Genomic DNA, 72,089 nt, shown 5'->3' with positions numbered 1-72,089 from the left:
AACCTTTGCGGCCGCTAGAACCACCGCTAAAGGTCTGGGCAAAAAAAACTTTCTTTACCGGCAGTCCAAAAACACTGCTAAAGGGTTGTTTTATAAAAAAAAATTGATGTTTCTGCCGATGATCTTGTGCGATCAGCAGCAAAAACAAGTCTCTCTCTCTCTCTCTCTCTCTCTCTCTCTCTCTCTCTATATATATATATATATATATATATATATATATATATATATATATATATATATATATATATATAGAGAGAGAGAGAGAGAGAGAGAGAGAGATGAAAGCCTACCCACTAAAAAACATGCCAAACCTACCCAATGATTTTTTTATTCAAAATTCGGACTATTCAGATGTTTTCACCACGATTGATTTATTAGAAATCTACACTTGGATCATGAATTTTGGATAGAACAAATGGTATTTTGAGCCTAAAATTTTTATAAAAATTGTACAACGTTGATTTTTGAAACTTATTAAAACCTATCCATGCATTGGAATCAAATGCTTCAAGAACTGATTCCTATAAAAACAATCATGTAGATCACATCTGTACCGTCAAAATTTTGAAAAAACATCAAAAATCCAATACAATGTGTGGTGAGTAGGTTTGGTATGTTTTTTAGTGGGTATATATATATATATATATATATATATATATATATATATATATATATATATATATATATATAAGAATGAGGATTAGCATGCCTCCTTTTTCGATAGGACAAATCAGGGTTTTAGCTGTTTTAAGCAAGATCTAAACCGTTAGAATGTTTATCATTGCTTATTTATTAAGAAATAAGCTGTCTCAAATTGATTTTGATTTATAAATCTGAATATTTTATCATCAAATTTAGTATTATATCAACCATTGATTTTTTTACCTCTTTAAAATACATATCTAATAGTGTAGTTGCTTAATCAAATGAATGTTTTGTATTGAATAAACAATGATTCTTTCTCTATCTGTTATATATATATATATAACCATCCCTCTTCTCTCTTTTTATATATTATATAGAGAAATATATAATATTTTCAAGTGTTTTTTTTAAATTCTTATGGTCGATTTAACTAAAAATTGATAATTTGATCATGCATTTTGGATGAAAAATGGTATTTAAAGCCTCAAAAATTTATGAAAATTGTAGACCGTGATTTCTCAACCTTATAAAAACTTATCCATGCATTGGAATCAAATGATCCAAGTGTCAATTTCTTTTAAATCAATCATTCTCAACACATCTATAATGTCAGAATTTAGAAAAAGCACAAAAAATTGACTGTCCCAAGCAATCAATCGGGTACCATCTCGGGTAGCTTCCCACTACCCATATTATATATATAGCAAAGTGTGTATTGCCGAAAACCATGTTGGACGTGCCTGCCCCGCTGATCTTACACGTGATCATCAGGGCGCACATTAATGAAAAAACCAACCTTTAATGGCGACTGCTGTTAATATAGCGCATTCGACCATGCTTTCTATGTTTTTGGCCGTAAGCATTACTATATATATATATATATATATATATATGTTTGAAGTAGGAATTTCCAACTCTTTTTTTGCAAATATAACCCTAAAGATTTATTCGGCGTGGTCTATTTGCTAGGAACAGACTCTTAAATCATCGTAATAGAATAAAAAAAATGAGAAGACCTTAGTTTTAAACTACGGGGCAGACATAGCAATGCCATTAAAAAGCAATGATCCAACAGTCCCGAGTGAAAGACCACAAAAGGACCCTTTTTCAGCCACTTGCCCATTGTTTGGCCTTAAAGCATTCGTGGTTATGCCTAACTCAATTATAAGTTACTTACAAAGGATAAAGTTGTGTCAAGGATCCCTGAAGGAGAAGAGCCATAGTTAACACCATTGAGAATTGCCTTGCCTGTAGCATTAGGATCCAAGAAGGGAGGAAGGAAATGAGGGAGGCCTAGAAGCTGCCCCAGGATATCCGGAATGATCCTCGCATTGGTAAACCTACCGTTGGGACCCCCTAAATCCAAACCATAAGGCAAATAATTGGCTCTCCATTTTGTAGTTTTCAGATAGAGATTGTTTCCGTTGTCGACCACGAAGTCCCCAAAAGCAAACATTGCTTTCACTTGCTTTTCTGTTTCAATGGATGCTAGAGAACAGTAAGGAAGGAGGGGCAAGAGAAAGAGGAGCAAGACAAGGGACCACTTAGGCATTTTGGAAGGAGAGTACATGCAACTCTTTCTTATGCTGCTTAAGTGTGAACGATGGCGCATGTCTCTATCTATATATATATATATATATATATATATATATATATATATATATATATATATATATATATATATATATATATTGGCTGACAAAGGCAAAGTAAAGGGTGAAGTATTAGATTATAAACTAAGCATCCCATTATTACACGTGCAGCAGCAGCAGCGCCAGCTGCGCCACACCATTAGAGAGGGATGATCAGGCGCGATGTTATCTGAATTCCGTTGAGATGTTCAAATCCTGCAAAAAATGGGATCTTCAGCAGTGAAAGTTTTGTCCCCTATTGATCTTATTTCTCCCCACCATGCATGACAAAGCAGAAAATTACAGGTTGCCGACATCACATCTATGTTGATCTATTGATGATAAGTTAATATTTTAGTGGGGTCCAACTAATCGGACAATCCGCCAATGGAGCAGAAAATTACAGCTTGCCGACAGGATAAGTATGTTGATCTATTGATGATCGTTCTGAGTTAATATTTCAGTGGGGTCCAACTGATCGCACAATGCGCCAAAGGAACTACCGGTCTATACCGTCGGTCAGGGCTGCACCTACCTCTCTCTCTCTCTCTCTCTCTCTCTCTCTCTCTCTCGGGAGATATTGAGAGAAGCGAAACCCTGTCCGACGGATGGTCTTCATACATAATAAGACCGGTAGTTTTTCTTTATATTCTTGTACGTAATTTATTTTGATATTTAAGACCATCTTCATACATAATCAGACCGGTAGTTTTTTTTTGGATATTCTTATACTTTATTTTGATATTCAAGACCGTCTTCATACATAATAAGACCGGTAGTTTCTTTTGTCTTGTAATTTATTTTGATATTCAATACCGGTAGTTCTTTAAGAGAGAGAGCTTTGCATAACCTTTAGGGTAGGGGCAGAACCACGTTGTGGAGAGGGTGGGCACATGTCCACCCTGACCCACAAAAGCCCCCCTACCAGCTATGGGTTAGGATGGGCACATATATATGTGGGCAGTGATCACCCTTACGCGGGTCAGGGTAGGCACTCGAGCTCAACCCAAAGGGGACCGATGGCCCCCACCCTTTCGGCCTTCCCCCATACCCTAAACCTAACCCCCTCTCTCTTTCTCTTCGCAGTACAATTGTTGCAATATCCGAGAATTTTAAATATATAAATTTAAATTTTTTATGTAAGATTACATAAGATCGGATCTGAGAGCGACCCAAACCCGTTGAGTTTGAGTTATACGCATGTTGGAACGAACTAGACCGGAGATATCCGGTCTGAACTGGAGATGGAGTGGTACAGACTACAGATGATCTATTCATACAGGATTCAGATCGACCGAAAATCCAAAAAACCCAAATGACTCGAGCCCAAAAAGGGCATATATGAAAGAAAGAAAAAGGATAAGAACATTTCGAAAAAAGAAAAATGTAAAAGAAGGGAATAAGGTGTGGAGGGGCCTTTTAGTCTTTTCCCATGTAGGGGATCTCTCCCTCACGGGGAGTTGCCACGTGGCAACTCCTCTCTCCCTCTCTTTTCCTCCCCCTTTCCACGCACCTTCCTTTCTCTCTATCCTCTCATAGACCCTCTCTCCCTTGTCACTTTCTCTCTCTCATTTCCCTCATTATCTTTCATATCTCTCTTTTACTCTCTCTTGTTCTCTCTTTCACGAGAACGCCCCACCTCCTGTACTCTCTCTCTCTCTCCTTCTTTCTGTGTTATATGACCATTGCCGGACCACCACCTTCGGCCTCTACTACCACCTCCTCTCCCTCTAATCCATAGCCCCTCTCTCCCGTCTCCCTCCCTCTACAGTGCAATTGCGAAGGAGGAAGAGGAAGAAGAATAAAAAAAGAGGAAGGAGAAAGAAGAAGAAAGGAGGAAGAAGAGATGAAGAAAAAAAGAAGAGGAAGAAAAGGGGAGCCTGTACGACTCACCCTCCTTGCATTCATGTGCGCCACCCCCCATCGGGCTGTGTGGGCCTTGCTTACGTCGAGAAGCCGAACCCACTGTCGGGCACTCTGCACACGTTGCAAGTGTTTGTTTTGATTAGACAAGAAGTTTTGTTTTTTGTGTCAGGTGTTTGATTTTTACGTTATGCGAACACTTGGATAGATAAGCTTTGTTTTGGATTGTATGACTCGATTCGCTCTATCATATGAGTGTTTTAATAGACTTATTATGGATTTTAGTATTAGATATGGATCTCAGATTGGATCTATATACCAAAAAATGTTTACATTTTAAGTAATTTGAGAAAAAAATAAGAATTGTTATTTTTTGATATATAAATGTTTTAATCAATGTCATATTGGATATAATCATGAAAGTTTATAAAAAATTATGAATTTTAGCCCCGGATATGGATCTCAAACTGAATCGAAGTATAAAAAAAAAAAATTTTAAATTTGGGTAATTTGAGAAAAATAAGAATTCATAATTTTTTATGTATAAATATAAAAAACATAAATAAATCATAAAATCCTAAAATACAAAAGGAATAAATCAAAAATAAATAAAAAACCCTAAACTACAAGAAAAATAAACCATAAAATTAAATATAAAAAACTCTAATTCAAACCCTAATCAAATACAAGAAAAGGACCTAATCAAATTAGCTATAAAAATCCTTAATTAAAGAAATTTAATTCAAAGCCCTTACCAAAAGAAAATCCCTAATCAAATTAATTATAAAAATCCCTAATTTAAGAAATTTGATTCAAAGCCCTAATCAAAGAAAATAAAGTAAAAAATCCTAGCCCCAAAGAAGTTTGGAATAGTGGAATGGGACCTAGGCCGCTAGGCATGTGGTCTATGTTTAAATCTCATGGGCATCACCCCTTGCACAAGCCAAAGTGTGGCCACTTCCAGGTGAAAAAGGGTAAAACCACAAGGTTTTATGCTGCTAGACAATGACCGTAAGTATGATAGGCAGAGCCAACATGGCTAGGTCTTTGATCCTATGGGTGGTTTCTTCTTGTAAATATAAAAGCTAAAAATAAAAAATTTAAATCAAATTAACTATAAAAAAGTCTTAATTTAAGAAATTTGATTCAAAACTCTAATAATAAAAAAACACAAATCAAATAAAAAAAGTCCTAATCAAATTAACTAAAAAATCAAAGAAAAAACTCTAATCAAAACCCTAATCAAAGAAATTTCCTATTTAGATCCTTAATTGAATCTCTAATCAAAGCATGGGAGAGAGAGAGAGAGACCCTCCCCCTTTTTTTTAAATAGTGTTTTCCTCTTCCTGTTCTCAGCGTAACAGGGGGTAGAAGAGTGTTTCATCGTTTCATGGATGCACGTGCGCATCCACCATGTCCAACATTTGATCAGTGCAACATCCTGCCATCAAGCACACCCTCAGGGTTTGTATATTTGCATGATTTGTAAGTTGTTTCCAGAATGAGTCTACCACAATATGGACAACATTTCTACCAATTAGGTGGGATGGTTGCAGCTTGTTTATGTAAAATTATTTCTTTAACTGTCTAATTTGGCATCCAAAGTAGCTAGTGGGTCTCACTTCGCAGTGTTAACATTTTGCAATTTGCATGATCCGCTACCAACGAGGGGGGGGGGGGGGGGGGGGCTCTGCAATTTTGATATCCAAATTAGGGTTATTTTGCAATCTCTATTTTGCAATTTGCAGTATCCCTGTCTATGATGATGATGACGAGTATGATGATAGATATGTAAAGCTTCGACTAGGCAAATGGTCCTATACAGGTAAGACTAGGATCTAGATCTAGGGCTTATTGGTCCAGGCTAGGATCCACCAGGATATGGGTATGGATGCTCTAGGATGGAAAGTCAATAATGTATGTGACGGGACGATGGCTATGAATGACCCACTCTATGTATACACATGCATAAGATCTATAAAAACTTTCTAAGACACCAATCCCAGATACATCTGACTTAAGTCTTATGGCTCAAAGGATCCAAATTGGCAATGCATTTAGATTCAAAACCGGACACAAAATGTTCCCCTTAGATTCATCTGGACCTAGACATGTGATGGATGGGTTGGATCCATATCAGATCCAAGGCTCCACGACACTCATTTTGAGTTAAAGACATTAAAACAAAACCCTAATATCACTTTTGTCTCAATTTGGAAATTAGACAAGGGATTTATGCTGAAACTGGACACCCAAAATCCTATGGACAATGGTCTATTTGGATAAGATTATGAAGCATATCCAAAACCGGATCCATATTTAGTAGGATGACAACTTGGTTTTTGAGTCTGATCCAAACCCAAATACCATGGATGAGTAGTTGATTGAATGACACTTTGGATTGGAACCAATTCTGAATCCAACACCCCATGCAATGACACTAATTTGGATATCCTCTGGATCCAAGTAGACTAAAATGATAACTTGGTTTGGATCTACTCAGGGACCAAATCCATATGGACGATAACTTGTTTTTGTTCAGAACCTGATTCCAAACTATATGGATGACAACCTACTTTAATTCAATCGGGATCCAAACTATAAGTGACAAAAGGGGGCTTTTGTACGAGAAAGTCCTAAAAACTCCTCCATTTCTCCCAAATATTCCACTATTTTCCATTGTGTTCTCAACATTTTTCTAAAAAGATGATGCCCTAGATGAAAAACGAAGAAAATACATGTGGCATCTTGGATTTTGAGATGAAAAACTTGTTTGAAAGGTATGTTTTTTTGAAAAAAAAAAATCCTATTTCTCACTTTTAATCTATTTCCTTGATTTTCTACTTTATTATTTAGAGCTTGTGGCCAAAGGAACTCGGTTTTCTTGTTTGGGATTTCAAGAGCACTAGAGAAACTATGATTTTCACTCAAAATCCAAAGAAACTCAGTTGCATTTTGGTAGTTTTAGAATCCATGGGTGTTCTTGATATCTAGTTTTCCAAAACACTAAATTTTGTAGGATTTTTAGGGAAACAATAGAAACCACCTTTGAAACGGGATATGTTTGGATCCCAAAAGCAGTTAGTTGGTGGTGGGAAGTCCTAAGGCAGTTGGATTTGCTTGAATGAGAACGTAGGTTGTAACACCTGTAAATTTTTTGAATATATATATATATATATATATGGCAATGATTACGAGAAAAAATCATTTATGGAAAAAAATGGTTAAAAAAAAAATATATATATATATATATATAATTTTTAATGTATATTTTTTGAGTTTCGAACACTTGATTGCATTTGTATCGAAAATCCAAGAATAATTTTATGTAAAGCATTCATAACATGCTCGACAAGTTTTAAGGGCATAACTATAGTTTTAGATAAATTCAGGGACAGATATGACCCAAGGGTCTTAGTCGTTCAAGATCCAGAGCAATCAACCATTTGTGTAAATGCTAATAAAAAAACTATTTAGAAATTTTCTTTTTTGAAAGACCTTGTTTTTGAAATACATAACATGTATAGGACCTAGTTTCACTAACTACGTTAAGGCCTAGTTAGTGAAACCGGCATTTAATTTTTAACTTGACCAAACTAATCTAATTTGGATCTAGATTGGATCCAGTCTAAACCCACACCACCAGCATAGCCCACCGTTTTTGCATGGAATCTCAAACCCAAGTATGTACTCCCTCTCCCCCTTACACTTGCTTTCTTCTTTTCATCAAATGGCCTTCCGTCCTTGACATTTGTCATCTCCACAACCTCCCCCGTCTACCTATAAATACTCTTCCCACTGATTCAAATTCCTCTCTCCTTAGGAGCCTTATTCGACCAACTCTTCTCTACCATTTCCTCTTCTCTCCTCTCCCATCTCCTCTTCCTCCCTTTTTCAGCCCCATCTCACCACCATTTTTTGGTGGCTGCATAAATCAATGGTCCATGATGTACCAAAATTTCACAACTAAAAAAACCATATTTTTATATTGAAAAAAGATGATCTAAAATGTGATCCTTAGCAAACAAACCATGTTTAAGACATCTATGATAATCAGATTAAGTTGGGAGGTTGAAATTCCAATGGATGAAAATTGGTGGCTGCAATTTAATGATGATGCGATAGGATATTGTCCAAGCTCATTGTTCAAGTAATAGAACATAGTTTGGGGGTCAGATTTATAATCCAAGGCCAGGAGGCCATCACACCACAACTCAAATGAGGAGTGGCCATCCATGGTACGAAGAGTATGGTAAAGCTAGCTTCATCTCTAGTATGAAATACATGAATGGAGATCGTCATCTCAAGGATTTTAGCTTTATGAACTTCTTTGTAACTAACGAAAACTGTTATCATGTGGGGAATTATGTAGACAAGGACCCTTCAATGGGACATCACTCGTACACTGGGGGCGTAGATTACCAAATTTCCCCTAAATGTTTTCTTTGAGTTTGTGAATAAAACTTAAAACGAGTCATGTTTTCCCTCAAGAACAAAAAATGTCTTATGTTTCTATTCTTGACGTGTAATCAATGCGATAATGTATAGGTTATAAATGTTGGGAATAGTGTCAAATTTTCAAAGTGTACATTAAATGACACAACAAACTTGCACACACTAGCTAAGGCTCACGATATACATGGTTTGGTCAATACAAGACCTACTTGATGGATATTGGCCAAAAACTATTCCTATGTTTCCTATACATTTTTCTCATTTCTCTAAGTTTTATGGGTTTCTTGTCTTTCTTAAAAGTTTAGTCTAATATTAAAAGTTAGAGGAACTTCTTTTGTCCTTATATAAAGAGGTATTGCCTTAAAAGGTAAGGCCCTTAAGAGCATTAATAAATCTTGGGTTTGTCCATCTCTTAGACCTTGGATGTAACGCCCCAAAATTTTTAACCTTAATTATAGTTTAAATATTGAAATTTTGAAACCAATTTTTTTTTATAAGTATAAGTAAATCAGATCTTATAATGCGGAAACGATTTTTAAAAATGGTTAAGACGTTGGGCGCGGTTACACTAAAGATAACAATCAAATCAAAATGTACGGGATATATACTTTTCAAACCACGTACAATATAAGACTGAAATATAAAGAGTTTTAATTTCATTTCAAATCAGAGTATAAAAAAATATTTCAATCACTACATGATAAAATACTTAAAATGAAAAGATCATGAATACCAAGATCGCAAGGTAAAAGTGGACCCTCGATGATGCATCTCGACCAGCCTTTCGCTTCAATTACTCATCATATTTTACCTGCATTACCTGTCGCCCATAAAACGGGGTCAGACTCGCTAAAGTCTAGTAAAGCAACCCAAACTCAAACTTAAGAAAAATATATCATGCATTTAAAAGTAAAGATATATTATTCATCCATCGTCAAGTGATAGACAAGGAAATAATGTCCTATGAGTCATTCATTTCAAGCATTCGAATATAAAGCATTTCATCACTTAATATTTTATTCAACCTTAACTCACGTAATAAAGCATAATCTATATGCATTCAAGTCATACAAATAAATAAATATATATATATATATATACATCTAAGGCATTCATATCATTGCATTATTTTCACATGCATTCATAATTCTTATAAACAATAAGTCAAATTACATTTGATCATTCCAACATGAAATACACACATACCTTATAAGTAATTTAGTTAGATATTCATGATACACATCAATCATGATATATAGGTGTGATATATTTACTCAGATAATCGTAATGCAATCATTTGCAATGAGACTATGTAGGCGTGATGTATCATTCACCTAATAAGTCAAAACTAGTCATTTGTAGGCGTGATGTGTCATTCACCTATACGCTAACATAAGCGTCATAATCATAACCTCATGATATCAAAATCTAAAATTAATAAGGATCTGATTATCATATCTGAGTTCAATATATAATCATGTTATAATAAAAAAGCCAAATCTATAGATTCATAACAGGCTATCTCAATCAACTCAAAAGATCATCACAATTCATCATAACATTTCATTTATTCATAATAAAGATTTACAAAATCTACACCGGATCACCTGGTCTGGGAAATGTACAACCTCACAAGGAGTTACCACCCTAGACGGATGGTCTGTCTGGTCTTGGATAATGCACTTTCTCACATGAATATACCATCTTCGTGGGCTACCCGCTCTTGGACAATGCACTTCCTCACAAAGACTTACCACTCTAGCCGAATTACCTGATCTGGTCATGCACACTCTCACAGAGAATCTTTTGGGAACAGTTCCTCAACAGGTACCATATCCAGTGAAAACTATTGTGATATATGCATCAATACAATTGACCACTCTCAGGGTCGATAGCCATCAATACGGGCATAAGCATGTATACAATCAAAGCATCACATCATACATCACTTCATATGACATTAAAATTATAAAATCACACATTTAACCAATAAGGCTTCATGAACCAAAGTTCACTATTGAACTTAAACATTTATCGCATGCATTCATAATTTTATTTCACGTGGCATTTAAATCATATCATACAGAAGCATATTATCCTATACATCATATCATCACCACAAAGAACATTGCACTTCGTAAATTGAACCTCAAAGCATGCGTAAATAAAATATAGTTTTATGCATGCATACGTGAATATTCACATTTCATAATACGAAGCAACTAAACATCAACATACATAACTCCTACGTAGCTCGAGATTTGCACACACGATAAAGCTCATGCATTTTTTACCACATAAATCGATATATCACCTTAGATATAATTGTATAAGGGTTGGTCAAAATCTCATTGATCATCCTATCGTACACCATACGGATATATTTCTCAAGCAAACAAGACATACAAGTTTAAAACAATTTATAACATTCGCATGCATTCTTTCATACAAGAATAAATGAGTCCATCAAATGACAAGACTATATATATATATATATATAACATTTACATTATGCATCGAAAATAACTTATACATATCCATAGTAGTTATATGTACACCATGTATCAAATTCATATAAACATACAAAGCAACATAGTATGCATAAACCAAAGTATGATGGCATACATTGCGTATATATTATACATTCATAAGTGCACGAGCATTCAAACTCACACACAGGTGTACCTACAACAAACACACTCCATGTTCCGCTAACTATAATCATGACAAGCATGATATCTGAATTACAATCACAAGAGTCCTAGTTATCCATAGCTAAGTGAAGTATGTGAGCATAACTTATATTTGTAATTCATTTAAATATTCAGTGCAACGACATCATGCTTACATAATTAGTGCCTAAACATGCTCTCTACAAGTTCAATTAAGGTATCTTACCTTAATAATGTGAAGAACAATGAATCAAAACTCAAAAGACCAAGGAGTTTTGAAGTCTGTAAAGACCGCTACCCAAGCAATACAACGAACCCTTTGTGTGCGATTGTAAATGCCAAAAACTCAAAAAATATCAATTATAACAAGATTAGCCAAAAATAGCAAATTACTCTATAAATCATTACCAAGAGCCAAATAACACACAAATACACTCCAATAATTTACAAACTCTATCAAAAATATATTTAAATATATATATATAGCGATTTATAGCCTAAAATAGTTCTATAAATGAAAATTATACCATGATTGACTTGAATGAACAAATGAATATGTAATAAATAAATAAATAAAATTCAAAAGCTAGAAACATATTTTTAATTTGGAGATAAAAAAAAGTTCTTTATTTATTAATAATCCTTAAAAATTATGGGTTTTACTTGATCTTAACCCTTAACTCTTAGTTTTGCACCTATTTTTTAGTACTTAAGATGAATTTAATCTCCAAGTCTAAAACCGACCTTTGACTAATCCTAAAGTTTATGCATGGCTCTTTAATGTCTTAACGGTCCATAACCGTCTAGCTTCATTGATTGTTGGTCTGATCTTGGACCTTCCGGACCCTGCCAAGCTCATTCTAAATATGATCCTTGCCCTTTTGGTCCAGTTTTTGCACCCTTGAAATGTTGGCCATTCAATTCAGATCTATATCAGATTGTAGTTTGGATCCATACTCGATTGTAGTCTAGATTCATAACCACTTACATATAAGATCCATATCCATATCTGAATCTATGATCCATATCAAATTCTAGCATGGATCATCCTATCCTAGTTAAGAGGTTGTTCAAGGTAGTCCATGTCGAGGTTATCAGTATCACCCAATGCTAGGCGTAAATAGATTTTTCACGAGTAAACAAAAGTTCAATTGTATACTAGAATCTTAGTTGCACGAGTACTCATTTCATCGAAGACTTGATCTTAAGTGAGGCAACTATTGCTTGAAAGATGACTCATTTACACAAGCTTACTTGTCTGACCCACTAAATTACAATATTATTAAGTGAATTGCTAAACCCCTAAAATATAAATTATCTATAAGAAAAAATTTATTTAACAAGCATTCATTAAATAAATTATAATATGAGCAATTAAATTGCAAAACCCTTAAAATTTAAATCATATATAAGAAAAAAAATATATTACAAAATTATCAATTAAAATACAAAACTACTAAAATATAAATCATATATCAGAAAAAATAGATTGGACATGCATTCACTAAATATATTACAAAACTAGTAATTAAAATGAAAAATGCCTAAAACCTAAAACATATAAGAAAAAGACATATTTAACATGAATTCCTTAAATATATTACAAAAGTAGCATTTAAAATAAAAAACTTCTAAAATCTAAATCATATAAACAAAATAAACAAATATAGCAATTAAAATACACAAATCCTAAAATAAAAAACTTTAAAAAGGAAAAATATACCTTGCCGATGGTGGCATGCGGTGGGAGAGAGCGACAATTTAATGAGAGAGACACTACAATAAAATCGTGGATTAGCGACAGACGATATCCATCGCTAATCCGTCGCTAAACAGTTTAGAAATGGATTGATGATGGGTTAGCGCTGGATAGCGCCCATCATAAATTTTTAGTCGCTAATTAGCGACAAAACTTATTTGTCATTACTTTCGTCGCCAATTTGCGACAGATTAGTGACAGCCATTATCTGTCACTAAATTTAAAAAAAAATAAAAATAAAAAAATAATCCCTGTCGGGCGGTATTCTGGCAGCAATAAGCCAGACTTGTACCGCACCCGACAGACATTGCACAAGGTCTTAGACCCGAGCGGACCGATCCGCCACTGCGGGGTCTTCTGCACAGAACCGGTGTGCTCTCTGGCGTGCTCTTTGGCACGCTCTCTCGCGTCGCCGTCCTCCGTGAACCGGCGTGCTCTCTGGCATCGCCGTCCTCCAGCGATCGCTCTGCCTCGTCGTCGTCCTCCGTGAACCGGCATGCTCTCCAGCGTGCTCTCCGGCGTCGTCGTCCTCCAGCGATCGCTCTGCCTCGTCGCCATCATCCATGAACCGACATGCTCTCCAGCGCGCTCTCCGACATTGTTGTCCTTCAACGACCGCTCTGCCTCGTTGCCGTCCTCCGATATCATCCCTTCTGCCGTCCTCAAACTTCATCGCCCTCCACGAAGAAGTCGGTTTAAATCAAGCGAGGTCGGTTTAAATTTCAAACGGGGAGAAAGAGAAAATTTTGCGCTCTTGATGGGTCGGTTTAAATCGAAAATTAGCGATGGATTTAGCGAGGGAATTTTTTTGTCGCTAATCCGTCACTCATTAGCGATGGATTCGCGGCGAAAAAAAATCATCGCTAAATCCGTCACTAAAATATTTTTCTTGTATTGAGAATTAGCGGCGAAGAATTGGTGTCGCTAATCCGTTGCTCAGTAGCGACAGATTAGCAATGAAAGTTTTTTCATCGCTAATCCGTCGCTACTTAGCCACGGATTCATGATGAAAATTTTATCTAGCTAATCTGTCGCAAATTTGCAACGAAAAAAATTCGTCGCAAATTTTTGTCGCTAATTAACATTTTTCTTGTAGTGAGAGAGCACAAAGAAACAGAGAGAGGAGGAGAGAGCATTGGTGAACAAAGTGAGAGAGAGAGAGAGAGCGACAGAGAGAAAGAGGGAGAGAGCGATGGAGAGAGAGTGACAGAGATTGAGAGAGAGCATCAAAGAGAGAATGACGATGAGACAGAGAGAGAGCGCTGAAGGTACCGCTGGTGGCCGGTTTTCACAGAGAGAGAAGGGGAGAGGGGGAGAGGGAGAAAGAGAGGAGAGAGAGAGGGGGGCGGAGGTTACCCAGTGACCACTGCACCAACAGAGGTGGGCGTCGAATGGGAGAGAAGGGGAGACTGGGAGAGAAAAAGAAAAAGACAAAATGAATCACATAATTTTTTGGAATGTGTCTCTTTACTGGTGCATTTTTTTCTGGGCACCAGGAAAAACTAATCTTTACTGATGCAACTATTCTTTGCGCCAAGAAAAATTTATTTTTTCTGGCGCACTTTTTTTGTGCACCAACTAGCGCAGTGCAGCTGCGCCAGTATAACACATTTTTTCACTAGCACTATGCAAAATAGAGCCAGTGAAGATCATTTTTACTGGTGTGTCGCCCACGATGCTCTAGTAAATACCACATGGAGATCCACGCCAGATCCTGATCTATAAATAGATGATTTTAAGGAGGAGACATTTTTTTGGTCGAACCTACTTTTTATTTTCCTTTCATCTTATTTTTCTTGTTATTTTCCTAAATTATTTTCATTGAATATCAATTGTTAGATTCGATTCCTTTGATTGCAAGTAGATTGATTCTTCGTAGTAGTAAATCTTTTGGTAAACCTGTTTGGAGTTTACATCAAAATCACACTTAGTTTCTTTCTCATTTTCCAAGAGCAGCCCTCACTCTTAGGTTTGCTGTGGAGGAAAAGTTGTGAGCTCAAGACAGTTGGGGAACATGGAATTTCTTTTTCTTTTTCTCTCCTATTTTATGAAGTTTCCCGAAGAAACGGGTATTCTTCGGGTGGGGTCATGGAGCCCACCAATGCAAGGCACCCACACACCCCTGGTGGGAGTCGAACCTGAGACATCATCTTGCTAACATGTCTAGTTTTGCAAGCGACACAGTGAAAATCATGATCATATTTTCTTTACTTTTCAGACGAGTAAACAAGTTTGAAAAAGCTTCCTTGCCCACCACTTCACGAGGGATCTCGTTAGCTTTCTACTTTAAGATTTGTATGTTTATTCTTTGAGTCGCATATTTGGATCATACTTTTTACTTTTCTTCGTAAACAGCAACTCAATTTGGATGGAAGCATTTCAAAATAGGTATTTATTATGGTGGGGATAGGAATGTGGGTTGGATGTTATCCGGCATTCCACCAGAATTCAAATATAGTCAGTTTCGATAAAGGAAACCAAATCCAGCTAATAAAGTAATTCAGATTCATATAGGATTTCTTATCCGAACTGGATGGATACTGGAATTTGATTACAGGTGTTTAATCCAATTTGGTGCTGCCCATTTTTCATTTGAATCTGATTCCAATTCCAATTAACCAATATCTGATTATTCGGATCTGTATTGGCTGCACCGGACCAACCCAAATCCAGCTCCAATTATATTCAAATTAGCTTTTTACTGCTTCACATATAAAATGGGTTATAATCTGTAATAGAATCCAACTTAAATTAGCGGTAACCGAGTCAGGTTCGGTTCGTCGGGCTGGGTCTTGTCAGATATGTTTTTTAATCGAGTTTAAAAGTTAGACCCAAACCCAAACCAATTTGGTTTGGATCTGGGTTCAGGTTTGGTATGGCTGAAATTGAAGAACCATATCGGTTAATGGTTTCGGGTACAGTTAGTTTTAAGTCAAAATAGTCGGGGTCAGAAGTACAGCATTTTTTAATTGGGTCAAACAAATTGACCTAGACTCAGCCCAGCTTGACTTGGGTCCGGATTCAGGTTCGATATTGTTGAAATTTATGGACCCATATGACTTAACATGTTTAGGTGAAAATTTTGGGGGTTCCAAATCAGTAAGGTCTTAATTTGATTCATGTTCAGGTCAATTCTAGATATTATAACATTGTAGACTTGTGTAGGTTAATTGGTTCTGGTATAAAGTAGGTGTTAGGAAAAAACACGAGCAAGAAACAATTAAGAGGAAACAAAGAACAAGAACGATCAAAACAAAATACAAGAAGAACACAGACTTACGTGGAAAAACCTCTTCTCAAAACCGAAAGAGAGTAAAAAATCATGGCCTCCCAAAGAGAAATCTTATTAATCTTTTCCAACAGTTACACGATGGGAAAAAAAAAGCGAGAATATAAACAAGGCAAGGGTGACAACCCTAACCAAATCGGGTTTGATCCACTAGAAACCGGGTTCCAAACATAAGTCCAAAAAAAAAATTCTTTGGGGGGAGCCCCCGGACCCCGATCCCTGCAAGGGCAAAAACAATGAATCAGGCTCCACAAGTCATCAGTAGGTCCATTATAAATGAATGCATTCGTTTCAAAACAAGTTCCATTAGGATTATATCTTTTTACAGTAAAAAAAAGTTGTCATCGTAAAGGAACCCTATTGGATTACTGATGATTATATTTCTATTAATGATAATTGCATTTAAGTTTCTCATAATCAGTATTTGTTTGGGTTGGGATCAGCTTGGGTGTTACGTCCAAAATGGTTTCTGGCTCGGGTCAGTACCGGTATGAAAGCGGGCATGAAACAGTCTTGGGTACATACCACGTTAGGGTATAAATTATAGGACCATTAAGGTCGGTTATAAAAACCGTTTTTAGCTATATTTTTCATACTTCGAACTGATCGGTTTGATTTTAAATGGTTCTAGATTATAAACTCATCCAAGCCCATGAGTCTATCAAAATTGAGTCGGTTCGGGTCTAATTGGTTTGGAACATTGGTTCAGTTCAGATACAGAAAACCCAGTTACACATAATGTAAATTATAAAGCAGCAAAACAGATTAAAATGTTTACCCATTTAATGAGATCTGATGAAATCTCATGACTAAATGGTATTTGATCAGTGATTCAGTCAGCTATGTGACGGAAGACTCTCTCTCTCTCTCTCTCTCTCTCTCTCTCTCTCTCTCAATATGTTAATGTCTTGCAACATTTGTAATAAGAAAGGTGGCATCAGAACTGAGACCTTTCTTGCTTATGCAGAATTTGAAATATGTATGGAAAGTCAAAGTACGCATATCTATCAATCAACTTTTTTTACTAAAAAAAGCTTCTTGCTATTTAACACATTAAAGTTGATCTTATCAAATCTTTTTTTGAAAACATTGTAAATTTTCATTGATTTTGGTCCTTATCCAGTCAAAAAGACGCATATATATACGTGAATTGGTAGTAGAGGACTCGAAGAAGCTGAAAAATCTGGTTTATCATGGAAAACCAAGTAAAACTGTTTATATTGGCCATTGTTTCATTGGCAGTCTGCCGTGCTGTAGATTCAAGGACTTTACTAGCAAATACTTATGAATTGAAGAGGTCGGATGTGAAGCCTAGCAAGGCCTCAGTCAAGACCATTCAGGTTTGTCATCATGATGACCACTACCCACTTCATTAACATATCCTGATCTGTGGTTGTATAGTATTGCATCTTGCCCCAGGCTAGCTGGGTGTGCATCTGTGGTTTTGGCCTGGGCTCAACTTGACCTGGCTCTATGAAAATACTTCTTTTGTCTTTCTTTTTTTCTTTTTATGCTTTGAATTTTTGTTCTTGTTCACATGTAGACTGAAGAGGGGGATTTGATCGACTGTGTGCATATTTATGCTCAACCCGCTTTTGATCATCCTTTGCTAAAAGATCATGTCATAAAGGTCCTCTCTCTCTCTCTCTCTGAAATATAGTAGCTAGCTGTTTGCTTTTAGATTGAAGCTATAGACGTGCTTATCATATATTACTCAGAGAAACTAAATATCTGTCGGATCACGTTTTATCAAGATGGTCGTACAATTACTGATATTGCACTAAAATTTGATGAAAATGATCAGTTTTTTTTAACAAGTTTGATCCAAGGAATATTTTTTAATAAGCAAATGGCAAATTCATCTAGAGTTTAGATTAAGGTTAAAACAGACAACTACAATATTTCTGCACACACATTCTAGATCATTTATCTCTTAGAATGTCTCAATCTCCTTAGAAAAATGCACTGACATGTGTCTTTTATTTAATCCAAACTTATAAATGTGTTCATGATTACCTATTCACTAAAAATGATGCTTTGGATCAATTTTATTTAGTGAGAATTCTTGATTTTTAGTTTGTTAAGCTTTGTATAATATAAACCATTGATTTTTTTGTTGAACTAAAAACACATGTAAACATTAAAAATATTTAAACTAATACATGTTTTTTAATAAATAAAGATAGAGATCACATTTATAGGTAAAAAATGCATGCAAATATATATTTTAAAAGAGATGAGCTGAAAGATAAATGGTCTGTACACATTATTTTGTTATTTATTTTTTATTTGTATTTAGAAAAAGCTGATCTACTTTTTGTCATGAAAACAACTTTTTTGGCCAGACAAGACCGAGTTCAGTTATAGAGGGGATGGGGAAAAGGGGGACAGGGGCACTGCATCCGCAGAAGTGGCTAAAGAGTGGGGAGTGCCCAGAAGGGACCATCCCTAAGCTCAGGCTCCCCAAGGCTGCCTTAAGTGCTGCTCATCCTCCCCTACGAAGGGTTAATGCATCTACCACGGGTTTCCCAATGGCTGATGGCACTCCTGAGGTACTCTCTCTGTCTCTCGTGTTGGTTATGTTCCATTATTGAGAGAATGGTTCCGGATCCAGATTTGGTTGGTCATGTTGCAGATATATATAAACAGATTAAAAAATACTGACTATGAACATTCATTGCAACCAGCTCTATGGTTTGTTATAATTCCCAAAACAACTTGAAATCATAAAATCGATAGCCTGTCTTAAAATTTCCTTCTTTGAAAAAACAAAACCTTGAGATTAATAATAAACAATTAAGAGAACTACAGTTTTTCCTGCTAAGTTGCAAAACCAACCTCCGTAAACCAATCACCTATGCGTCACAAAGATTTTTTTATACTCAAATGTTGGACTTCACATATCTAGATGAATAAGATAAGCCGGTTTCTTTCCTTGTGGAAGATATGCATTATTCCAATCTTATCCCACTTTTCTGAAAAATGTGCTTGGTCCTCTCTCTCTCTCTCTCTCTCTCTCTCTCTCTCTCTCTCTCTCTCTCTCTCTCTCTCTCTCTCTATATATATATATATATATATATATATATATATATATATATATATATATATATATATATATATATATATATATATATACCGTGTCAAAGTTTTGCCCTAAAATACATATTTAGCCACAATTCATGTCTACTGCGGACTTGGCTCAGCCGTTTAAACCAAACAAGCATGCGGAGTTGCTAACTCAGTCCATACTCATGTTTGTGTTTTAATGCATTGTTGCCAAAAACAGGTTAGGGTACTGACATGAATAAATAAGAGGAACTGGTATGTTTTTTCAGACGCATATTGATACGATTTCAAAAAATGCAGATGCAAGTTTATAATAAACATTGACATGGATTCTAAAAGAATTGGTATGAGTTTCTAAAAAGTAGATATTAAGTACACATTTTTACAAAGATCATACCTACAAATTAAAATAGTTAAACACAACTTGTAAATCATTCATTATTTGTATAATTACGTTTTATAAATTATAATGTTTAAAATTTTTAATAAAAATAATGTCATTAAAAAATGAAGTTTTTTGTATGCAAAAATGCTATTGGAAATGAACTTGATACTCAATTTTAAGGTAATAGAAACGTGTTTCTATGTATGTTGGTGCCTGTTTCTTAGGTAATTAGGACAAATTCTTTAAACGTCTGGCACTTCTTTGTATGGTTTCAAAGACGAGTTTCATACTATGCATGTACGCAATATGGTAGGGTGTACCAACGGGGCCTCTGCTTGCATGGTAGGAGCAGCAAGTGCATTTCGACCTTGTGTTGGGACGTTGCATGTTCAAAACCCAATGGCATAGTTGTATAACGGGTAGGGGTTTTCCCTAACCCCAGCTTCCCTTTAAAAAAAATTTTATGGTAAGGTATATCGAGTACCAATGTAACTATCCTTTGAGGCAAATATTTCTTTCATTGGCAGCGAGACTCTTTTGCTGTGAAATTTGACTTTTTAATCTTTAATCCTTTTTTTTAAGAAATCTTAAGGTCTATTCATACTGTGGTGCAGTACTCCGTGGTCAGAGGCAGATTTCCCTACGAGTATGGGGTATTTGGGGTAATAGCAGACATAAACATTTGGAACCCTCATACTCAGGATTCTGGTGAATATAGCAATGTCAAGGTAGTATTGTTAAGTGGCGGTGATGGGGATGTCTACGATGAGTCTATTGAAGCTGGATGGACGGTACTCTCTCTCTCTCTCTCTCTCTCTCTCTCTCTCTCTATATATATATATATATATATATATATATATATATATGTGGGAAAACATATGGTGGTTTTGTACCAAAATATCATACGGTGATACACACTCTTCTTTGTATGGGTTTAACCACCGAATGGTAAATCTAACCATACAGATGCATTCAACATGATTTATTTATTATGTTAGAATGATTTATTATGTCTAACATGGAGAGTATCTCCACCAGGACCCTTCATATATAGATACATTTTGCCAGTATTAAATCATAGTATCCCACAGCAGTTGGTCTGTGTTGAGATAGCACCAACTGTTAAATGTCAAGCCCTTCTTGTCTTTTCTTGAACCTCATTCTATACACAGTCAGGCATCTTTATGTTTTATCCAAACACTATAACCTACAGAGATTAATTGCTTGATTTATTCGCAAGAATTATGAATAGTAAGATTGCATTCTAAAAGTGTGTTCCTATTTTTACACAACTTATGTTTTTTATGTTTGTCTGAATTTTCTGACTCATGGAATCAACAGGTTTTCAAAAACAGGTATGGAGATCCTATTACAAGATTTTACACGTATTGGATGGTAAGTAGACGGCTCTCATCATTTTGCTAGTTATTTCCATGGGAGCATTTCAACCAGTTGGTGGACTTGAAAATGTTCTATTTTTTACCTAAATACAGTAATATTGAAAATATCATTACTTCTCCATTCCCTTCAACACACACACCTAGAGAATTTGTAGTCACAAATTATGAAGTTTATTTTTTTTTAACGATGGATTTTCAGTAATCTCTCTCTCTCTCTCTCTCTGTTTCCCAGGGTGCCAATATGGCTGGTTGCTACGACTTGGATTGCCCAGGTTTCGTGCAAGTAAGTTCTAGGATTTTATTTGGATCAAGACTTGATGCTTCCATCTATGGGGGAAACCAAAATTCCATCCATGTTGTAGTATACAAGGTAAGTCCTTTTTGTCTCTCTCCTATACTTCCTCTTTTTTTTCTTCCTTCTCAAACAAACTTCCCATGAAACATTTCTATCCAAACCTAACAAATGAGCTTCAACTAAGTATTCCATGCTCAATGCACTTAAGCACAAGTTATTGTAGGTCATGCTCATGCCATGACCTCAGCTTGCACGACCCAATCATGAGAAGGAGGTGCTTTGTGCTGTTGGCCTTTTCAATGTCACCATCATTAGTGAAGTTAAATTTGCTCATTCTAGTAAGCCTTTTTGTTCCATAACTTGGTGAATTAGAGGTGTTGCATGTTTCAAACCTTGTATTCCTTGATTCCCTTAACCATGTGAAAATTTATCAAGATGCAGTCTCTTAGTTTGCTCATCTCTATCAACAGTTCTTTTCTTTTTATTTTTTTAGGTCAAATGAAAATCCCCCTCACACTGACGACACATTAGCAAGCACCCAGTTGGTAACTCCCCTGAGGTCTCCATGCCCACTGCAAAGTATACCTAACTTTGACTTTGTGGCAAGGGATGCACCTCGTGTGTTGAACCATAGTTGTTCCATGTCAGGTGACAAACCATGGCTCCGCTAATAAGGATGGCAAAAACCTTGTGGGGCATCTATATGTACAGTTTATAAAGAAGGCAAAAAAAAAAAGGATTCAATTGCATAATGTTGAGACAAAAACTTCAGTTGGATTGTCACTCAAACTGAAATTTGAGTTTGAGGATTCGGTCAGACTTGATGCAAAAGCTTTTTTTGGTCTGGGAAAAATGTCAGGAATAGGTGCAATGTGATTGCGTACTTTTAGTGTGCTGCTGCATCTGATCACCCTCATCTTTGGGATACAGCCTGTCAGATGTAGGGCCCAAACAATGATTGAGGGTTATCAGGTTAAGCTGTGCACTAAAAGTCTGCAATTTCATTGCACCTGATCTTCCTTTGAGGAAGGTGGCACCTGGTGTATAGAATCTCTATGTATAGTAAACTCATTGTTTAATCTTAACTCAATGCACTTTATCTATCTTCCTTGCAGTCCCATCTTTCAAAACATACTATTTTCTTCAACTACTTTGCTTGCTTAGTTGATTATCGTAATTTAATTTTCTATGATCATTTAAAGCGACTTTGTTTGCTTCGTTGATTATTATTGATAAAGTTTTCTACCGAATCATATCTTAAGATTAGTGAGGTTATTTGATGGCAAGGTATGTCAATCTACAAAGTAATCTTTGGCTAAAGGCGAAGATGAAGTGCCCAGTATTGGTGGTGCCAACATGAATGTATTATCTGATAATAGCTTGTTTGCTTTTGCCTTTTTTTGTTCATCAACGTCTAGTTTCATGCTCTGCGTTGTCTGTATTTGTATTAATGAGTTGATGTTCTTCTCTATCATGGAAATTGGTATTGTTAGAGTGTTTAAGTGTACTTTTTTTTTGTTTTTTTAATGGAGAGAAACCGCTGCTATGGTTTGGATATGCATAGAGGTGACACATTGACTGTTAGCCTCCTTCAGTGTAAAACTTAGATTTTTGAGAAAATTTCATTTAGGGGCCAATCTTTTGCCTTAATTCCAAACATGGACCACACATTTATGAAATTCCAAATATAAACCAAAGCTTTCCTAGAAACTGCCAAATAGGGACCTTTCTCTTTTGTTTCTTATATTGTCCCTTGAAAACTGAAAGGAAAAAGTAAATGGTGTGAACATCCTCTGTTTTTGACTTGTGATTTGACATGAGTTAAAGGAAAATAATAAATGCAGGCCCTTGTTTGACAGTTTTCAAGAAAAGTTTGCCGTGTTTGGTATTTCAGAAATCAGTGTCCCATCTTCAGAATGAAATTTTCCCTAATTTTTTTCCACAGTTTACTTGATTTGAGCAAAATGTGCATCTCAAACATCGAAACTAAAACCTTCATTTCCATGGGGTAGTGCACAAATGAGTGGTGTATGATTCTGTTCATTTTTTGAGTATCTTTTATTTACTATAGTTGATATTTTCTATTAAAACTACAGGATGTAGATGAAAACTGGTGGCTTAACTATAATGGTGAAGCAGTGGGGTATTGGCCCAGTTCACTGTTCAAGTACCTGAGATATTGGGCCAACACCACAGAGTACGGAGGTGAGGTTTTGAATTCTAGGCCTGCAGGGCATCACACCGCAACTCAAATGGGCAATGGTCATTCTGCTTTTGAGGAGTTTGGCAAAGCTTGTTATGTTGCAGATATTACCTACGTAAACGGCGATCGCAAAAAACGACAACTGGACTCCTCAAATGGGATTGTCACTAATGCAAACTGCTACGATTATGATTATTCTGACAATAGCGATGGTCCTTTGAGGCGGCACCTTTTCATTGGTGGATCGGGTTTTAACTCAAAATGCCCTTGACGATTGAAGAGCACATCCTTTTCAATTGTTTATTTTTGTCTTTTTGGTGGGTGTGGTAGATTGGACACACACCTTGCTTCACTTATTTGAATAAAATCTTAGTAGAGTCGTTTTCTTCTTTTCTCCTTTCCTTTTTATTGTGGCAGAAATTAATCATCAAGTGTTTTTAATGTTATGATATGGTGGAAAATGAGCGAAGTTTATCCTTCGTTGCTTATGAGTTGATCACGGGTATATTTTTAATAGGAACACATGCAAAGGATCAACTAAGTCAATGGTCTACATGCATGTTATGCAGTATTATGAAATGCACGCGAAAAATGACAATAATTTCTGGATGCTCCCCTTCAAATAAAAATAGAGTTAGATTCTCCTGCGAAAAGGAACTTTCTTGTTATTGAAAATATCTTTTACATGTTAAAAAGGATTGTGTTATTTGATGCACTCATGGGAAGCTGGTTTTGCAGTATCGCGGCCTGGTTATCACAATTCAAGGCAGCTTTAGTTGATTGGGATATACCCAACTCTAGTAACAAATACGTGATCTAAGTGATTTCACAATAAGCTAAGGTCATCGACCTATACTCAGTCTCAGTTGAAGATCGAGGCACTGTTGTTTGTTTTGTTGTTTTCCATGAAATGTGGCTGTCACCAAGCATCACATAATATCTGGATACAAATCTTGGAGTCATTGGGCAAGCGGCTCAATCTCAATCACAAGACCATTTGAGCTGAAGTGAAATAATTGCTGAAAGCAAAAAATACTTTCCACTGTAGTGGCCTTGATATATCTAAGCAACCATTCGGCTGCATCAAGATGAGTCTTCTGAGGCTGGGAGGTGAATTGGCTGAGAACGTGGACTGACTATACTATGTCAGGTCAAGAGATAGTAAGATAGATTAGACTCTGGACAAGTCGCCTATAGTGATTGGCATCTTAAAGAATATCACCTTTAGTGTTGGTGATCTTCAAGTTCTGTTTCATTGGATTATGAGAAGGTTGATCTTCCAAATATCCAACTTCTCGTTAAAGATCAATAATTGCAATGATCTATCTCCATCACGATATAGTTTTTGAAGATTATCTGAGACTTGTTGAATCATCAATGTAAACATCTAAGTCCCTCTAAGAAGTTGGCTGTGGAGGGCTACATCCACGTGGCTAGTTGACAGGCTGAGATCCTTTCTTGGATCTAGTCACCTCTATGCCTAGAAAGTATTTAGAATATCGAGATCCTTTATTCTAAAAACCGAGTTAAGAAAAATTTTCAACGACCTAAGGTCCCTTCCCGATTTTCCAAAAGATTTTGAAAAGACTTCAGAAAAATCATCATTGTTTGAAAAGGTTATTGGATCCCGCATGTAACACCCCTAATTTTTATAGACCTTTTAATATTTCAATTAATCAAATGCATATAATTTCTATAGACCTTGTTTTGATAATTGAATGATTTATAGGTTCATTATAAAGTTTGGATTGTTCATTCAATTGAAATTGGATTCGGATATGATCAATCGTGTTTTAGGGACATAACCATCATTATCGCCAAAGATGTAGGGCAATTGAGACAAAGGATTTGCTTGGTCTTTCTATGAAAGACAAAAGACATTTTTGTCCTGAGGATATGAATGAGATTTTATTAGCAGACTTCTGAGAATTCATCTTGAGCTTATATTTTCTTGAGTGTTCGACGGTGAATCAAGGTGGGCACTTGACTAAGATATCATCTCCATAGATTTTTAGACAATCATGGATATGGTCATAAAAGATAACAAAATTTAGAGGCCTTTTCAAAATAAAAGGCCGGTGGCCTCAAATCTAAAAGAGGCCAGTCGGCCCTGATTTCAACCATGGTGAACTTGATAATGTCATTACTTTCTTGTTCCTTTCAGCACGTATGTGCACACCTGCACATATGCACACACACAAAAAAACCATAATTGGATTGTTGCATCAAGGAATGATCAAGGATAATGAGTTACCATTGTTTAGTTATTTGAAAAAATAGCACTTTTAACGTACATTGCAATCAAGAATTAGTTGATCTCTCTCTCTCTCTCTGGGTGCCAATCAGGCAGGCTGCTATGATTTGGACAGCCCAGGTTGTGTGCAAGTAAGCTCTAAGATTCGATTTGGATCAAGACTTAAATCTTCCATCTATGCAGGAAACCAAAGTTGCATTCGCATTATATTTTTCAAGGTAAGTCTTTTCCATATTTTTTCATCACTCATCTTTTTTCATCTTTTCAAAACCTACTTCTAATGAAACATTTCTTTCCTAACGTAACAAATGAGATTCCACCAAGTATTCCACATGTCACCCTTGCTCAATGCACTCAATGCCATCTTAGTACAGCTCATGTGCATGCCATGACCTTTGCTTGCATGACCCAATCATGAGGAAATATGCAGCACCTCTTGTGATTTAGAGGTGCTGCATATTTAATTTCTACGTTGTATCCTCAATTCCCTTTACCCATATGAGAAAATTGGCAAGGTGAAAACCCTTATCATTTCTATATACAGTTTTTGGTAATCCAAGGGAGCATGGCTTTAAAAGGGCACGTTTTGAGGTAGAAACGTAATAGGAAAAGTGAAGGTAGGAAAAATTTTACAATTTTTCTTTTTGTCACAAACAAGAGAATTTTTTCTAAGTCTGAATTTTTTATAAGAAAAATTCCTCCACCTAGGGAGGGTGGAGGAATTTTTCCTATCAAAATCTTTTTGAGTCAAGGCAAAGCCCTCACTCTTCCTACGGGAGGGACACAATGTTGCATCTGTCCTCTACTTTCTTCCTCCACCAGCGGCGAAGCCAGAAGTTTTTCGTTGGGTGGGCAGACTTCGGGTCTCGGGGACAATGCTATGGTCTTGAAGGACTATCCATTTATTCGGACCAGTGGCAGAGCCAGAAATCTTTTGCTGGAGGAACAGAGAGATAAAACTTAAATAAGCCTTTAAATTAAAATAACAATTGTTACAAATACATACAACTAAATTTATGAACATAATAAGATAAAACCTTAAATTGTACTTTTAAAATAAAAATTATTCACTTAAGAAATACAAACAACTAAATTCATGAAAATTTTACAATTGGCATCTTCTATTTTTTATATTTTGAAAACAATTCATAATTGCATTATCATTGATGGTATCAAATGTCTCATTCTCTATGTAAGCAACCAAAGCATCATTGATACACTCATCTTCCATTCTATTGCGTAGACGGCTTTTGATATTGTTCTTAGCTGAAAATGCTCTTTCAACACTTCTTGTTGTAACTGGCAAAGTTAATACCAACTTAATCAATAGATACACATGAGAAAATACAATGTGCTTTTGAGTTGCTACCATCATCTCTGCTAGCTCTGTTAAAGATTTTAAACTTGAAAACTGATCACTGTTTTGCATTTCTGCAATATATATATCTAGTTGATTTTCAAGTTTAAAACTATTTGTTCAATAGTGTTAACATGAAAGGCTATATGTGAATGAGATCCTTACCTTTTCAAGCATCATAGTGTTAACATGATGCAGGATTGATAAGGATTTAAAATAAAGTAACAAGGAATTAGAAGATGTTTCAGTATGTGCATATAAATATCTTGAATAGTCATTATTACCAGATCTAACAGGCATCATATGGTGGTCCTATGGTTAGAAACTGGTCTAGAAGAAAAGCCATGTAACCAAGAGTCCAAGACGTATCATTCTCTTGTCCCAAATGTTTCCCCGACAATATATTGACGTATCATTATGTGGCAGAACAATAAAATACACTATGCTCTAGACAAGAGAAACCATTCATTAAAAACTGTTTAATCAGGAAGGTACCTTGAGCCCAAGTCCCATATCAATATTTCGAGCTTCAGTTATTTCTGGTATTTTATCTGTAATTGACAAAGGGTATCCGAGCACTTGCATGACTTGGGGCCTACTTTCATAGTCCCAAATGTTTCCCCGAAACCTGTGCATCTCTGGCGGAACACAAGCCCTAAAAAGTCTTGGGTGTGCAAAGAGTGCATCTTCTGGCGGCTGGAAAAAGGAAGTGATGGGGTTAGTTGGAATATTCAAACAACTGCAAATCAATGAATAAATAAAGAGAAGTTTACAAAGCTTCTGTTAGAAAAAGGAAGAAAAACTTCTTCACCTTGTATATATGCAACAATGTCTTGCCAGCTAAGCTTTCTGTCTTCAAATTCAGCAGAGACATAATCAACATCTTCAAGTTGCCTCCTTAGTTTAGGTTGACATCTCATCTTCCGGGTCCATTCCAAATGCCTCAAAGAGAACACGATATACTTCCAGCATTCCAAAACATAAATAAATTGCACCAAATAAGGCCCAAAATATTTTCCTAGATCACCATTTGATGAATACATGAAAATTTTGTTACTGAAACTTCGTTTGAGATAGGTTGCAGGAATATTAAAGGTCGTCTTAATAATTCTGATTTCTGACCATTTTTGTGAGATCCCATTTCGATGACTTCCAATACTCAGGACCTCAGGCAGACAAGTGGCAGCTAAATACAAATACTAGGATGTTGGTAATAGCCATTTTATATATCGCACTGCTGAATTGTTGGTATTGGATATTTTATATACTGATCTTTGTTTTATACAAGCTACAAAAAGATCACGGTTGTCTCACCAACAAACTTAGCCTTGGAACTTAAATTAATAGAACATGCTCATTTTATCAACTGAGGCAGTTAGCTGGCTAAGTAGCCAAACTTTAGCACTTACTAAGTTTACAAAACTGCCAGGTTTATCTAACTCCTAGTAATAATTTTTAGAACATGATTGTTCAATAGAACACAAAACAATTTGAAACTGGCATGAAAATTCTCGGAAAAAAGAAGATATGGAGATTTCTATGGGATACCTTCTTGGACAATTGCCACTAAATGAACAATACAACCATCCCAAATAATTCAAATCAACAACCAAGAGCACCAAACACTCAGAAAACAAGTAAATGAAAGTCTAAGATAAAAACATTTTAAGTGAAACGTGATTACATGAAAACACTCTAAAACAAACAACTACCAGAATTTAGAGAGAGAAAGAGAGAGTTACTTGACCAGTGGAGTTACTTGACTGGTGGATCCTTCGCCTTCCTGATGAGCTTATCCATGTCATCATAAGGAAACACCAAATTATGTAAGCTCGCAGCTTTGATCCACTTGGGCAAGTGCCTCTTCCCAATCAAACCGTACACTCGCTCCCGCATAGGCCCCGGCGACTCCTTGGGATACCTTTGCAAGAAGAACTCGATGAGTGTGAGCTCGAGCTCGAGCACGTACTGCCCCAAGAAACAGAGCCTCAAGTGCCCCGACCAGGCGTGCCTCGTCTTCGTCCGGTCGCAGGAAGGGTGCTGAAACGCCAAATACAAGAGGGCGTTGAATTGCTTTGAAGGACTAGAGTCATCCAAATTCTTGGAGGGTTCCACCGGGTACCCCAGCGCCTGCTTTGCTTCAAGGAGGTACTCATCCATCCATTGCTTATCGACATTGCTGAGAGAGGAAGAGGGTAGGCAGGAACTCAGGAGAGGGAAGGATTTGGAGTCTATCCCTAATTTTTTGAAATGTCCCGACTCTTGACTCGGTCGAGTTGCAGTATACTCGGGATTGGACACCGAGTCGAGTTGACTCGGTCGAGTCCCTAGTAGACTCGGTATCTAATTATGGGGTGGGCAACCACCCACCCATGCCCACCCCTAGCTCCGTCGTTGTCCTCCACGCAGTTGTCCACCTTCGTCCTCCATCCTCGTCTCTAGGTTTTTCTCTCTCTCTCATTTGTTGCTTCAGTATATTGGTGATGGTCTCATATCAAAGTCACCACTCTCAACAGACATTTCCCTTCTCAACAAAAATGAAGAGCATAAAGGGAAGGGAGGTGAAGGACAAGGAAAGAAAAATTGGAAAATGAATTTAGAGGAAGAAAATATCTAAATGGATCATTTGGCTTCTTGATTGATAATGCAAGATGTGGTTTAGATCGATCCACCTCTATTTCTTTGTTTCACTCAAAAAGAGAGTAAAAAAGAGGGGAAAACCTTACCACCATGACTATATACCACTACTAACTCACTACAACCTACCCACCACCATACCACAAGGCCTACCATGATCACCTCAGTGTAGTCGATATTTTTCTCATACTTTTTCTGTTTGTTTCTCATGATACACAAACAAGCAAAAAAAAAATCTTTTGAAAAACTTCTCAAAAGAAAGGGGATCCAAGGAGCGCTTAAGTGACCGACTATGTGACACAACCAATCACATGAAACCATTCCATGTAGGGCCTGCAAATCTGGTTGTTGTGGGCCCAATGCAATGATGTCATGTGATTGGCTATTGTCACGTAGTTAGGTTGTTAAGTGCTCCCTGGATACCAAAGGAGGGGGCAGCCACTACGTGGTAGTTAGTGGTTGGTACCGGTCGCCGAATCTGCTCTTTGAATTCCATGGAGTGCTATATCATTGTGTTATTTTATGAACCTTAGGAAACCTGACGTTGTATGACTCTAATTTTTAATCATGAACCGATGGGATATTGGCCTTGTTCACTGTTTAGGTACGTGAACTATTGGGCCAATGCAACAGAGTTTGGAGGTGAGGTTTTGAACTCTAATCCAGGAGGGCATCACACCACAACTCAAATGGGGAATGATCAATCTGCATAAATGTTTGATCGGCAAAGCCTGTTTGATCGCGAATTTTAACTACATAAATGGCAAACACAGAAAAGCCTTGCTTAATGATAACATAGTGGGGATTATCACTAATTCAAACTACTGCGATTATGTTTTTTTGAAGCGGCATGCGTTCATTGGTGGATCAGGTTATGGCCCAAATTTCCCTTGAAGATCTGAAAACTGCATCTTTTTTAATTGTTTATTTTTGGTTCTTTGGTGAAGTATATTGAAGAGCAACCTTGCTTTCATATTTGAATGAAGTCCGAGTAAAGTTTTTTTTTTTTTGCCTTTTTATTTTGGCAGAAATCAAGTTTTTTAGTTCATTGTCAGTTTGCTAGTAACATATGTACTTCATAGAGACATGCAATGATTAAACAAAGAAAATGAACTACAAATGCAGAGATAAGAGGGAAAATTGACTATACTTGGATTATGGATGAACACCTTTAAATAGGAATTGAGATAGCCTAGGATCTTTCTTGATTAGTATTATCCTTTCTAAAGAAAAAGAGAAAGAATCTCAACCATTTCACCTAATTCTATCGATAACAAGTAAGTTGGTTGTTTTTGCTGAATTATTAAGATATGCATGCCATTTGGATAAAAGTTTGAATAATGGGTTTTATATCTAACAGGTAGTTAGCAGAAGCTTGCTTCGTAAAACAGTGTATTGTCATGCTTCTAAAAAAAAAGAATAACTTACACGAAGGAATGCACACGAGTAGTGATGGAAGAACGTTCTCATGGAGTTTTTCAGCCGGACCCCAACGGTGAAGAGAAGCATGATGCCCGACATTCATCCCCAACATCAGGCTCCACGCTCTTGGGCCAATATTGTGGAGGGTACCCCTTCTTAAGGATCGTCACCAAAAGCATCAATGGTGCAAAGTGGAGATTCATATCGCTTGGAGATTTCCACCGCGCGTCATGATGAGATGATGGCTCCATTTAAATGGACACATTTGGATGGATTCTGAGGAGACAGCCCCCGAAAGCATCTAGAATATCAATTTGCTTTTCAATCTATGTGATCCTTATGGAATATCATAAACCCAATAAAGTCCATCTACATGCATCAAGGATTGTTTCTCATCAAGTTGCATAATGCAAAAGATATGAATTGTGTTTTATATGGTGGGCCATGGAAGATAACAGGGTGAACTTTGGTTGCCCATCAATGGGAGCCGGGGATGGAGTTGAAATTAAAGGCGACAAACTGGGTCCCTCTATGGATCCATTTACCTGGTTTGTCGATGGAATGTTGGACACCTGATGTCTTTGAAGGCATAGCGCAGTTCTTGCAGGGCTCCTTCCTTGAAGTTGATGGCTTCACTCGGGCAATGGAGCGAGGGACCATTACCAGGATTTGTGTCATTGTTCCAGTAAATGTCGCTCCTAAATCATCGATTGAAATAGCGATTGTGAATCGCTGGAGCTTCCAGCAAGAAATTATTTATGAATAAAAGATTCAGTAACATGTCTGTTGAGGGAGACAACAAACCAAGTTCTCAAGGAGTCGTCTTCTGAGGATGACTGGCTTCAAGTTAAAATTCATCGACGATCTAGACTGACCCTGGCTCAAAGCCAACAGGGCACTCGTGCAAACCGCTTTGCGATATTATCAGACGCTGAGAAAGATGGAGGCCAACCTCTTGATGCCCAATTCAGATCCTCCACTGAAGGAGATAGGTACCCTTTAAAACCACAGTAACACTATGGAGGTTGAACCTTCTTCGTCAATCATCTAGAGATCCTTGAACTCGATGGAGCCCCAGAATGTGAAGGTTATGATCTCCCTTTGTCGGTTTCCCTTGACCTTCCAGCTTGAGAAAGTGTAGCCTATGGAATCAGGATCTTTTTCTAATTTTATGGTCCACGCCAGCAACCTTCAATGGCCGGAAAAGCGGAGCTCACCAAAAACATGATCTGAGGGTATGCTTGATTAGTTGCCTAATTAACTACCCACACCTCCCCTCCCCGCAATTTCGGGTCCAGATAGCTTTCCAGGATCGTGGGTCGGCCATCTTAGACCAGGCGCCATCTAACGTGGACATTCCTGCCATGTCTATAGGTCCACAATTGCAGGCTGGTTCCACGCAAGGAGAACCTCTAAAACAGAACCCCTCTATTTCACAGGCCTTCTCATTTTCTAAAAAAAAAATGGTATCAGAAGGAGAATACTTCTCCAGTGGGCATGGATTCAAACTCTAAAACCGGTATGCATACCTCCTCACAATTACATCGTCATCACAAGGCGGATACCTTCGACAAATTATCGAAGAGTGGCTTCGGTGAACAGGGTATGACTAGCAAACTGGTCTATTCTGAATGTCTTCAGGAACGTCGTTCGGTGGGTACATGTTCCTTATTCAGGCCTCAGAATTTCAATAAGAGTGCATCAGTGGTTGACGCAGAACGTGAACAGCATGACATCGCTCTGTCAGAGGGAAAGGAATGGGCTAGCCCAAATTCTAGCGAGAATGGTGTTCTCAAAAATCGATAAGCCATGGTCTGATATGAGTTTAGATTGGACTCCCCCATTATAAATAACTTTGTAATTTAGTTTTACTTTAATAAACTTGTAGGGGTCTGCCTAACCCTAGCTTTCTCCTTAAAAAAAAATAAGATAACTTGCTTCTCCTAATATGCAGGTGAACTTGTATGATATTGTACCATGTTAAAATAAAACACTTCACCTTAATCATTTATTCCTCGTTCATTCCTTGCTTTATGCTCAAGCATCACTCACCCTCTTTTTATACTATTCCTCTTTCTCTTTCATGAGGAATGGAGAAAATCACTTTAAAGTAAGAAACTTGGGTCTTTATCAACAACTTCGATTAATATGTCAATTAATTGGGAGAAGGGTCTGTTATTTAGGCCCAGCCCAAGAAGTGTATGCACCAAGGTGATCTACTTTCACCCCTCCTCTTCACTATGACAATAGAGGTTTTCTCAGATATGCTTTCATCAGTAGAAGCGCATGAAGTATTGCAAGGTTGTAGAATCTCTTATAGTGTCATAATATCCTACCTCTTATTTGCTGATAATTGTTTTGGTGTTTGGGAAAGCGTCAGAGCAAAACATATGGTCTCTATAGGTTATTCTTAGATGTTTTGCAAAGATCTCAGTGTTGCACATGAATGGGAGTGAGAAGCAGCTGCTCCTGAATGACCCATCCATTGAGTTGCAACAGTTGGCCTCAAAACATTTTTTATTATGAAGTTGACTCCTTATCGATGAAGTATCTGAGTTTGCCTTTGTACTTGGGTGTATCAAGGTAGCTATATTGGGGCACTATGAAAGACCACATTAGGAAGAAGACCTAGGCATGTGCCACATGTTTGTTGTCAAGAGTAGGTAATATTAATTTGGTAAGAGTCAATATATTTCTTGTCGTGTTGCACTTTTCGCAACTTTTTAGGTTGCCAAAGAAGGTTGAAAAATGATTAATCACTATCTTCCAAAAATTCATATGGTCAAGCAAATTCAAGGGTACTATCACCTCTCTAGCGTGTTGGTCGACCATCTCTCAACAGCTTGATCTAGGGTGATTGGGGATTCACAACCTTCATTAGTTTAATAATATGCTTTAGCAAAATGGTTATGATGAATATGTAAGAAAGAGGGCAAGATTATAGTTATCTTTTAGGAAAAAAATATGCCCTAATTGGGTAGCCTTAGAGTTGGTTGAAAAAATAGAAATGGAAGAGGCTCAGTGATATGGAAGGGATGGATAATGGTCATTCATGATTTTCATGAGACAATTAGGGTGGTCATGGGGGATTGTAGCAAACACAATGTTTTGGCAGGACTTATTGGTGGGGAAATTGCAGTCTTAGAGAAACCTTCCCAAACCTTATATGAGGCAGCAAGAGGTAAGTTTTTGCAGGTCTCACAGGTATGGTCGGCCATGGAAAGGACATGACAGATTGTTTTGCGAAGGGACCCAAATGATTTGGTGTTTCAATAGTGGTCGACCCTTACGAACTAGCTGTCACACCTCTCGCTTCAGCATCATGATGATGATGGTCTTTTTACCTCTTCTCTTTACAGGTCCTTGGGGAACCCAACAGCTCAATGCCTTCCAAAGAAGGCACTTTGGGGTAGGTGTCGCCCTCTAAGGGGATCTCTAATCAATTGGCAGGTATTGCAAGGGAATGTTAACATGAAAATTAGACTTAAGCGTCGGAGAATTCACCTTGCAAGCATGTGTGTGCTATGTTGGTGCAAAGAGGAATCACCCTTACACCTGTTTTGGATGCGTACCTTTATGTGCAACAAGTTGTACTAAGCTTGGGCTGACTTAGACCTCTCTTGGGACAACTTCGACTTGGGGTGTTCTGATTGGATCACAACTAGAAATTTGTTTTGGAGAGTTTGGTCACTTACAGTATGGAAGCTTCTGTGGAACGAGTGAAACCAGTGTATATTCAGGGGTCTGAATAGCGACCCTGCAGCCCTTCTAGATCAGCTGAGATAGGAAGTAACAAAGAATATGAGGAAATGGCCTCTCTGTTCGGTGGATTGGATTGGGAGGAATAGGGTGATCATCCACTGAAGGTGAACACCATGATCAGTTCACGTTCTATTCTTTGTTTCATTTTGTTTTACTGTGTGCTGCTCTGTTTCTTACTTTGTTTTCTACTATACCCTGTTTACTAAGGCATGGGCTATTCGGTTGTGCTCTTTTTGTAATGCTGTTATAGTGGCTATGAATCTGTGATATCTCATCACCCTTGAACACCAATTTTGTTCGATATTCACTTTTGCTAATCAATAATATATTTTTCTTTGAAAAAAAAGAAACTTGGTGGTTTTGAACTGTGTGAGCTACGAGGATGTAAAACCGTAGTGCACTCCTTGCCGGCTATCAGGGAGTCACTTTACTTACGCTAGTATGCAAGAAGCTAACACCTGTAGGATTTGAACCTAGGCCGACCATCTCACTATGCCAAACCTTGTTGGGGGCAACAACAAACTGTCTCTCTCTTAATCATGTAATATTTTTCATGAACCTTAATGTGCGATAATAGGTCATCATATATGGGCGAAGAAGCATATATAATTAGTAGGTTGTTGACTAGAAGAAAAAATGCTCTATATATACGATATCGGATCCTCCACAATGTAGAAATAGTTGTAAAAAATCACTTGGAACAAAAATCTGAACTCTATGTTTCTAGGGCATGATCAATCTTTCATGCCATCTGATTAGGGGAGATATCAAGGATCGTGGTTTAGTTAACTTTAAAACATTGAACCTGTGTGTTGTTTAGACTGAGGATACACCTAGAAGGCTAGCTAGAAGTTGTTTTCACCCCAAGTTGTGGTGAAAAGAACTTGAAGTCATAAAATAACATCTTACTGGAGCTAATTAATGACATGATCTTCAATGGTTTACATTTACATTGCTTCATGATTGAGATTCTAATGTTTAGAAAATAGCTTCTTTTGAACTTTAAGTCATAAAATAACATCTTACTCGAACTAAATGACATGATCTTCAATGGTTTACATTTACATCGCTTCATAATTAGGATTCTAATGGTCGGAATATAGTTTCTTTGTTGACAGCCCTTGTTATTGTGGTTGGTATTTCTTATTAGACGTAAATGACATAAGTGGTTTAGCTTTGCATTAGTTCATAAATTAAGATCCTGATTCATTAAGGAGCAATATGCATTTAATGACTGGAAAACAGTTTCAATTGTTCACAATCTCCTTGTTATGGTTGGTACGTGCAAGTGAACATTTTGAGGAACTCAAGTTCAAATCTGATCCAATCCCATTGATAGAAGGCACACCACTCAAGTTTGTCAGATTCTTGAAAAGTGGATGCCTTTTTAGCCTTTTCGAAAATGATCCCGCTTTACCATCTATAGAGATAAATTGGATTTTCAGAGTCACTACAAGGATGAGGGTCAATAGCGGCAATGAAAGGCTCCACTATTGCTCTCTTTGTTGCCGTTATAGATCTATAATGGTGACAAAAAGTGGCTGTTTAGTTTTGGTCTTTGTTGAGTAATAACGGCGAGAATTATAGGTTATCGTTACAGGATACATCCCAATAGCGGTAACTTAGCGTATAAAAGTGAAGACCCTATAACAACAACTAGCCTTTAACAGCGACTTCATAGTCGTCATTATAGGAACAACGAGAATTAAATTTTGTTATAGCCTATAACGGCAAGCATGAAGTCATTGTTATATGCTATAACGGTGACTTCATTGTCGCAGTTGTAGGCTATAACGGGTTTAAGACCTATAACAGCAACACATAAATGCCATCATGATAGCCCATAACAGTGACCTCATAGTCATTGTTATAGGCCTTAAACCTACAAAAATAAATTTTTATATTAGTTTTTAAAAAAATATTTACAGAATTTGCATATGAAACAATAACAATGCAAATGAAATCACTCAAAGAGTAACAATTCAAACATTACATTCAACAAAATTCAAACATTACATTCAACAAAATTCAAACAATAACAATGCAAATGGAATCACTCAAACAATAACAATTTAAACAATTACAATTAAACAATCAAATGAAAGTATATGATAGCTTTTAATATTCATTAACAGAAACAGAAGTTCAAGTTATTGGCTAGAATCTCTCTCATCACTGGCCCAATGAAATCACTCAATAGTGAATTAGTCAACCAATCAGCTTCATGTGCCAACGAACTAATCCTACAAATGATTGTGCTTCCCATCAAATGATTATGCTTCCCAACTTCATGTGCCAACGAACTAGTTCTAGTCCTCATCAAATCTTTCGATTCACATTTTTCTATATTTCAAGAGAACATCTTTTCTAAGTAAATCATTTTTTCCCTCCATCCAAATGCACCATTGGAATATATTAGGGGTGAGCATTAGGCATGCTCAGCTTCATAGCTTAGGTCATAGATATGACACTGGATGGGTGCAATTCTACCTCAATTGTGGGGCTGGGGCGTGTACATGAGTCAGGACCAAGGATGTGATACAGTGTCTAATTGTCCTGCTCCTAGGCCAGGTCAACCCAATTGTCAAGCTAGGCTAGAACTTTTTTCCTTACATGAAAGTGAGCGATAACAAGAGGAAACCCTTGTAAGGTTCGAACGGGAGACCACTTCGTTATGATAGTGTGACATAATTAGGGGTGACAAATGAGCTGAACAAGTCGAGCTTCAAGTGTTCAAGCTTGGCTCATTCATGTCACAAGTCAAACCAGGTTCGAACTTATAATGAGCTGTTAAACTAGCCAAGTTTGAGTTGGCTTGTTTATAGAAAAAATGCAATTTTTCAGAGTTTGAAGAAATAGTATTACAAAAAAATACATATAAAATATATCTAAATATATTTTTTACTATCTAACAAGTTTATACGAGTCAAGCTGAGCCAAGTACCTATTTTAGGACTTCGAATTAACTCTTTACAAGCCAGACATGAGCCAGTCTGCAAGAATCTCGCTTGTTTCCCAGCCCTAAACATAATCATCCAGCTGCATCATTGAACTGGTAAGCCAGTGATGAAAGGTAGTGATAGAAAAGTTGGTGAAAAGCCTGGTCATATTTTTGCATGTAATATAAACTTTTATTTCCAGACCACCTGCCATGCGAAGGAATGAAACTTGATAGTAAGAGGGGGAGGGTAATTGTATATGATGATTGCAAATCAGCCAATGATAGATACGGAGGATAATTTTTAAATAAACTTCAAAGATTTCATATCGATTATCTACTAATATTATATGAGCTTCATAAAGCACACTTTTTCATTCTAATTTGTAATAAACCTGATCACTTGTCCAAATACCTTGCCTCGAAACTTGCCAAAATTTCCACTGAGCAGACTATACAATTACCAACAAAAGCTGAACCTACACTTAGCATGCTCAATTGAATTTGGTTTCTACATGACAAACAGAATCATATTAGAACCCTAAATACAATTCACTCCCAAGATGCACAAGGGGGAAGATAGGGTTTCATCTTATTGTCCATTTTAAGGGCTACCGTCAATGTGGGCACTTGTCTGCACTATTGCCAGGGCCACCGAAGTAGATGTGATGCCCCATATTCCCACTATCAAAGCTTTTCAAGTCATAACAGCCACTGTTGGTTATTACTGGTATGGTGTCCTTAAGGGGCTTCTGGTCATTATCACCATTTATGTATAAGATATTGGAGATGTAGGCTGCCTTGCCATAATCCTCCCATGGCCAATGCCCGTTGCCCATTCGAGTGGTGGTGTGAAATCCCTGAAACTTTTGATCTGTGATCTCCCCACCAAACTGTACGGAGCTTCCCCAGTTTCTCAAGTTGGTAAACAATGAGCTAGGCCAATACCCAAGAGGTGTACCCTGGAAGTGCAACCACCAGTCATGTGTTTTGGGGTCCTGTCGATAAACATAAAGTGTAAGCCTTGTTGTAAATGAAAATTAAGCTAAACCATCTTTTTTTTTCTTCTTTTGATAGGCAGGTTGGGATTAGTCAGACCTCCACCAGTTATACAACCATACCATTGGAATTTGAACCTGAAATGTCCCAACATATGGTGACATGCACTAATTGCTCCTACCAGGCAAGTGGAGCCCCCATAGGTAATTAGGGTGTGTCCAATCCCGCTCGGATCTCAAACTCAAGGATCCGATCTTCTACAGATGCACAAGTTTTTGGCATAGGCTGACCCTAGGGCCTAAGCGCAGGTGTATGTGTGTGTTCTAAGATCAGCATTCGATTGCCTCAGATCTTACTGAGGGCCTGACGGCAAAATAGATCCTTGGATCTGAGATCTGAGGCAATCAAACACATCTTTAGAGTAGGTGAAAACCAGATTAGATCATAAATATGTTCATATGTGTTCCTCAATGAATCATATATATCCTATAAATTATGTAGATTATAAGCTAGGGGCACTGGGGCAGCTTGATTCGTCCTGAGATGAAGAGACATCTGGAGTTTTACATCAAGGGTATCAAAACCAGGCACGCTGAATGTTGCAGCTCTTGGCGGTCGAAAACATCTGCCTTTTCCCCATCATTAGAAAAAGAAAAAAGAATTTCATCGAACTCCAAGTAAATATCTTAAATTGAAAACCATGTTAACGTTGTTCCCTTTTGCATATTAACTCTTTCATTCACACTAGATTTTGTAGGTAGAAATGGATAGTTGTTAATTACCTTGAATATTAGAATATCGATTCCATATTGTTGCCCACCATATGCTGAAACAGGATGGATTTTCACACCAAGACCGACTTTGCGGTTTACTTGCACAAAACCTGGGCATTTCGAGTTGTAACACTGCCCGTTAGTCCCCTGCAATTCAGTTGCAATTAGTTGAAATGAGTTGTTTGGCAGCCAATAACCTCACACACAGACACAATTGAATGTGTATTTGGTTGATATTTAGCCTACCTCTATCCATAATCCATTTGACATAATCCAAAGGTTACATAGTTGTTTTCATGTGAAATATTTATGCTTAAAGTTCATCACCATGAAATTTTAGCTGCTGGGACGATGATCATAGGTGCGGCAAGTTAAGACCAGCACCTGCAGGTTTCTAACCATGGGTGCAGTTTCTCCCTGTAAGAGAGAGAGAGAGAGAGAGAGAGAGTACTTACTTTCCAGGAAGCAAATAGCCTTGTGCTGTAATCCCCGAACAACGTGTTATAGACCTGAAATTTTTTTTGCGACAATTAGAGGCAAGCCCAACTACATAAACAAATCTGTTCTACATAATATCCTAGTGATGCTTTCTAAGGTCACCCGTCTTTGGAAGGTTTTGCTTTGTAGTAGATTTTCCAATAGTTGGTACAGCATCAGTAACCAAAATGTCAATTACATCACATGGATAGAGCTTCCCTTATGGGGATACAGTTATTTTTATTAAGTTGTCAATAATATGACATAATAAGTGGTTCAAAATGGAGTAGCCATGTGACAAAGCTAATAATATTCTCTATAATTCTATAAGAGGTTTTAATTCAATCTATCAATTATAATTTCAATAGCAAGAAAACAAGAAGCTATAGTAGAGTTCATTGGAATGTACTATCCATCCAGCAGAAATATATTCAGTTGAGCCACCAATGACAGATATACTGCTGCTGCTAAATTCGCCATCACGCGTAAGAGGATTCCAAACGTTTAATCTTCCGGCTGCCCCAAAAAATCCGTAATCTGGAGGGTAATTGCTCTTCAACAAGGCAAACTGTTTCACAAATAAACATTAGAAAGTGATCAGTGTGGTGTCAAATGTATTTGTAATCTAGTAAGCTTAATTTTAGTTGGACAGAATGGATTATTAGGATGGTAGGATAAAAGCAATTCCAAGAGTGCTCGGTTGGACATTTCGGATAGGGTTGAACCGTGAGTGACCCAGTTTGACACAAGACACTCTTAATGAAGGGAAAGTGAATGTGAAGGGTTAACATTCAATATTTCATGTGAAGGGTTCACATACATGAATGTTATGCCATGCATAACCCCCACTCTCCTCCCACTATAAATATAGAGGCATGGTTGCTTGATTAATACAACCAAGGTGCTCTCTCTTATTTGGGTTCAAGGGTCTTGTTCACCTTCAACTTGGTGGCTTGGGCTCATCGTGGGCATTGATAGGTTGAGGAGAACGCCGAGCACCTGCATCAATGCTCCGTTCATCCAAATCAACTATGATGGCTTCCGGTATGTTTTGTCTTTCATTCCAGTTTATGCCAACATGCTCAACATATCTTACAAACCTCAATATTTACATTAGCCAAGCAATTCCAAGAACTGGCGATCTTAAGCTCATACAATGCTTGACCATCATCAAAACCTAAGTTTATAGAGACCTTCAGAGCACTATCTACTCACTGATTGGTGTGTCATGCTATACAGCAATGAATCTCCAACCTGTTTACAGAATCTAAGGTCGTTCATGCTACTAATGTGTTCATGAGATTTACCTCGTGTTTATAATTGCCTGAGAGACCAGCAGCATCCGCACCAAAAGAATTTGTGCTCGCTGTTATATGTGAAACGGAATCCTTGTTGTAGGTCGCATTATTCCTAACAACGGGGACAGTCCATTCTGGACACTCCTCACTTTTGCCAAGTTGCTGATGGACTTCTGTTGGCGAGGCAGTAGCATTCATAATTCCATTTGGGTATGAACTTGGTTGCAGCTGTAGTCAGCGAAAAATATGAAAAAAAAAAAGCTTGTCATGAATTATTGTATGTGTGTACAGGCACTTGCCTCTATCTCACAAATCAGGTGCAATCAAATTACAAACTTTGAGTGTGTTGCTGCAGCTGACCCCTCCATCTCTGAGATACAGCCTGTCAACTGTGAGGCTCAACCAATGATGGAGGGTGGATCGGGTGGAGGATTGCACCTGATCTGCCTTCAAAATAGAGGCACTAACCAGATCGTAACATAGGTTTAGATTAAAATTTTAAAATATAGGATCTTGTGAAAAGCGTTGAGGCATAGCGAGGCACTCCACCAAGGCGTAAAGCCTAAGCCTCAAAAAAAAATTGAAAACTTTTAAAAATTATAAAAAAATATCTAAAAATACAAATAAATAAAGAAATGCTTTACTGATAAAATAACAACCAATAAGAAATAGAAAATCTCAAATAAGTACTAAAAAATATGAGATTAACATATAAAAGTAACTAAAAACTGATTATATAATTGGAAAATATATGAGATTAACCAAAAAAAGTTAAAATATACTAAGAAACTTATTACATAACTAAAATAACTGGAAAAGATAAGAAATTAACCTACAAAAGTTAAAATATATGAGATTATTCTAAAAAATATGAGATTAACATATAAAAGTAACTAAAAAAATGATTACATAACTGAAAAATATATGAGATTAACCAACAAAATTTAAAATATATGAGATTATTCTAAACAATATGAGATTAACATATAAAAGTAACTTAAAAATTGATTACATAACTGAAAAGTATATGAGATTAACCAACAAAAGTTAAAATATACTAAGAAACTGATTACATAACTGAAAAAAAACTGGAAAATATATGAGATTAACCTACAAAAGTTAAAATATATGAGATTATTCTAAAAAATATGAGATTAACATATAAAAGTAACTAAAAACTGATTACATAACTGAAAAATATATGAGATTAACCAACAAAAGTTAAAATATACTAAGAAACTGATTACATAACTGAAATAACTGAAAAATATATGAGATTAACCTACAAAAGTTAAAAGATGTGAGATTATTCTAAAAAATATGAGATTAACATATAAAAGTAACTAAAAAATTGATTACATAACTGAAAAATATATGAAATTGACCAACAAAAGTTAAAATATATTAAGAAACTAATTACATGACTGAAATAACTGAAAAATATATGAGATTAACCAACAAAAGTTAAAATATAGTAATATACTAAGAAACTTATTACATAACTGAAATAACTGAAAAATATATGAGATTAACCAACAAAAATCTTTTTGATTATGTGTCAAGTCTTGTTGTAAAAAATAATAATATTTTTGCACCTCAAGCTTGTGCCTTGAGGCACAGAGGGCCGCGCCTCAAGGCGAGGCACGCCTTTTGTGCCTCAAGGCACGGTTTTTATAACACTGAATAGGATACTAGCTGATTTTTTAGTTTACTAAGCAAAACTAATTTATGTTGCTTTAATATATAAAAATGTTTTCTATTAAAACTATTAAAAATATTAAAATAATGTCTTTACATTTTGTCATGTTAAAGCATGCTCGACTGATGTCACCAAAAGACTCTAGTACCGCATGTCCTTGTGATATGCCTGCGTGTGTGTGTGTGAGAGAGAGAGAGAGAGGGGGGGGGGGGGGGGGGGAGTACTTTAACCACATGATCTTTAAGTTGAGGATGTTGTAAAGTAGGTTGGCTGTAAATGCGAATACAATCGATCACATCTCCATCTCCTGTCTGCAAAACAGAGTAATATTGAACACTAATAATCAAATGATTCCTTCAGTATCTTTTTTTAGGAAAAAAAAAGACGGAAGCCAACTCAAGTGAAACAAGGTTATAACCGTAATCACAAATCTCATTCTAGAGAAAATCTACGCGAAGGGAAATCTCGTGAGATTCTAAGGTTTTTGGTTTTTCTTTAAAAAAAACTTGGGAAAATACCAGAACATTTAGAATATATATTAGGTGGCATTTAAACTTGGTATTTTCAAAAGAGGTGATATTTTGAAAATCTCATATCTCTTAAGCAATATTTCGACCTTTGAGAATGTCATGATACAATCACCATATTTTCAAAATATTGGCAATATCTGGTGAATATGGTTACAACAATGTTAGGGTAGGAAGGTTAAGAATTGATAATATGATGATGGTGACGATGATGGAGATGTGGAGGATAACTTACATGAATGGTCTTGACTGGAGTGCTGCTAGGCATCTCGGAAGGTCTATGCAATTCAAGAAGACCTCTCATTGTTTCCCTGCCATATGCTTCATGGCATAAAACTAATGAAATCAGCAAAACAATGGCCATGTTCATGTTTGAAGCCACTGTGCTTATCTTACAGGATTTCAATTTATAAGCCACATGATGTCCAATTTATATTGCTTAATATTTGCTATTGTAGTCCAAACCATTTATAGAAAGAAGCTAAATTGGTCTGTGTATCTTCCTGTTTGACTATAATTGGAAATGCAAGGATTACCAATGGCTAAAAACAAACATGGTCTAAATTTTTTTCTTAGATGTGTGGCTGGGTCTTCCTCCTCTGCCTCTGCCTCTGCCTCCGCCTCCGCTCCTCTTCTTCTTTTTATTAGATGGGTCGCAAAAAAACTTGTTGGTTCATCCATTAATTTCTCATAAAAGCCACTTTTACTGCACCTCTCATTGCCTTAGCCAATTTTCTTTTTCTTTTTTGTGGACTACTCATCAGGCTCAAGTGCTATTGTTGGAATCAAAGCGACATATGGAATATGTCAGTCAGTAATCTCTGTCTCGCTGTTGGTCAAAGCCTCCCAACTAAAGACTTCAATAGAGTCCGGATCGGGTGCAATATGATTGCACAAAAATTTGTGCATTAATCACCCCCATGATCCTCCATCAGGTCTTGGGTCCCACACATGACAGGCCCTATCCCCAAGATGGAGGGTGATCAGGTGCTTAATGCACAAACATTTGTGCAATCATATTGCACCTGATCCCAACTTGTTTATTTTAAAAAGAAGAAAAATTTAAATAAATATTACCAAAATTTTGAAAATATCTATATCTCAAAGGATAATATAAGGTTGGAAGTAGGGGTGGCAAAACCTGACACGACCCGCCAACCCGCCTCTTAGGCGGGTTCGGGTTGGGCTTAAGCCAACCCGTTTAATAAATGGGTTGACCCGCATAACCCGTTTATTAAATAGGTCGGGTTCGGGTTGGGGGTATGCCAACCCTGCTGACCCGTTTAATAAACGGGTTAGGCGGGTGGGTCAACTCGTCTGCCAACCCGCCAACCCGTCAACCCGCCCCGTCAACCCATAAACCCGACCCGTGAACCTGAGAACCCGTTTACCCGACCCAACCCATTTATTAAATGGGTTGGTGGATCGTGTCGGGTTACCCATTTATTAAACGGGTCGGGTTCGTGTTTGCCACAGCCGACCTGTTTAATAAACGGGTCGGGTTCTAGTTGAGGTATGCTGACCCGCCAACCCGTCGGGTCGACCCGCCAACCCGACACGATTGCCACCCCTAGTTGGAAGGTGTAAATCTCAGTATTTTTGTGCAATTTTTATTATTTATATTTATTGCAGCATTATATATTTTTTAAGAAAATTTTCACTAGGAGCCAATCTTTTGCCACTAATTCCAAATATGAGCCTCACGTTTTTTAATTCCAAATATAGGCCAAACTTTCCATGAAAACTGCCAAGCAAGGGCCTGCATTTAATATTATTCTTTAACTGAGGTTATATCACACGCCAAATTCTAACAGTGAGAGTTCAAACTTAGAAAGAGAGATAGGGGTTGTTGCATCGATTGTAAGGTTATACCGGGAGAAAGTGTAGCTACACAACATAGAGTCTTAATTTTAGATCTTAGAATTAGACAATGCCGCAAAAGGGATAGACATAGGATAAATCCTAGAATTAAGTGGTGGTCACTGAAAGGAGCTAAACAAGGAATGTTTGTAGAGCAGGTAGTTAAGGAAGCTAATTGGTGTCTCGAGGAGGATTCAGAATCAATGTGGAATAAGATAGCGGGTGGCATGAGAAAAGTGGCTAAGGAGGTATTGGGTGAGTCTAAAGGCGGTGCACCACTAGGTAAGGATACATCATGGTGGAACGAGGATGTCAAATTAGCTATTAAGGTTAAAAGAGAGTGTTATAGAAATCTAAGTAAGAGTCGTGATAATGAGAATTTGGAGAAGTATATGATAGCAAAGAAGGAAGCTAAAAAAGTTGTTCTAAACGCGAGGGCTAAGGTATATAAAGAGGTTTATGACAAGTTGGATACCAAAGAAGGCGAGAAGGATATTTATAGGCTTGCAAAGGTGAGAGATAGGAAATCGAAGGATTTGGGTATGGTTAGATGTATCAAAGATGAAACGCAAAGGGTTTTAGTCAAAGATGAGGAGATTAAGGAGAGATGGAAAGATTATTTTGATAAGCTATTTAATGATAGTCATGCTCAAGATCTTGGAGACTTCTCCATTCCTTTTCATGAGATAAATCGTGACTTCATGCGCAAGATTCAAAAGAATGAAATTGCAGAGGCTTTGAAGAAAATGAAATCAAGAAGGGCAGTTGGCCCAGATGGTATACCTATCGAGGCTTGGAAATGCTTGGGAGAGAAAGGTTTAGAATGGTTGACAAATCTTTTTAACTTGATTTGGCGAACAAATAAGATGCCTAATAAGTGGAGGAAGAGTACTTTGGTGCCTTTATATAAGAATAAGGGTGATATACAAGATTGCACAAACTATCGTGGTATAAAACTCATGAGTCATACTATGAAACTTTGGGAGAGGGTGATTGAGTCTAGGTTGAGGAAGGTTGTCACGATATCGGAGAATCAATTTGGTTTTATGCCTGGTAGATCAACTATGGAAGCTATACATCTTCTTAGACAACTTATTGAAAGATATAGAGAGAGAAATAAAGATTTGCATATGGTTTTTATTGATTTAGAGAAGGCATACGATAGAGTACCTAGGGACGTTCTCTGGTGGACAATGATGAAGAAAGGTGTTTCTCTCAAGTACATTAGTATAATTAAAGATATGTATGAAGGAGTAGTAACCAATGTCCGCACTTGTGGAGGGGTGACAACCAATTTTCCGATAACGGTTGGGTTACATCAAGGATCTGCTTTAAGCCCTTTCCTATTTGCGATAGTGATGGATGAGCTTACGAGATCAATTCAAGAAAATGTAACATGGTGTATGTTGTTTGCTGATGATATTGTTTTGATTGATGAGTCTAGAGCTGGGGTTAATGCTAAGTTAGAATTATGGAGACAGACATTGGAAGCTAGAGGTTTTAAGTTGAGTAAGAGTAAGACTGAATATATGGAATGTCGGTTTAGTAAGCAACGAAGTAGGGATGGGAGTGTAGTGAAGCTTGATGAGCAAGAAATACCGGTGAATGATTATTTCAAATATTTGGGATCCATCATTCAAAAGTATGGAGAAATTGATGGAGATGTAAATCATAGGATAAAGGTTGGGTGGATGAAATGAAAAAGTGCAACTGGAGTGCTGTGCGATCGTAGAATGCCATTGCGGTTGAAGGGAAAGTTTTATAGGACGACTATTAGACCCGCTTTACTATATGGTACAGAATGTTGGGCTGCCAAGAGACATCATATTCAAAAAATGAGTGTAGCTGAGATGCGGATGCTTAGATGGATGTGTGGAAATACAATAAGAGATAAGATTCGGAACGAGGAGATACGTAAGAAGGTAGGTGTTGCACCCATTGAAAATAAGATGCGAGAGAATCGTTTACGGTGGTTTGGACATATTCGGCGAAGGCCTAATGATGCTCCAGTTAGAAGGTTGGAGAAATGGGAAAATAGATTAGTTAAAAGAGGTCGGGGTAGGCCTAGGAAGACTTGGATGGAGATGATCGGAAAGGATATGAATGCTTTGAACCTCACCGAGGACATGGCATTGGATAGAAATGATTGGAGGAAAAGGATTCATGTGGAAGACCCAAAATGATTTTCTTTTTTGGTTCATATCGCTGACCCCAATTGTTTTGGGATGAAGGCGTAGTTGTTGTTGTTGTTGTTGTTGTTGTAGAGTTCAAACTGTTGACTTTTCGGTTTTATGACGATAAATGAGTACTTTTTAATTTTCAATGGAAAATGCACGAAACAAAAAAGAATCACAATTTCCAAGATAATAGATGTTGACCTCAGGTCCCTGTTTGACTATTTTTAAAAAAATGGCCATATTTAGAATTTCAAAAAAGTGTGACCAATATTTGAATTTAGCGGCAAAAGATTGTCCCTAAATGAAAATTTTCTTGTTTTTCATTTTAATATAGTGCCTATATTTTCTCAAGATTTTCACAGGACAAACCAAAATTTTTAAACTTTCTTAATATTTCGTTTGCCAAGATTTTTTTTCAGATACGAGAAATGTGAGATTGGCCAAGGAAAAACTCCTCTGCTTTTCAAAGCCAAGACCTCTCAGTGATGATAGTGTATTAGTGTTCATGACTAATCAATTTTAAAAAGACCATTTTACCCTTATCAACACTTTATCTCAAAAGTAATTTACAAAAAAAGAAGTGTAATTTACAAAAAAGAAGTGTAACTTGATAGATGTTCACAAAAAATGCCACCTACTACTTGGCTATCACATTTAGCCGCTTGCTCTGACGACTCGTGTTCTAAAGACAACTGTGCTTGAAATCAGTGTATTGACCTTTAGTTAGAAAAAAACTTACTAAAATACTTTCCTTATTGATTTTTTTTAACAAAAAATCATAAGATTAATTTTAATTAAAAAAAAATGTTATTCTATACATCATGCGGTTATTTTAATTGCATTCACACAAACTAGGTAGTTAAACAAAATAAAATATTCATGGAATGGCAAAATTAATTAATTAATATATATATATATATATGGGGAAAATAAAATTTTAGAAAATGATATGAGTTTAAGGTCTTGTCCAAAATTGAAACTTCCAAATAAAATAATTTAAAACTTCAAAACATGAGTTTAATTTAAACGTTGATCCCTTCCTATTCTCAACGCATTTAAAGCTTTTAAGTTTCAAGATAAATTTTAGAAAATTATTTTCTATTATCAACACTTTCTGAAGCTGCCTTGTTGAGAAACCCCTTTTATGTTTTTGGTGGATGTGAGGAAGTTTTATTAATATTAAATGAGAGACAGATCTAATTAAAAGATGGTTTAATGAGAATTTATTCACTTGAAACTAATGTTGTTTAATGCATTTTAAATAATTTAAAGCAAATAAGGATGGTTTGTGGGATAGAAGCGGGGCTGAATGGATGGTTTGTGGTATAGATGTTTTGGGGAAGGGAATTTTTCACTTGAATCATATTATGAGGCATCAATCGTACATGGTGTTGTGCATTTTCTGTGGAGTTATCTTTGATTGGGATCCCTCACCTGATGCAATTGTATTTGGCTGGTTTCCTCTCTTTGGAGGGCCCTATTTGTTGTAACAGAATAGAGGAGACTGCTGAGCACCTCTTTCAGATCTTGTTCATTCTTCCACACCAGCTTCTGTAACTGGCATGGTAGGATCAGCACTGGTCCATCCATAAGGACATCAGTCTGAGACCTTTTGGCATGGCCCGCTAGGCCATGAGCTTGAGAAAAAAAAAGAAAACCAGTGTGTAATTTGTGGCTAGTGCAACTCAGAATTCTGTACAATAGTTTCTGCAGAGCAGCATCGCACACCTGATTGTCCAAAGAAGAGATGGTGCAACTTGATCCGTTTTTCTTGAATAGCAGATTTTGGCCGACATCCGGTGATCAGGGACCGGCATTTGTTGGAAGCATGATGATAAAAACTTGGGAATGGAATCTTGTTTTTTCTTTCTTGGTGCTTTTATCAATAAATACCTTTTCTTTTATAGGAAAAAAAAAATCCGTTAATAACCAAGTTTTCCATTTTAATTTTTCTCTGTAGCTAGATGAATGTTTGGCTTCCCGTAGAACTTGCTAACAGCTAGTCTCATTGTGCTGCAGCTTTCTGAACCAACTTTGAAGACATTGATCTCTCAGATGGTGATTTCGTAGAATATGATGAGAAGGGACAATGACCCGTTGGGATTTCCAATCTTGAGGAGAGATTTGTCGTCGTCAAGTAGTTTTCAGAGAAAAGGGAAGGGATGTTGAACTTATAATTGTCTAATGGTGTAATCTTCTTTATCAACCTAAAAATACTTTATGTTGCTCTCTCCTCTCCCTCTCTCTCTCTCTCTCTCTCTCAAAATAAGCATAAGATTTCTTTCCCATAATCATCCCTACCTTATGGATGATGCCAAAAAAACATCCCCACCCTATTTGATTTTTCAAAATCACCCTTACATTTCAAAATGTGAGGACGAATGCACTTTTATGTCATGTGGCGTTTAGGATGGTCTTCTTGCCATCGTTGGCAACGGGAGGGATGATTGTCGAAAATGGTACAAGGGAAAGATGATTTTGGGTTTGCCTTATGAGGGATGATTATGGAAAAATTAAACTCTAAACATAAGTATCATGTGACTGGCCCACCATGCCAAATTTTTCTCTATGACGAAAACATCAGAACCCATTTCATATATTTCATATCTTCGTTGCTTAGAATGTACATTTGGAAATCAAAACAATCAGACCATGGCTTGTGTCTGATGTTCAGTATATGAATTAAAGCATTTTAACAAGGGAAAGCATCTTGGAATGATTATCCCATTCTTGACCATTTAACTACACTATAACAATTAAATAGAAAATAATTAACAAGTAATAGAAGGCAAAATGGGAATCAACTTTCTGGAACCATTGTCTTCATGTCAGCTTCATTGATCCACTCTGAAAATAAACTTAATTTACTGGGTAAGGCTCTGTTGCAACATCTGTCAAGCAGCTCAGAGCTCTATTGCTGCCAATATTTATTATTTTTGGCACTATATGATCTGCTCTGCCCAATTGTTGTAATAACATAAGCTTGCATAAACAGAGGTGGCCATACCAAAATATTAGTCTTCTGAAGTGTCCGGATACATTCTAAGCCTTCATAATATGATGCAGAACTATCTAACCACTTATTAGTCAAAAGAGAGAAACGACCTAGAGCCACGCACATAACAGGGCCTTCATTGTTAGAAGGTTCATCCATAGCTGAAAAAGCATTGGATGAAGTAGCTATTGGGGTCCCATTTGAATGGTCAGTGTGCATACAACAGGTTGACAACTATACCCAAGGATCCAATAAGCATTCCCATCACTAGATGACTCTTCTGCATTGGAAAGTAAACACAGCTAGAGAAGAAGGTGGAGAGAAAAAAAAAACAGAATTAGTTTATGCCAACCTATGTGTGCTCTCATATACACTGTTGAAGCAGTTCCTACCATTTTCTGTTCTTAAAGCTATTCAAGATACAAGGAATGAGAATGGACACCAGTAGGAAAGTTATAACTAGTAAAATTATAGGAAAATGATTATAGGATACGACAAAAACAATGCATTTTAAAAAATACCTCACAATTTATCAAATTTGTCGAATGGGCAATATCAGGGGTTATCAACTTTTTATTGCCGGTTTTACTCATTGCAGGTGCGAATTTCTAATTTTTGCATGTCATAATGGTAGAATAATACACTCATGAAATTGGTCAACAAAATCACATGAAAGGTTGCTAAATTACAAACAATTTATGAAACTCATGATGAGTGAAAATCATAAAATTTGTGAAAGTCGGCTAATTATGAAATTGATGACGAGTATTGCATTAAGTTTTATGAAATTATGAAAAATTGCAAAAGGTCGATATTGTGCAATTTCATAATCGAATCACACTTATTGCAAAATTACTTTTTCTTGCAAAATTTTATCACATATAAATGACACTTCGTTTCTCAATCATTTTTTTCGTTCAGATGCCCTATTTTTGCAACTCCTAGCGTTCTTATGGTCCCCAACCAGTGGTCCCCAATCTTTCGGTGACATTTAGACAACATTCAAACGAATATTCTGGTTGGTGGCGACTTTGTGAAAATCCCTCACTTACAGCGATTCACCAGCAGTGGAAATCCTCGAATTTTAGCCTTTCTTCAGCAAGTTTTTTGGCAAATCTCTTGTGAATATTCTGGTAAAACCATCGGCATCTATCAACCCATTTCTTTTTTGGTAAAGTTATGAATGGCTAGGTTTTCAGTGAAATAGTTTTTTACTATTGTTTTTCAAGTAAAAATATATTTTTTTACTATTGGCATTTTTTATTACGAGATGGCACCAAAGTTGGTTGCATGTATATTATCTTGTCGTTATCAATAAGGCCAACCAGATTTTTTTTTTTTGGTTTTTGCATGTATAAGTGTTATCGTTTTTTGCATGTATATTATCCACTTTAATGTTGTTATCATAGAAAAAAAGCTTTTTATTATAAGATGACACCAAAGAAGAGAAAAAACATACAAGTTACATTTGTCAGAACAACGAAGAAAAATAACACTAAGCATAATGAGCATGAAGGACCTGTAGTATTTGATGGTTATGTGGTATTTCATAAGACAACTCTTAACACGTACAATAGGCTTGCCACTTTGATAGAAAGAGATCCTACTCCAATACCAAAAAATTATATGTCAGATCATCTCCACCAAAACTACAGCCTCAACAATCTGCTGCATAAAAAACTACGTTCATCCAACCAATTGTATGCAGTTTCAATTGCTCAGTTGCTAAAAATTTTAGACTGGCCAACAAGTGGTGCTAAATCTAAAAAAAAAAGTTAATATTGTGGGCAAATATTTGTCTCCCATGCCTGAAGCATCGAAGGAGGGATAGGGGGACTCATTGGTGAAGCAGTTTAAGTCATTGGCTCACGGTGAGGTTGTTGTCAACCTTGATTCTCGGCTTGTATAAGATGGAGACATTGTCACTTTTAGTGGTAGTGGCGAGATAGAGATGAAAGTAGTTCTTCATGATGTCTTCAACTTAAAGGAGAGTAGTTGCTCAGATGTGGAAGACAGTAAGAATAGGGTTGAGGCAATTATAGAGGGTCCTAAGGAAGAAGATGTGATTATGGGTCTGGAGGTAGAGCAAAGTGAGAGCCTGGAGGTAAAAGAGAGCAACACTATACTATATAGTACAAACACTACAAGAAAAATGCTACTTAGCGACGGAAATTTGCGACGGATTTTTTCTGTCGCCAATTAGCGATGGATTAGCGAGCTAAAACTATTTGTCGCTAACGTTTGAAATATTTGCAAAATTAGCGACGGAAATATCTCCGTCGCTAAAGTCGTCGCTAATTAGCGAGGGATTAGCGACAACATTTTTTCGTCGCCAAAACACTACAAAAAATGCTAATTAGCGACGGAATTAGCGAGAGAATTTTTTCGTCCCTAATCCGTCGCTAATTAGCGACGGATTAGGGACGGAAAAATTCCCACGCTAATTCCATCGCTAATTTTCGTCCCACCTGAGGCTCGAAATTTTCCCTCTTTGTTCCCCCCCCCCTGTTCAATTTAAACCATCCCCGAAGCTCCGTTGACGACACACACACAAAGAGTCGATCCCCACGAGAAGTCGCAGATTGAGCCGTCGTGGCTTCGTCGGAGCCGAGACGTCAAGGGGGCGACGAAGAGGAGGCATTGGAAAGCCACTGCAACCTGCCGGAGTCGAAGAGAGTGGCGACGAAGAGGTGGCTGTTGTTGAGGAGCCGCTGGAGCCTGCCAGAGTCGCGAAGATCCGCGCGAAGTCGCGAAGAGCCTGCCGAAGTTGCGAAGATGTCGTACTCATTGCTCCTCCCCCTGCAGCTCGCGAAGATTCGCGCAGAGTCTCAGCTGAAGCTGAGTGCCCCCGCCGTGAAGCTCTTCGGCTGGTTCTCGTGGTAGACCTGGAACTTGAAGAGAGGAGCTCCCCCCAGAACGCGCCAGTGCCGTGAAGCTCTTTGGCTGGTTTTCATGGCAGACCTGGAACTTGAAGAAAAGCTTCCCCCGGATCCGCGCGGAGTCGCAGCCTGCCGAAACGCGCCAGTTCTGTGAAAAAAAAATTGCTCCTTGCCGGAGAACGCGCCGGCAGCGAGCAAATTTTTTTTTAAAAATTTAACGACGGATATTATCCATCGCTAATTTAAAATAGCGAAGGACTTGCGATGGATCATATCCGTCGCAAATTAGCGACGGACTTAGCGGCGGATAAGTTCTGGCATGGATTAGCGTCGAAAAATTCGCGATGAAAGTTTTTAGTCGCTAATCCGATGCTAATCCGTCGCTAAACAGTTTAGTGACGGATTAGCGACGAATTTAGGTCATCGCTAATCCACAGGTTTCTTGTAGTGAAAAGAGGTCCTTCCTCCCCCTCATTTGAAGAAGATTCATGCTTTGAATATCATTTAATGCCTAACTATAGTTACATTAGCTTGAAAAAAAGTCACTCAATAAACATACAATAAATATTATAGAAAAAATAAATAAAGTATAAACATATATAATGGTGTACCTTTGTGAAATTTAATGGTTCGCCTGATCCTAAGTATTGTATATACAAAAGAACATATATTTCACAATCATACATGTAACATTCATATACCAAGTGAACAAACATATACAAAATGAGTTAACAAACTTGTATAAAAGTAATTAGCCATTTGATTGCTTAGGATTGTCTTGCACAATAGTGAGTGATCATTCTGTATAAATATCATAACCAATTCATCCATGAAAAAAGTAAACTTGCAATACAACATTCTAGCAAATAATTAGTACTTAAACAAAAGAAGCACAATAATGGATATGTAATAACATTACATACCATCTCTATGACGTTAATATGTAGTCTCCATTGAATTGTACAACATTAACTCTTTCGCTTCTATATTCATCTCTCAAAGAACCTAGTGATAATTGCTCCAGTTGATAGGAACCAAGATCTTCAACATAAATCGTTTTTAAAGTAGTTGTACATTTTGAGTTTTATATTATACAAATGTATACCTTATCACATTCATAGAACAAATATGATAAATAGTGAAGCTCCAAGCATGCGTGTGTCTAGTTTATATTAGAATAAATAAAAGAAGAAAATCATTGCTTTATAGACTAACGAAAAAGTATGAGGTTTTGTAAATGATTTTCAGCAGATCACGCTCTTCTGATATTTTTTTTGTGAAAGCTACTAACTCTAAGTACGAATCTTTCTAGGTGTTGCATCAAATAGGTAAGTACACTCATATTATTTTTAAAAGAATCTACATATAATCAGAACAAACAAACACATTTAAAAAAAACTTTTGATAACATGCAAAATTGTTCATTTGATGAATTTGATAAATTGTGAAGCATTTTTAAAAAATACATCTTTTTTGCTATACAGTACAATAATTTTCTGTAAAAATATTCTCCCCTTAATTTGATATTATGGGTAAAACGTTTCGTATGAGAGAGAAAGAGAGGTTCACAACCAACACAAATCATGTCACTATAATATGAAGAAACTTTATGCAATGCTCACAAGGACTTGCTAGATGATCAATGCTGATCTACTCTCCAGTAGTCAGAGGTACTAAAAGGGCCAGCCAATGTCAAGTTGATGATGGGAGGTTTTTCTTTGAACCATCCAAATAAAATGAACTTTATGTAAGATTTGAGATATAAGGATCATAGAATGATGGAGTGGACCAAAACAAATTGAGTATTTTTATTTTTAAATATTTTTTATTAATATTTTCTTATAAAAAATAATTTTTATACTTTTTTAATTACTTTTTTTAACGCGTAGATTTTGCCAAAAAAAATGCAAGATTTATGGATTTTTTGAAAAACGAGAAAGTGCCCATAAAAACGTTTGTTACTATGGCTAAGGCTGCTAGGCAGATAATCTAGTTTCAAATCTCACGAGCGTCATCCAGTTTCAAATCTCATGAGCGTCATCCTTTACACAAGCCTAAGCGTAAAGGCAAGGGGTACGTAAGCCCATGGAGTTTTAAGTTGCTCAAATTAAGGGATATGAGGTATTGTGTTTCATAAAGCAAGGAAAGGATCTTGGCATGGAGCCCATGCCACGTCAGCTAGCCTTACGCTGCCAGCTCATATCCAGGATCAAAGATCTGCATTTGAGTTGCGTCGGATCTCATATCCAAGCAATGGGTTGGGTCATGATTGACCTCTGACATCGGATCTGATTGTGAAGAATGAGCTTATTAATAGATTTTTGGATCCGTACAAAAATGAGGCAAAATCTATTGGTTTTCGAGTGAAATCGGTTGCATTAAACCCTTTTCCACCTGGACCCAACATAATTTCTTTTCCATTTACGACCCAGATCCAACTAAAACCAGAAACATTCTCCCTGAATCAGACCAAGAGTGAAGAGTCAAGCGTGTACTGTATGGAAGCAGCAAATGGGTTGGATTGGATTCTGAAAATTCCCATAGACTCCTAAAAGTTTGAAATCTCGCATATTTCTTATAGACCCTGATCTTATCATCAATATTGCTTTTATTAATTATCTTTATAGCTATAATTATGCCAATAATTTCTTGATGTTTTCCTAACAAAAGAGTTTGGGGATTGAACTTTGAAGACACAACCGCCCAGCCTTACGTGCCTCTAACAAAATAAAGCAACAGCAGCCACCATATATCAGTGGGATTCGAACCAGGATCTTCAGCTTGACTAAGGACCCGCTACTACATGAGTAACCACCGTGGTGGTGCTCAAAGCGTAAGGGTTGCCTACTCCCAATAGCTCACCGCCTTCACATTTGTCAACGACGTCGGGTTCGTCATTTCTCCAAGCGTAGCCCCGGAGCGCTATCGCCTCGCCCAGAGGGAAGAGGAAGAGGAAGAGGAAGAGGAGGAGGAGGAGGACCTCCGGCCGGGCGGAACCGGACGATCGAGGGCTCCTGTCCATAGACACGGCAGCCGGAAACCGGACGGACGGTGGAGATCGACGGTGGGAACCTCTTCATCGTGAAAACCCTAGATGGACGGAGAGGGAAAGGGACGATCTAACGGTCGACGGCCTCGTCGAAGGAGACACGAGTCCCTGGCGGCCGGCGGCTTTCGCGGTCGAGTCACCTATCTGGTGCTCGACCGGCTCCTGCCGGACGATGTACCCGTGACACGGTGACGGTGTGCGCCAGGTTTGGGGATGCTGATGGCACGTGCGAGTGAGGGAAAGGAAACAGACACAATCTTTACCGTCCAACTGGCACGTGCGAGTGTGTGTGTGGGGGGGGGGGGGGGGGGGGAAACACGATCTTTACCGTCTATTCTCCAATAGACCGTAGATATGTCTCTGAAGACAAGGGCCCCTGTTGAACCGGTCATTAAGAAAAAGACTGGGGACAAAATGGAAAGGATGCGGTACGTGGCGTTTTTGTTTTGGGAGGGAAGAAGAATAAAAGGATGAAAAACAGGAAAAAAAGGAAAGAGGCGTCTCTCTCTCTCTCTCTCTCTCTCTCTCTTTCTCTCTTCCCTCCTCATTGGCACGGCGTGCTTTCCCCCGTTTGGTTGCTTAGGGATTTCTCCATTACGATATCCATAACGTGAGAAAATTCTGATTCCCACGCTCGGGTCCTGCATTCTCAAGGCTGAGTCTGAGGTCTGTGGATTCTACGCGGGTTTCTTTCCGTTCGTTCCTCTCCGAGATTTCGAGATTAGAAGAACCGATTGGTGGAAACTCGGATTCGTGCATCTGGTTCTTGTTTTGGGTGGATTTCGGGGGTTCCTGGAGTTTTTACGGAGAAATTGAGAAGGAAAAGGTAAGAATTCGAGCGGTCTCGTTCTGAATCTGGCCTACTCTTCAGATTCGTCTCGCGGAAGCTTCTTCCCTTCCCGACCGTTTTTCAAGTTCGCATTCAGTGCTAATTTGAGTATCCTAAAAGCTTCCGGGGTCTTTTTCGGAGATCTTCCTGCCAATCTGACCTAATCTTCAGAACCTGTTATTTCTTTTGAAAAAACTTCAAAATCTGAAATTTTCTCCCGTTTGTGTTTGAGAGGACAAATTTTCGTTTGGTGATATTTTGAGACGGAAAAAAGCAGTTCCTGTTTTTTTTTTACGGCCTGATCTTTGGAATTATATGAAAAGCATGATTTCATCCACTAAACATTGAAAATTTCGGGGTTTTCTCTTTTACATTTTCACAGATTCTTGAGGTTTCAGAGTGCTATTCTATATAAAAGTAACAAAGGAACCACGAAATCTGCTTTTTTATATTTAAATCTGGCTCTGTCCCTTGAAAAGGCATCTGTTTTCTGCACGAATCTTTGATTTTTCAATCTTTTTTGGCGATTTTGAGTTTTCGGTTGTGTTTCAGCAATTTTTGGGCTCCTTTCACAAAATGAACACTGTGTGTTAAACCCAACCTAATATTTTGGAAAAAAAAAGTTTTCTTGAAAATGATTTTTTTTTTGACGACAAGCATTTGAGATTTCTGGCCTTAAAATTTTTAAGGTACTGACTCTGCTTGAGAAGGCCGATGAATGTTTCAAGTGTTTGGATGATTCAATTGTTTTTTGTCGCCGTTTTTGGGTTTTTTGAGTTTTCTTGGTGAATTGGAGATCTTAACGTGTTTTGCTTCCAAATCGGAGAGAAGCAAAGTCCTGGTTTTAAATCGGGCTTGATCTTTAGAAATCACATGGAGGACCATGTTTTCCTCCACTATTCGTTGAAATTTCAGGGTCTTCCTTTTGCATTTCCAGCGAGTGATTCCATTATGTGGTTGAAATCTGCATTTCTTTTTGTCAATTTTTCCTAGTGGTTCAAACGAGACGAGGTGATATATTTTCACCTGAATCTTGATTTTTAGTTGTTTGTGAAAATTTTCGTTGCGATTTTGGGAAATTTGGACGTTTTCCACGTATTTTTGAAGGTTGAAGATTCTCCTAAGACGGAAGAACTGCAATATTGTTCTATGAAGCCTGACCTAATCTTTCAGGAGGGTTTCTTCTTCACTTCTGTTTTTTCTTGGGAGAGCAATACTTGAAACCACTAGATAGCCTTGTGATTTTTCTGGAGAATCTCTTTAAGAGAGTTTTTTTTAGATATTTCATCGTTTTTAATATCTAAATTTTACGTTTGTTTTTAAATCCAAGTTGTTTTCTTTTGAAGGATAGTAATAGACGGGCTGCGAATTTGTGGCGGCAATTGAATAAAACATTGGCTTTTGGTGGGGATTGAAGTAGCGTTTGGAGGAAGGTGGGAGTTAAAAGCCCTGAGCCAGAGGTAAGCTTTCACCCTTCCTGATGTTATTTTTCAAAGCCAACGCATTTTCCATCAGCTTTCGTTCTTTTGAGGGGAATTTTTCATCAGCTATTGAGTAACTAGTTTTGGCGCTGAATTTTTCATCAGCTATTGAGTAACTAGTTTTGGCGCTCTCCCTCACTTCTGTAGGAAATCCGATGGCCCATTCCTTCCCTTCTGTCAAAAAGTCTGTCCTTTTCTTGCATCCTTTTTCCACCTCTTGTATGATCTTTGTTGGGTTACGAGTTACGACTCCCTAACCAAAGGTTTTTTCTATTAAAACAACCCTGACCTCAAATAATGCGTTTAAGTCGAAACAAGCGTGACGGTATGGAGTGTCTAGGGTCAATCATAGTACCAACAAAAAAGTTGAGGTGATTTGTCGAGAAAAATTGGCTGTATCTTTACAAGTTGTAGCATCGGCCTTTTGTGCCTAGTGGATCTTCTTTAGTCCATACTTCAGAAAGCCTGTAGCCACCATGGTCCGAATTAGGCTTTTCTCCATTTCATGATTCAAGTGCTTTTGTATGATTTTTGATGATTAGAATTTCCTAACTGCAAGTGATGTGCCAAAGCATCATGGTCCTGCCATATTTGCAATGTGAAAGAGTGGTCGAGGAATTTCCAGAAGAGTTTGGTTTATTTTTTTAGAAAAATAGTTGCAAGTTTGCATTGCTTAAGATTTCAGTACTAGAACTGCAATTCCTTGCATATTTAAGATTCTGTGATTGGAAATTGATTGATTCATTGAAATCTGTTTTCCAGCTTTTGTTTTTTGAAAATTGGATAATTTCCCTGTTTTAAACTCCCAGTCAATTCTTCTTTTCCTGGGCACACTGTTTATTTCAGTAACTTATAAAACAATAGGAGTTGAAGATCCAAATTCTTGATTGTTTGGGAAATCCAGTTGACAAATTCCAGGTCAAATGCATCCAAACTCACGTTCAATGCTTTTGTATGTGAAGCTTAAGCCCACCTCACTATCATATCATGGCAGCCTTTTTTGAATGGAAGGTCTAACAATAATATAAAGTTTCACACACACACTCTCTCTCATGTGTGTAAAATATTATTACGGCTAGTAGAAACAAAATTGGTGACTCGCCCGTCTTTATGTACTCGATGGACCAATTTGATAAAGCCATAAAGAAAGGCTTCTTATTCTTGATGTATAAAGCAATGATTTGATATGATCCCTGCATCTACGAATCTTGCTTTGATAGATAGAGTACCTTACAAGGTTGTGAATGGTCACGAGTTATTGTAAACGGAAATATGAGGGTCTTGACTGTTTTCTTTCCAACCAATGTATGAAATATTCTACATGTTCCAATATTATTAAAGTGGGAAAGTCATAACTTTGTTAAAGTAAATTACAATATGAACTTTATAAGAAAATAGAAAATATCAAATAACATGATGACAGAGATGTCGTGGGAGAAGCTAAAAAACATATATTCAAAAGAAAAATAACAGAAACCTAAGGGTTTATGGCCTTTGAGTGCATCATGTCTTCAATACCGACAAAAGAAAGCTTAAATTTTTTTATAAATGGCCTTTAGTATCGTGGTTTATGGCCTTTAGTATCGTGGTAGATTGGTAGATACTAATAGATCAAAAAATCAGATTTTGAGATATATAAATTGAATAAAATTGAAAATAAATAAAAAACAGTTGAAAACTGTTAGCAACGAGAGTAATAGTTTAAATGACTAGAAATTTTGATGTCTCCCTGAAGTGCCAATTTCCATCCGCATTTGGTGCATGCCAGAGATGGCTTTGTTCGCCAATTTTCTGCTGTTCTGTTTTGAGTCTTCATCCTCTTCTTCGCCGAGATTTATTCTTCACAGCTTCCCATTGCGAAGCAAGCGATTTTCATCACGAGCTAGGCCCCTTTCGAATCACTTTCATTTGATTTTTTGTAAAATGGCTCCATTGAGTCCGGCATCTGTTAGAGAACTAATTCCTATTATCCCTAGGTTCAAAATCGAACATGTGGCCATATCTGGGTTTTTTGTTCTTAGCTTTTGAAATCTGGGTTTTCTTCCTTCTTGCTGTTTCACCGATATTTTATTTGGAGTTGCAGGAAAACTTAAAAAAGTACAATGGCGATGGAAAAGGAAGTGAAAAATAACAGAGGATGTCGACCACCGGATTCCGACCATTTCTTGCAGTGGGGAAATACGAAGCGGCTGAGGTGCGTTAAGGTGCAGGTTAGGGATGAGGGCAAGGAGAGGACGGTGGTGAGGGCGGAAAGACGCATCGTTACAATCGACAAATCCTCCCCTCTTCTTTCATCATCGGCTGGCCTTCAACCCCCTCCCTCCCATCCCGTCCTCAGGTAGTATTAAGCTCTCTCTCTCTCTCTCTCTCTCTCCCTTGTGCTGGGCCTCCACTTTCGATGAAATGGTCTATTTTCCCCTTTGTCCATTTTCTTCTTCTGAAGTTTTCTTTCTTTTATTTTTCGTTGGTGGGAGTGGGGCCCTTTTTATCTGTTGAATGAAGGAGTCAAGGAATTTTGACGGATTGGTCTCTCTCTCTCTCTGCGGCTTGGGACTGTCGCTGTATACAAATTGTTTTCTATTTTTAATCAGTTTACGATTTTGAAAGATCCATCTTTTTTTGGGAAAACATGGAAAGGATGAAAGTCTCTCTCTGCCCTTTCACCTCCCCTTTTTTCCTGTTCCCTGATTTTATTTTTCTTCTCCTTTGTGTTCTCGTCTGAGCCGGCTTCCCGGCTCTAGAGTCTAGACAACTCAGTTGAGACATGGAGTTTCCTGTTCACGAAAGACCCTTTTCTCTCTCTCTCTCTCCAATTCATTATCGTACTTTTATAAAGTGTATGGGCTTAACGACTTTTAGTACGTTGCTTTATTTTGTGTTGGATGTTGCTGGAAGAAAAATCTCTCTCTACCAGCAGGGTAAAGTTTTTGGTTCCTTTTCTCCAGAGAACCCCTCCTTTAGCCTCAAATACCCATCTGTAAATCCTCCTACCCAATCAATCGTTTGATGCTCACTTATTTTCTCTTCATACCTTACCTTGCTTCACTATCTCCTTGTTAGGCATCGTTGGGCGCCCAGCCGACGTATTCCTTATGTATGGACACACAAGCATCTCTCCCTCTCTCTCTCTCTCTCTCTCTCTCTCTCTCTGGGCTTTTCTGTCTGACACTTTGTCTTTGCTGGGTCCTTCTTTATGGCCTTGATAGGAACTCAGAGCCATCTCTGTTTGGGCTGAGAAGCCTACATAGCGACCATTCATCTTCTCCCGAGAAGAACGAGAGGCAGAACCATCATCAAACGAAAGTGGGGAATGGTAGGAACTCATCAGAGGCGATGGTGACCGAGAAGAAGCTGCCCAACCACAAGGCTAACGGCCATCAAAATATCTACAATAGCCAACCGATGGTGTGGCCCAAGTTCGTTATCGCCTTGAGCAGCAAGGAGAAAGAGGAGGATTTCATGGCAATGAAGGGCTCCAAGCTCCCACAGCGACCCAAAAAGCGTTCCAAGTTCCTCCAGAGAACCCTAAACGTGAGTCTCTCTCTCTGGTTTTCATATCACGTCTTTTCTCTTTTTTCAACTTGTTGAATGTTGATTTTACCAATATTAAATTCCAGTGGTTTGCTTTCTCCTAAAACAATTTCTCTTTTGGACAGTTGTACCAAATACCGCGTACCGATCACATGGCTGTCGTCCTGTTCATTGATTGCTATGGTCTTAGATATTTCCGATTCTAGTCTCTTGTTTTCGAGTTTTTCAGCGGCCTGTGTAAAGGCTGTGGGATAAGATGGCCAAAGTTGGCAGGTGGAAGTCAAAAGTCAGAGCTTTGACCAAAGTGCCTATGCCCTATGGTTTGAACTTTGAACTGGTTGGCAATTAGCTTTCTCTTCTTCCAATGTTCAGGCCAGAGGACGAGCTTTTGTGAGGGCTCTCCTTTTAACCGTGTGGTTGCTCAGGTGGGGGCCAGGATTTGCACAGGGTCCTAGCTGGGTCTCCTGGCGCACTCTATGCTGGTTTTAGGCAGGGAGACTAGTTATCCTATCTTGGGTTCAATGCTCCATACTATGTAGTTATTTCTTTTCAGATGGAACTATAAGTAAAACCCTCTACTGAACTTCGTCTATGTTTCGGGTTAACTTGAGGGTGGTTTTGGAGTGGTCTTTTTGGAGTCTAAACAGACATTCCGTAACCTGATTGCTTTGCCTGGCTTGGCACTTGTCTGTGCTCAGCTTGCCTTTTGATGGTGTCTTTCTTGATATGAAACCTCAAGATGTGGGTGTATCCACTGTCGTTAACCGTCTGCCCAAGTCTTCTTTCATCTGTTTGACCATGGCTCACCCCTCTGTATTGATTTGGTTGTTGCAGTTGGTAAGCCCTGGTTCGTGGCTATGCGAGCTAAACCAAGAGCGTTATGAGGTCAGGGAGAAGAAGACTTCCAAGAAGGTAAAAAGATGGAAACTTAGTAGGGAGATAGCTGGGAGTGTGCATGAAAGAAAATTGGGGAATGTTTTCATCAATACAGATCAAGTTCTCTAATGGTGTTCTGCTTCATATCATTACATAAGGGGTGTGGATTAGCAATGACTCATGGAGGTGTTTTTTTTTGCTTAAATTTCTTTTTGCTGCATGTGTGGCAGGGCACCATCTGTGACTTGATTTAGAATCTACCAGTGGAGATTCATCGTATTGCAATAAGCACGCTGGAAAGTTTTTTTGGATCTTGAGTACAAAACCCCACAAACCTGATCTTTGGAGGGTTTCTTACCCAACCGGGGGTTCTCTTTGGCTAGAATCCTTAGTTTGAAAACTAGGGGATTAGTATGTTTATCTAGAGGGTGGAACTAGGCCGGATATGGATGGCCTGGAACTCGAATTGGTCCCCTCTGTTTGTTCCAGGCTGTAAACTACCCAGGGTTTGCGGGGCGTTTGGGGGGGGGGGGGGTGTTGTGTACCATAACAAGATGGAAAATACCGACCATGGTATGTGCTGGTTAGTGACTATATGGGGAGGCCACAGCTGAATCAACAGTTTAACAAGTGAAGCCGACAATGCATTGCAGCCGTGTGCAATGCACACGGTTGATGTTGGGAATCAACCAGAGAGTATCTCTGTTTGGCAGAAGTGGCTGCACTGTGGTGGCTTCAAATTCAGTTACTGCAGTGTGGTCACTCGGATCTTTTTTCTTTATTAGGTAAGAACTGAACACACAAAGAACAGATGATGATCTGGGTTCATATTCAGTTACTCCACTGGTTGAATTGAAATGTTCTTGACCTTCCGGTCCCTCTTTTCAGCCATCTGATGGCCGAAGCTCGGTCTCGGTTGGTCCTTTCCTCTCTGTCAATGGCGACAGATGCAATGACTTACTTTCATTGATGCCCATGGGCAAAGTTGTGGGCCTAAAGTTTGGTCGCCTGACGATATCTGATTTGGCATTTTGCAGAGACCGATGGGTTTGAAGGCGATGGTTGGGAGTATGGATAGCGATTCAGAGTAGGAGTTAGTTCCTTTTTTTCCCCCTTTTTTCCTCCTTTTAATTCCTTCTTTTCGTGAGTTCAAGCTCTCTTCCTCTTGTTATATTTGTTCTTCGTTTCTTATAAGGAAAATAAGAGAGGAGAGAAAAGGTGGTAAGGAAATCTGGTGAGCTGTATCTCACGCCTTGTGCGAATGTAATCAGTCTGATTGGAAGCAGCATCCTATCCTCTTTATCAGCTGTTCCTTGCATGTGTGTCCGTTGTGTTTTAAGAAGAAAAGAGATCAGATGATCGAGTCGTTCGAAGGGGTATTTTGGGACCCAAAGCTGACAAAATATGGGACCCACATCGACACTATCCGGTTGTTCACACACCCATTTTGTGTTAGAAACGGCATCAGATGGCATGGGTTCGGTCGGACTGGCTTGTGCACCTATCATCCCTGGTGCACAAAATGCGGTCGGATTTTCGTTGCGTAATCTCAATAGTTTTGCCCACTCGTACGTCCGATCATGGGTTGCAAAAGGTGACATTAAACAAATGGAGCTTTGTCTTTTTCAATCACACAAAGCCCTTTCTTTTGTGAGAAACATTTAGAACACGAAAGATACGTTTTTTAATTAAATACTTTTTAAAAGGTTTAGTTCAAGAGAATTTTGCCTAGAGTTTTGATATGATATTTTTTTTAAATTAAAAATTTTCGCTTGTTCGGGTAGCATGAGAAAAATGAAATAAAAAATAATAAAAAATGGGAGAGAGAGAGAGAGAGGGGGGGGGATGGTCGTGGTGAGATGGACGGTGGTGGTAGTGTACTAGTGGCGGTGGAAAATCATTGTGGGGGTGGTGGTGATGGTAGTAAGATGAATAGTAGTGGTGATGTTGAGAAAGTGGGTGGTTAGATTTGGTAAGATGGGTGGTGAGAAGTGTAAATATTCTTTCACCTCCTTTTCAGGAGGAATATTTTTTTATAAAAAGTTATTACTTTTTAGAAAAAAATCTCTCAGAGATATAGTCTTTCTTGTTTGGAAGGGTTGAGAAAACTGCACGGCCTTCTCTTATTGTATAATTTTTCTTACAGCTTTTTCACTTTCAAACGTGCCTTTAAGCTGCGTTTGGGAAGATGGAATCATCTGTCGGACGACATCATTGGGTGGTTAAGAAAACACAGTCCACAATAAGTGTTTGTAAGTAGGAATCCATGGGAGCCTTAATTTTAGGCACGGAATCATAGTTTCCAAATCTGCTTTTTCCTTTCGAAGCGTCCATTCTTTGAAATCCTTCTCTATAATGAAGTATTTATGATTTCTGGTTTTGGAAGGATTTTGCATATAAGAATCCCCTTCTATGTATCCCTGTTTTCAGAATCAAACTCCCTAAGGTCTCTCCCCTTTATTAGGAAGCCATACTGATGACAGATGCTTACCATTTGGCTATTAATTAGCTATATAACATGTAAGACCAGTAGACATAACTCTCTAAAATTCTTTTTCCCAAAAAAAATGTTTGATTTTTTCTGGTCACAATTAATAAAATGTTTATACCTAGTTGTATTAGATGTTTATGTTTTTAGTTTTATTATTGAAGGATGCTAGAAAGTGATAGTTAAGAAGGTTTAATTAAGTTTCTATTTATTTTATAATGCCATTCACCAGATTTTTTAGCGGTATATATATGTTTTGAAAGGCAAGCTGGAGTCAAGCGGACCCCTACCAGAACAACAGCCACCCCATGTGGCAGATGGATTCGATCCTGGGCCTTCAGCGTGACACAGGACCCTGCTTACCACATGGATACCACCTCGGTTGTAATCTGTATGTTTTTTATTAAAGGTTAATACACCAGTTTTGAGAAAAAACAAGTAGATTTTGAATTGATCTGAATTTCTATGAATTAGATCAGATCCAACTCTGCTCCATGGTAATGGAGCTCATGCTGCACCAAATTGTTCCCCAAACATGGTATGGAGTAAGGAGTTAAATGCCTGAATCCTTGAGGGATTTGATGGTTCTTCCAAACAATGGAGGAAGTTCGGAACTCCCTAGAAAACCACTTCCTTTGAATTAAACTTTTCGCAACTTATTTGGAATACCTTCAAATGCCTCCTGCCAAATAGAGCCTTATTATAAACCCGATTTCATTGGATCTCGTATTTGGATAAACATCTTGTACTGTTCCTATACGAGAAATGCTATGGCGACTTCATTGGAGCGGCGATACTGGCGGCCACCACGATTTGCATACCACCATTTGGTGGAGGCTTATAGAGTTTCATCGTGGGGCTTCTCTCTCTCTCTCTCTCCCTCTCTCGCTTTGATTCTTAGAGGGAATAAGAACAATTCACAAAATTTATCAGAGTACTCTCCCTCTCTCAACTACATGAAGATGTTGACTGTTTGAATATTGGAATTTGTGAACTCAAGTTTTTATATATATAGTTAAATGCATTCTTATTGTTTACGATCATAATGAATTACCTGCACTAATCAACTTTGTTTGCTTCTCAGTCTAAAATAAGTTCATGCTATTGACACCCATTCCAACTATTAACTCCAATAGAGTCACATGTTCGGTCAATTGGAATAAATGGCTTTTCAAAAATTAGATTGTGGCGTCGGTACTTGGTTTTAAGAGCGGATGTGAGCTCTCTCTTATATATATATATATATATATATATATATATATATATATATATATATATATATATATATAGAGAGAGAGAGAGAGAGAGAGAGAGAGAGAGGGCACACCTCAGAATTCTAAGAGCCTCTATTGGTAGAATTAGTTATACTGGTAGATCTGCCAAATGGTGGCATGCAATTTATAATAGCCACTATTGCCACTAGAGGTGTCAATGGGTCAACCTTTTCATGGACCCTACCCATACCAAACTATATAGGATTAGGGTTTGGTGATAAATAAGAAGGTCCGATGAGAATCCAGGTTGGACCTGAAGGGTTCGATTAATATATGGAGTTGGGTATGGTTTGTGAAATTTCATACCAAACCCAGGCCCAACCTGAGTTCCGACTAAGATCCAAAAATTTAATGTAAAATATACAATATTATTTTACCGTGTATGGTTTGGGTCTGATCATATAATCCTTACAGGATTGAGTTATGGTTTCTCTTATGATGGATCCATCGTACCCAGATCTGGACCTGGTACTATCATCTCAAATCAAGTCTGGATATGGCTCTACCTGGGTCTAAACCAAACCCTATACATTGACACCCCTAATTGTCATCCTTATGGGGTCTTCGTTTCTCTTCCTATACCCTAACTTGGTTTTCAATGAGAAATGCATCAGTTTTTTCTTACCTCATTTTTATAAAATCATAACCCAATTGAACTTGTCCGTATCATTTTCTATTTTAAAATCAGGTATCTGCTATTTAATGATAATGGACTTCCCTGATGATGTGTTAAACATAGGGAAAGTGTACTCTCACGAAGGAAATCAGAAATATATATTTCGGGCCTGTTTGCGTTAAAACCGCATGACACGTTTGCAATGCCCTTTGATTCTTTGGATTTTTCAAGATCACAATGTTTCTGAAGGCTAGTGAAATATCAGAAAATAAATTTGTGATTGTTACTGCCAACCATAGTGACAAATATCGCGAGATTTATGAAAATCTCGTGATAATATGGTGAGAAATTGCCTGAAAGTTTAAAAGGGCAATTTCTCGCGAGATTTTCAAAATATCATGAGATTTGTGGAAAAAACATAAAATACTGTGATTTAAATGTGATATTTACATTTTAAATGGCTATTTATCACAAAAAAATCATGTATTTTTATTTTTAAATAATTTTATCAATATTTTCTTATAAAAAATATTTTTATCTTTTTAATTAATTTTTTTATTGCCAAGATTTTGCCGAAAAAATGCGAGATTTATGAAAAAATTTCAATTTCTCAAGAGTTTTTGAAAAATGAGAAATTGCCGATAAAAACGTTTTTGTCACCATGCTGCCAACCATGATTGTTCTTGCTTTAAATCTTGTGAAACACTACAAGAAAAACTCAAATTACAGATGGAAATTTGCGACAAATTTTTTTGGTCGCAAATTTGTGATGAATTAGCTAGAGAAAACTATCTGTCGCTAACATTCGAATTATTTGAGAATTAGTGACAGAACAATTCTGTCTCAAACTCCATCGCAACTTTGCGACGGCTCAGCATAAAAAAAAATTTGTCGCTACTCCGTTGCACATTTGCGATGAAGTTTGCGACGAAATTTTGCTGTCGTGAATCCGTTGCTAAATTTCCTGTAAACCCCTAATGGAGCACCTTCTCCCTTTCTGTTTCATCTGTTGCCCGCCCGCCACCCATCGACCTCCCGTCGCCCATCGACCTCCCATCGTCTGCTTGCCGCCCATCGACCTCCCGGCGACTTCCTCTCTCTTTCTCCTCCCGTTCTCTCTCTCATTGCTCCCCTTCTGTGTTTTTCGGTGAGCCCCGTCCGGTGACCTCCTCTCTCGTTCCCTCTCTCGTTGCTCCCCCTCTGGTTGCCGAAGGGCCGACAACCCCATCCTCCCCGCAGGTAACCCTCCCCCTTTCCCCTATGTTAGAGCCTCCCCCTTCCCCCTATGGTTACCGGAGGGCCAGCAGAGGCCCAACAGCCTCTGTCGGGGCCTCCCCACCCCTCTGTAGTCGGTGGGAGCTGGCAGAGGCCTCGATTGCTTCTGCTAGGCCCTCCCCTTGCCCCGATCTTCGGCAGGACAGGGGGCTTCACCCCTGTCCTTTCAAATGCCGATAGGGAACCCCTTGTCCTCTTGACTTCTCCTGCAGTGGGGCTCCGCCCCGCTGCCGGAGAATGATCGGCAGGGGGGGAAGCCCCCGCCCTTTTGTTTTCCCTGGCAAGGGGTGGCTTCGCCCCCACTGTCCTCGATAATTTTGACAGGTGACGAAGCCCCCATGCCCCTTGTCTGTTTCCCCGGCAGGGGGCAGATCCCCCTACCGAGAAATTTTGCTCCGACAGGGGGCAAGGACCCCCTACCTCATGATTGATTCCCGATAGGGGGCTCAGCCCCTGCTTCCCGATGTTTCCCTTCGAGGGGTCCCACCTCCTGCCTCTTGTGAATGTTCCGGCAGAGGGTTTCGCTCACTGCCTTGACCGTACTGTCGGCAGGGGCAGCGCCCCTGTCTGTCTCGCTTTCAGTAGAGGGTTGTGTCTTCCTGTCCGGGCTCATTTCTGACAGGGGTCAACACCCTCCTTGTCATCGGATAATAAACTTTATTTTAGCACAGTGTCTCTTGCAGATTTCGCTTGTGCCCCACGACCCGTGGTAAGTAAGTGACAAAAGCAATGCAAATGAGATAAATATTTGTAGTGAGTAAGTGATGCATGTGCATCACAGGTTTTTTAATTTCTTGGATGCAACACTTTTCTGTTCACACACTCACTTAGTTGTAGATATCTAGGACTGCTTTGATGGAGTTCAGAGATCATACTGAGCATGATTTTAATGTATGAAAATAGAAGTGTTCTTATTTTTAGAGTTTAGATTTCACGTTAGTCATGGTAGTAGTTAGCAGGATATTGGAGTGTGTTTGTTACAGATACATGTTTGACATTGTTTTGATATGAATGATTTGAATGTATTGCAATGTTTGATGTGATTGTATCTATGCTTGCATGAGGTTACTTTCAATTTGATTATGACTTCCATGTAAAATTGTATTATGAAAACATACATTAAATGAATGTATCGTGTTATGAATGAGTTTTCACATGAAAATGAATGATAAGTTATCAATGCTTCAAATGAATGGTTTTGCACATGAAAATATTAAGTTATCAATGCATGAATCATAGTTCTTGTGATTAAATGACATTATATATATGTGTTTGTGTGTGCGTGTGTGTGTGCGCGTGTGTGTATGTGTGTGTGTATGTATGTATGTGTGTATGTGTGTGTGTGTGTGATATATATATCAAATCATTACATCTACCACGAATGCATGATAAATTTGATATTTTCTTCATTATAGCATTCTAATTATTCTCTTTTAACTGATTATGATAATATATGTAACATCATAGGACAAAATAACTGTAAACCATGAATAAATGTACCGTAGGATAGTTGACAATGAGGTATCACTTAAATATATGGATGGTATTGACAGTTTTATTGAATTTGCAACGGCAAGTGTCAGTACAGTGGATCCCACAGGTCGAATTAGGTGCCTCTGCACGATGTGTAAGAACAATTGATTTGTAGAACCTCGCGGCGTTAGACATCACCTATACATGAAGAGTTTTGTGAGTGATTATCAGAATTGGAAGTTTCATGGTGAAGAATTTAGGAACAATTTTGATGCATGGGTAGATGTGGTACACAATAATCCATATGTAGATTTGATATTTGATGTCGTAGGACCAGAACTGGATTTTGCTATGGGTCCTAGTGATGTACCAACTAGGGTAGAAGAAGAAGTAACAAACGATGCAACTAGTAGATTTTATTATTTACTTAGAGATGCTGATGAGCCACTTTGGAATAGTTGCAAGAGTCACACTATCTTGTTTGCAGTTCTTTAACTACTGAATCTGAAGTCCGAGTTTAATTTGAGTCAATCATGTTTTGAAGGTTTGTGCTCTATTGTGAAGAGTATGTTGCACAAAGATAAGAAATTGCCACAAAATTTCAATCGTGTGAAGGTTATGGTCAACGCTCTAGGTATAGGATATCAAAAGATAGATGCTTGTCCAAATCATTGCATATTGTATTTGAAAGATCAGGAAAGTAGCAGATCATGCCCGTCTTGTGGGCATCCTCAGTTCAAGTCAAAGACAAGATGCAATGGTAGCACAAGGTTAAAAGAAGTGTCATACAAGTCGCTTCGCTACTTCCCTCTCACCCCTAAATTACAACGATTGTATATGTCTTCGAAGACAGCTAAACATATGAGATGACATGGAAATAAAATTTGACATGATAAAGACAACATCACACATCCTGTTGACGTAGAAGCTTGGAAGCACTTTGATTGTACTCATGAGACCTTCACAATGGAAGTGAGAAATGTTAGGCGTAATTTATGTACAGATGGATTTAATCCATTTGAGGGTAGATCAAATCTATACTCGTGTTGGCCAGTATTTGTCACCCCATACAACCTTCCTCCAAGCTTGTAATGAAGTGTCAAAATCTTTTCTTGTCTCTATTGATCTCTGGTTCGACCTCTTCGGGCCAAAATTTAAGGCCATTAATTGATGAACTAAAAATATTGTGGGATAACAGTGTTCTCACGTACGATGCCCACAAAAAACAAAACTTCAATATGAAGGTTGTTGTTCTATGGACAATCAGTGACTTCCCTGCATATGATATGTTATTTGGTTGGAGCATACATGGGAGGTTGGTATGTCCGTACTACATGGAGGATACAAAATCTTTTAGATTAAAGCATGAAAGGAAGTTGTGCTGGTTTGATTGTCACCGTTGATTTCTACCCCATCGACCATCCATTCTGACGACAAAGGAATGTGTTTCGAGCAGGCACAACTGAAATGAAAGGTCCAC

General features: G+C 37.8%; 4 protein-coding genes and 1 pseudogene across 6 annotated transcripts in view; 2 read left to right on the top strand and 3 right to left on the bottom strand.

Moving 5' to 3' along the window:
- Positions 1-2,197, bottom strand: part of LOC149820291 (GDSL esterase/lipase At1g29660-like) — a 4,616-nt gene extending 2,419 nt beyond the window's left edge. Inside the window, exon 1 of the mRNA XM_089981781.1 lies at positions 1,823-2,197. Coding sequence (XP_089837907.1) covers positions 1,823-2,197 — 375 coding nt within the window. The remainder of the gene's footprint in view (positions 1-1,822) is intronic.
- Positions 2,198-2,663: 466 nt separating this feature from the next.
- Positions 2,664-23,934, top strand: LOC149820290 (protein neprosin-like). Its single transcript, XM_089981780.1, has 9 exons — positions 2,664-2,698; positions 5,888-5,964; positions 16,736-16,831; positions 17,557-17,654; positions 17,858-17,944; positions 18,660-18,866; positions 20,380-20,556; positions 21,107-21,160; positions 23,557-23,934. Exons 1-9 carry the CDS (start codon positions 2,664-2,666, stop codon positions 23,932-23,934), a joined length of 1,209 nt encoding a protein of 402 aa, XP_089837906.1.
- Positions 23,935-27,105: 3,171 nt separating this feature from the next.
- LOC149820289 (ribonuclease III domain-containing protein RNC1, chloroplastic-like) lies at positions 27,106-32,011 on the bottom strand (annotated as a pseudogene).
- A 6,639-nt stretch (positions 32,012-38,650) lies between these two features.
- Positions 38,651-44,110, bottom strand: LOC149820288 (protein neprosin-like). Its single transcript, XM_089981779.1, has 8 exons — positions 44,042-44,110; positions 43,504-43,590; positions 41,607-41,808; positions 41,383-41,459; positions 40,692-40,850; positions 40,261-40,314; positions 39,815-39,952; positions 38,651-39,031 (listed from the first exon to the last, which is right to left on the bottom strand). The coding sequence occupies exons 1-8, from the start codon at positions 44,108-44,110 to the stop codon at positions 38,651-38,653; spliced, it is 1,167 nt and encodes a 388-aa protein (XP_089837905.1).
- A 12,969-nt stretch (positions 44,111-57,079) lies between these two features.
- On the top strand, positions 57,080-64,767 carry LOC149820287 (uncharacterized). Of its 3 annotated transcripts, none has more exons than XM_089983336.1 (6): positions 57,080-57,592; positions 58,947-59,055; positions 61,160-61,414; positions 62,283-62,607; positions 63,442-63,519; positions 64,521-64,767. In XM_089983336.1, the coding sequence occupies exons 3-6, from the start codon at positions 61,179-61,181 to the stop codon at positions 64,572-64,574; spliced, it is 693 nt and encodes a 230-aa protein (XP_089839462.1). In that variant the 5' UTR covers positions 57,080-57,592; positions 58,947-59,055; positions 61,160-61,178; the 3' UTR covers positions 64,575-64,767. The 3 variants fall into 3 exon arrangements, with proteins under 3 accessions (XP_089839462.1, XP_089839461.1, XP_089839463.1); XM_089983335.1 differs by having other exon boundaries at positions 58,942-59,055; XM_089983337.1 differs by having other exon boundaries at positions 58,926-59,055.
- Positions 64,768-72,089: the final 7,322 nt, after the last annotated feature.

Source organism: Nuphar pumila, chromosome 12, assembly GCF_984573655.1.
Source record: "Nuphar pumila chromosome 12, dmNupPumi1.hap1.1, whole genome shotgun sequence".
Taxonomy (NCBI): domain Eukaryota; kingdom Viridiplantae; phylum Streptophyta; class Magnoliopsida; order Nymphaeales; family Nymphaeaceae; genus Nuphar; species Nuphar pumila.
The sequence above is the reverse complement of the archived record's forward strand: the minus strand, read 5'-3'. Positions and strand labels throughout refer to the sequence as shown.

Excerpts from the sequence above, each read along its gene's own strand:
- LOC149820290 (XM_089981780.1), top strand. The coding sequence starts at position 2,664 with ATGGAGCAGAAAATTACAGCTTGCCGACAGGATAA. Across the intron at positions 2,699-5,887 it reads ACAGCTTGCCGACAGGATAA|TATCCCTGTCTATGATGATG; the intron begins GTATGTTGATCT and ends TGCAATTTGCAG. Across the intron at positions 18,867-20,379 it reads TGGCTGATGGCACTCCTGAG|TACTCCGTGGTCAGAGGCAG; the intron begins GTACTCTCTCTG and ends ACTGTGGTGCAG.
- LOC149820288 (XM_089981779.1), bottom strand. The coding sequence starts at position 44,110 with ATGAGAGGTCTTCTTGAATTGCATAGACCTTCCGAGATGCCTAGCAGC. Across the intron at positions 41,460-41,606 it reads GGATGCTGCTGGTCTCTCAG|GTTTTGATGATGGTCAAGCA; the intron begins GCAATTATAAAC and ends CTATAAACTTAG. Across the intron at positions 39,032-39,814 it reads TCGATATTCTAATATTCAAG|GACCCCAAAACACATGACTG; the intron begins GTAATTAACAAC and ends GTTTATCGACAG.
- LOC149820287 (XM_089983336.1), top strand. The coding sequence starts at position 61,179 with ATGGCGATGGAAAAGGAAGTGAAAAATAACAGAGGATGTCGACCACCG. Across the intron at positions 61,415-62,282 it reads CCCTCCCATCCCGTCCTCAG|GAACTCAGAGCCATCTCTGT; the intron begins GTAGTATTAAGC and ends TGGCCTTGATAG. Across the intron at positions 63,520-64,520 it reads AGAAGAAGACTTCCAAGAAG|AGACCGATGGGTTTGAAGGC; the intron begins GTAAAAAGATGG and ends GGCATTTTGCAG.